We start from the raw sequence: 72,089 nt of genomic DNA on the forward strand, positions 1-72,089 counted from the left end.
TTTCCTTAGGAAGGTCTACTTTACTTCACAGCACTTATCAAAATTTATATTTGCTTAAAGACTGTTTCAAGAAGTCCTACACATGCATACACAAGTACATGTGTGTGTATAGGAGGTGTGCTGTAAATACTTATTATGTAAATTCATAAGAGGAAAAGTATATTGAAGTATTGAAAGAACTAAGCTTTTTTCTTCTTGCGCAATTGATCTGGATAAATCAGATTATAGAGTCACTCTGTCTAAAGTAGATGTGATTTCACTTTGTGGAGAGTAATACTACCAAAAGATCCCATTAATAAAAAACAGTATCTGATATTGGCTAATTTAAGAATACATGAATCTCAGAATAATTATACTGAGTGTAAGAATCCAGACAAAAGTACACCATATATAATTCCATTTCTATGAAAATTCTAAGAAAACTATGGCAATTTAGTGACAGAAATTAGACTGGTGGTTCCCTGGGGATGAGGGGGTGACCGTGTTGCAGGTGGGAAAAGGTGGGAAAAAGTGGGAAGGAGGAATTACCAAGGGACTTGAGGAAACTTTGCAGGGTGATGGATATTTTCATTATCTTGATCATGGTAATGGTCTCATGGGGGTATACATGTCAAAACAAAAATGTGCCTTTTAAGCGTACATGTTTTACTGTATTTCAGCCATACCCCAACAAAGCCATTAAAAACAAACAAAAGAATACATTGAATCAGAGTATTTCCCATGTTATAAAAAAAGATCAACAATGGAATGATATTTTAATAGATCAAAAATGAAAAGAATTTACGTAGCTAGCCTTAAGCTTTTATACCTTATTAACTTCCCATTGTGTCTTTTCTCATTTTACATTAAGCCAAGCAAACATGATACATCTTCACAATAATTAAGAATTGATATAGCAAGATGCCATTATGAACCAGTTGAGGCATACATTAATGAAAAATCTGAAACAAGCCTATACTAAGGACTTTTAAAAACGATTTCCAGTACAACTTTAAGGCTGAAGCATTGGAAAAGTTATTGCTTTCTTATTTAACCCTCAATGACAGTCTCTCTGAGATACTGAATGGATAGAAGATGGCTGTGGGTGATGCAGAATCTGCAAAGGACTTACATACAGAAGGTCTTGGGAGAGTCCTGGCTGTACCACTTCATTTGTTGTGTGGTTTAAGGCATAGTCTCTTCCTGAGCTCTCTTCCTCACCTGTAATTTGGCATGATAAAACATCTATGGGTTGCTGGTGATAATTAACAAGATAATGCGTGTGAAACAAATTTTGTAAGCTGTAAAGTGTATATAAATGCTAATTATTTTGCAAATGTTTTTGCAAACATTTTTGCAAATAATTATTTTGCAAATGTTTTCAGTCTCGCCTCAAAGGTCTTCATCTAGTCAGAAGAAACTGCTAACAGTGAAGTCATTTATAGACACTGAGACTTTGTAAGTGTAATCAGAGTCACCGTTAGCCTTAAGCACAGAACTGCTACTAGAAAGGGTAAAATACAAGCAAAGGGAGAGTATCACTGACTTGTGCATTCATGAAAACTCAAGTCAGTGGACGCTTCTTCAACTTGGACTCTACATGTACAGACTAATGCACATTAATCTGCTTGCCACCTTCTTTCTTCTGGTGCCATAATCTTGGCTATGGGAATAACATCAAATGGCTTGTAATAACATATGGTTGTTTAGATAGTTATAGTTATTGGTCAGCTAAGATTTCAAGAAAGTCAACACCTCTTGAAAAGACAATTTAGAATTGGGATTGTGTGTGTGTGTGTGTGTGTGTGTGCTCAGTCATGTCTGACTCTTTGTGACCCTATGGACTGTGGCCCACCAGGTTCCTCTGTCCATGGGATTTACCAGGCAAGAATACTGGAGTGGGTTGCATTTTCCTTCTCCAGAGGATCTTTCCAACCCAGGGATCAAACCTGTGTCTTTGCATCTCCTTCATTGGCAGGTGGGATTGGACATACACCAAATAGGGGATCTGTCATGCATCCAGGCAAGTCCAAAGTTCTTATTAGGTTAAGTTCTTTCTGACAGTCTCCTTGGTAGATCTCAAGAAGACTACCTTTGCTAGTCTTGAGTGGCTTGGGGTCGATGTAGATCAGGGAGATCTTCCAAGGGGATAAATTCATTCCAACTTGTCAGGAGATGAGTAGTGGTCCCTTTGTGATTTGGCAATACTGCCAGTTTTATACCCTGACAAAGGGTATAAACATTGATGACATTGATGTTACTTCATAGATGATGTAGTGGGACAATCTTGTGATATTAAGGAATGCAAGAATGTCTAGAGAGGAGAGGCACAGTGACCAGAATTGTCACAAAGGTAAAGAACTCTTTTCCCTTCCTGCTAAAGAGCCACATTAGCACTGGATATTGATAACTGAGACCACTGCATGAATTGGTTGCAATGTTTTTTTTTTTTTAATTTCATCATAATGAAGAATAATCTATTATATGACCCCCTTTCTGAAAAGTACTTAATGCCAACATTTTCCAAGAAGTGAGATAAAAATGTGACTCAATCTGTTGTATATCCTAGACATAAATTCAAAATTTACTAATGTCAGTGGAATTATGGGACTAGGATCTTAATATATGATACAATATATTTTTGCAGAATTTCTTTTATGATGTTTATCACTTGAGCACTAAAGAAATTAATCCTTGGAAGTTTTCTGACTCTTGAAGACTTACAATCAGATTTAGTTAAAATTATATAGCCAAAATTTTTAAAATTTTAGTATTACATTTTTTCCCCATTCTTATCCATTTATAATCACTCTGCATATTTCTGAGGTTTTCTTCAGTGCATATGTTCAGTGATAACTTATGCATATTTCACATAATAGGATTAATTATCAGCCTTCCACTAATTATAATTAAAGTCTCCTTAGGTAATTGTATAAGTTAACTTTGGTAATTCACACATACTGAAGAGCATTTTGTAGAATAATAGGGTATTGTACTGCAAAATACAGTAAAGAACATAAAGGGTAAGAACACAGAGTAAAAGAATTCAGAGCGCTAATATATTAGACTTTTCTTATGTGTGTTGCCATATATCTAATATATAGTAATGATCCCTTAATACAAACCTTATGACGGTAGGCATTTCTACTAAAAATTACTTCTAAAACATGGAACTATTTCTCTCCTCTCTTAATAGATATTAGCATTCTAAGTTCTCGTTAAATAGCTTATGCTTTAGAAGATAAATGCCTTCAAAATCAGTAATTTATATGCAAAACAAATGAAAAAGGCTTTCCTCAAAGCATCAATCCCTGAATGTACAAATTAAGGCTTGCCTCAGTTATGAAGCTTATTTTTAAACTTTTATTTACACCTAATGGTTAGTTTATATGTTACTCCATTAAGAAGTCAGCATTTTGAAGATGCCATATGACACTGAAATGGCCATCTTTTGAAATTATGGGATGCTTCTTTGCGGAGTCAGACCCTAATCTGCAACCAATTTGTGTCAGCTTTCTGCATAGAAAAGGTCTCAAATCCTCTCTTAAACCAGGAATCGGCTGAAGGTTTGTCTTGGTTTCATGAGCCCAATGCAATTAGGCGGCACGTGAATGTGGGCCACATGCGTTTATTGCTCTTCCTAGCATGTGTTACTTTGATGTGTTAGCTCGGAAGGCTCACTCTTTTCTGTGCAGCCTTCCTCCTGGGTCTTTATACCGCTTAGCAGTTGAGTCCAGACTTTGAAACACAGCCTAATTTAGAGGCGGATGCTGCAGCTGCTGCTGTCATTTCAGATGATTTTTTTTTTTTTGCTTTGATGTCAGCTTAAAATCTTGGGTGTTGTATCAGTAAAACAGTGTCTGCGATTCACAAAACAGAAAGCACACCAGTTAAGCTTTTGTTTTAGCCTTTAAATTGAATTTCAACACCTCCTAAAAGATCAAAAAATTGTAGTTGTGCAAAAATACATGGAATTCTTTATATTATCAGTTGGAAGAAAGGTATGAACAAAGACTATGCAGTTCTCTTGGTATTAATCAGATTTGCTCAATATCTGATAAACATTGATGGATAAAATATGTGAAATGTAAAGCAGTCTTTTGTTTCTTTATCTTCTTCCTTCTACATCTAATCAATGTGGCATGAAGGTTTTCCTTCCAAATGTTTGATGCATCATTAAAGCATTTTGTATTAATTGTTATTACTTTGTTGTTGTTGAACTATATACTTTACCTCAGGAGGAAACCTACCAAGTCCTTTGGGGACAATACAAACAATGGATCCATTTATCTTTATTTTCACTCATCAGAAACCCAAAGTCTGAGAAACTGTAAATCCACTGGCTTTCTAAATTGGAGATAACTTTGACATCTCCAAATCATCTGTGATTTGATATGAAGTATAGGTGTTAAGCTTAAAAGAGGTGGAGATTTGGGAGTTAGATGCTAGTGAACCTATAGGACCAATGGGTCTCAGCTAATGCAAGACCAAAAAGTCATGGAGGATCCCTCTCTATGCTTTCCCTGTTGACAAGAAACATTTATCATTGAGGATCTCAGAACAGCACCTGCCTCTGTGTATGCAGTTTTTTTTTTTTTTTTAATAGAATGAAAAGGAGGAAATTGCTACTGTCTGTGAGTGATAAGAGAAAATATAGGCATTTCTTTGTGTGATATAATTTCTCCTAAATTTACAGAAAAAATAGCTAATAGGGTCTTTATTATGGTATATCAGCAATAAGAAAAGTTTAAATTCTAGTTACTTGAACAATTTGTGAAGATCTCTCCTTTTTCCCTTTCTATCTAGAAATTGTTATTATAGCATATTCTAGGGAAATTTCTCTCAGCATGTGACCATGATAAATTTCTCTGAGCACAAAAATAATTTTATTGTTGATAATAATAAACCAATTTTTAAAATTTAGTGAATGTTTATCCTGCTGCTGCTAAGTCGCTTCAGTTGTGTCCGACTCTGTGCGACCCCATAGACGGCAGCCCACCAGGCTCATCCATCCCTGGGGTTCTCCAGACAAGAACACTGGAGTGGGTTGCCATTTCCTTCTCCAATGCATGAAAGTGAAAAGTGAAAGTGAAGTCACTCAGTCGTGTCTGACTCTTCACAACCCCAAGGACTGCAGCCTACCAGGCTCCTACGTCCATGGGATTTTCCAGGCAAGAGTACTGGAGTGGGGTGCCAGTGCCTTCTCCGAATGTTTATCCTAACCTTATTTAAATGAAAACACTGGAAATAATCTAAATGTACTAAAGGAAATTGGTTAAGCAAATGTTACATAGTTACTCAATGGAATACTACACAGCCATTTACATTGGTTATGAAGAGTCTTTAATAATATTTTCCAATTACATAGGAAAATATCATAGCAAACTTAGAGGAAAGGTTATTTGGAATATAGGGTTTTTCTACTTTCCTGTATATTCAAAGTATATTCATGTAGAACAATGACATAACTTTTATGATATAGAATTATTTAAAATAACCTATAAATGTCTCATTATACGTAATGTACTGAACTTATTTAAATGGAACTTGTTCACTAGCTTTGTTTTTACTCTAAAAAAATAAAATTCCATTTAATTTCTTAGATTTAGCATGGGCATAAAAGATTCTTCTTTTCTTTCTTTTTTTTTTTTTAACTAATTTTGGGTATCTTCCCAAACATAGAATTTTAAATTTATTTTTTATCATGCCAAATATTTTGGTACTGAATGAAAATGACTTCATTCATTTTCTTATATTTTAAAAATTAAGTGTTGGATTTTCTAAATATGACTGAATTTGACAGTAATAGCTTTGATGCCTTAACTTTCCTGAAGAAATGTTTATTATCGTAAATTCTTTATTATATTTTTTATTAATATAAAATTATTTTAAATAATAGATAATAGGAAATTATAACTAAATTATGATACTGAAGCCGTACAAGTTTACTTTGAATTCAGGCTTAATTTAAATAGGCCTGCATTGTTCAAGAGGGGAGCCAGAAAATGTAAGTTACTATGAAATTTAAATTAATTAGAATTATATAAAATTAAAAATTCAGCTCTTCAGTCGTACCAGGCCCATTTCAAGTGCTAAACAGTCACATGTGGCTAGTGGCCATGGTACTGGATGATGGATATAGGACATTTTCATGATTAAAAGTTCTATTGGAAAGACACTATTCTGGATAATTAGTGCTCTGCTTCTCATTTTATCCTTTGTAGCGTATTTAGAGAAGCAAATTTCTAGATAATTATCTCACGTTTCTTTTTCAATTTTGCCATTATATGAAGATACATTTGAGGGAGAGAGGGGGAAAAAGAGTCTCTCTCAGCGTGTTTTGTTTGCCATGTGTGTTTCTGTGACAAAAGAAAGTCATACGATTGAACAATAGTCTGAACTAAAATAAAACCCATCCTTCACTCCTTTGTTCTTACAATATTTGCTTTTGTCAAAGCACAGATGTTTCTTTTTCTAGTTTAACATGAGCAATAGGGCACAGAGTCTTGTGCAAATAGAAAGTGTGGGAAAAACCTGGAGGCTACCAGCCACTTAAAATGGGAGGTGAAGGAGGAGCTTCCTTCCTCAGAAGTGGATAAGAAAGAAAATAAATTCCACTATGAAAATACCACTCTAAGGGAAAAGAATAATAAAACAATGACATAAATATGGCAACCATCTTTTAGGGTATTATGTATAATCTTTTATAGCACACTGAGGGTTTTTTCTTAAAAAATAATTGTGCTGAGTATTGTACAGACAGTGAAATTTAACATCAAAGTAGATATCATAGTCATACCTTTTAAAAAAGATATTTTCTTTAAATTATAATGTAAGAATTCCTAATATAAAATTATAGGAAATACAGAAAAGCATAAAAGGTAAAAAAGCTTCATTATATTTTCACTTAGTTATTAAATTGCATAATTAATATACATTTAATTTTATAAGAATTTTTTACTCTAAAACTCTCACTTAATGTATCATAAGCACTTTATCAAAATAATTTAAACGTCTTCATTAAAATATAATTTTGATTATTTCACTTATGTATAGAATTTAATTGATCTATCATTTTGGAAATTATTTTGAATTTTGTTAATTAAATAATGCTTCTATAAATGTTTTATTGACTTGAATCCTGTTCACATCTGTTATTATTTCTTCTTTTTTAAATTTTATTTTATTTTTAAACTTTACAATATTGTATTGGTTTTGCCAAATATCGAAATGAATCCACCACAGGTATACCTGTGTTCCCCATCCTGAGCCCTCCTCCCTCCTCCTTCCCCATACCCTCCCTCTGGGTCGTCCCAGTGCACCAGCCACAAGCATCCAGTATCTGGATCGAACCTGGACTGGCGACCGTTTCATACATGATATTATACATGTTTCAATGCCATTCTCCCAAATCTCCCCACCCTCTCCCTCTCCCACAGAGTCCATAAGACTGATCTATACATCAGTGTCTCTTTTGCTGTCTCGTACACAGGGTTATTGTTACCATCTTGTTATTATTTCTTTAGGCTAGGTTTCTAAGAGTAGAATTACTAGATTCTGGAGTAAAATTTTGCTTTTTATTGATAAATTTATTTACAAAAATGTAGTGATAATGTGCATTCTCACTAGCAGTGAATATGAGTATGTTTTCTAATACATTATTAAGAAAATGGCAAATAAAGGAGTGATACTACTAAAGTTGGAATTATTCAATACATTTGTATTCATTTGTGTATCATGTATTAAATTTTAATTCATCAAAGGATATTATTAACTAGTATAGAGAGATGGAAACAATTTCCTTTTGTTAATCCACATTTCTTAAAAATATGAAATACCTAACAAGTAATACCATTGTGGTATTTTCTTTTTTTATCCCCCCCAACTTTATGGAAGTATGATTGACAGGTAAAGGTTGTTAACTATTTAGGTTGTATAATATGATGTTTTGATACACATATACTTTGTGAAATGATTACCACAATTAAGCTAGTTCACTTATCTTCTTACATAGCTATCATTTCTGTGTGTGTGTGTGATAAGAGCACTTGAGACCTACTCTTGTCAAATTTCAAGCATGCAGTACAGTATTATTATTAACCACAGTCACCACGCAACATGTTGTCTCTAGAACTTATTCAGATATAAGAAAGTTTATTCCCTCTGAACACAGCTCAATTTTTCACCCACCAACTCCTACTTTTTTTTAGATTTCACAAGTAAGTGAGATATCGTCTTTGTCTTTCTTTATCTGGCTAGTTTTACTGAGCATAATGTCCTTTAGGTTCAACTGTGTTGTCACAAATGGCAGACTTTACTTTTTTAAGGCTGAATAATATTCCTCTGTGTTTGTATATCAAAATGTCTTTATTCATTTATCTCATTTCCGTATCTGGCTTACTGTGAATAATGCTTTAATGAAGATGGGGTTGCAGTTATCTCTTTGAAATACTGATTTCCTATAGATACATACCCAGAAGTGAGATTTCTGGATCATATGATAGTTCAACTTTTAATTTTAGGAGAACTTCCCCATACTGTTCTTCATAATGGCTGTTTAAATTATATTCCCACCAACAGTGTTCAAGGGTTCTCTCTTCTCTACATCCATACCAATGCTTATCTTTGTCTTTTTGATAATGAGCTATCCTAAAAGATATGAGGTGATATGTTAGTTTTGGTTTGCTTTTCCCTGGTAATAGTGATATTGAACAACTTTTATATACACGTTGGCCATTTATGTATCGTCTTTGAGGACATGTGCATTCAACCAATTTGACCTTTTTAAATCAGTTTATTTGTTGCTTGTTTTTACTATTGAATTGTATGTGTTCCTCTGAATATTAGCCCTTGAACTGATATATAGTTTGCAAATATTTTCTCTTCTTGCATAAGTTACCATTTCCTTTTGTTGATTGTTCCCTTTGCTATGCAGAAACTTTTAGTTTTATGTAGATTCACTGGTTCATTTTTTCTTTTGTTGCCTGTGCTTTTGGTGTCAAATCCAAAGAAGTCACTGCAAGACTAATGTTGCTGCTGCTGCTGCTAAGCCACTTCAGTCGTGTCTGACTCTGTGCGACCCCATAGACGGCAGCCCACCAGGCTCCCCCATCCCTGGGATTCTCCAGGCAAGAACACTGGAGTGGGTTGCCATTTCCTTCTCCAGACTAATGTTAAAGATCTTTTTTTAACAAAACAGTTTCAGTTGTTACATTTAAGTCTTTAACCTATTTTGAGTTGATATTTTGTATGGTGTAAAATTAAGATTCAATTTCATTCTAGTGTATGTAAATATCCACTTTTCCCAACAGCATTTATGGATAAGGCTATCCTTTCCCCATTGGGTTTTCTTGGCACCTTTGTCAAAGATCAGTTTGCCATATATGCACAGATTTATCTCTGGGCTTTTCATTCCATTGGTTTAAGTATCCACAGTTTTGCCAGTACCATACTGTTTTGAAGACTGCAGCTTTGAAATCTAATATGAAATTGATCTTGTGTTTTTAAAACTGAAATATAATATTAAAATTATAAAAACTATTTTGAAGAGTAGTCAGTTAGCAAAAGATATTGAGAAACAGATCTGATGTATCTGTAATTGCTTATCCAAATTGTCTCTTCAAGTTGACTTTACCTAATTAAGACAAAGATATATAGAAAACATGAAAGGGTAAAATTGTTATACCATTATAATTCTTCCAAAATAGCTCCTAATGGGTCTCAATTAATGAAAAAACAACAAACAAATGCACATGGATAAAATCAAGTTGTGATGAATTATAAAACATTGCTTACCTTGTTTTGCAATTGTTTATAAATTTTATAGAGTACTCTTGAAGTAGCATTTATTAAGTAGTTAGCATATAGTAAGCACTATATATAAAAATTAGGGCCAAAGTAATTTGGCTAATAGGCACAAAAGCTAAGGTTTGAATTACTGCAAGTCCATTTTTTAGCTTAGTATCAAAATACTTCTTATACACCATGGTTTATGTATGTTGTTGTCATTACTAGGAATGTATGCTTGGTAGTGGAGCTTCTAGGGATAAGAATCTGACTTCAAGAAGTTTAAGATAGATTTGGGCAGAGTTATACAGAAACATAATTAATTGCAATATTTTTGTTATATTGGTCAAAGCTTAAAATGCAAATCAGAACTACAAATTGATCCTCCTATAATATACATAGTAATTGCTTCTTTTGGTGAAAGAACCAATGATGAATACATAGTTATGGGCTAAGCTACTCTATAAAACATTATAGCTCAAAAAATTCTTTGCTTATTTAATATTTGTACAACACTTTTGAGGTAGTTGGGTAATCTGAGAGAGGGGATGCTCTGGCACACGAAGGTATCCAAAGAACCAAGTTTCTTCCATATTGGGGCTTCACCACCTTATAGCACATTTCTGTGGCCTGTATGGTCAGTATTGGCTCTAAGCAGTACCTGTATTTTCTAGTCCAGGAGAAAAGTTGGCCTGACTGTTTTAAGGGTATACTTCCCTTGCTTCATAAATTGCATATATCTTCTATTCACACTCATTAATAAGAGCTTGAACTAAAGAGCCTCTTGATGAAAGTGAAACAGGAGAGTAAAAAAAGTTGGCTTAAAGCTCAATATTCAGAAAACTAAGATCATGGCATCTGGTCCTATCACTTCATGGCAAATAAATGGGGAAACAGTGGAAACAGTGGCAGGCTTTATTTTTGGGGCTCCAAAATCACTGCAGATGATGACTGCAGCCATGAAATTAAAAGACGCTTACTCCTTGTAAGGAAAGTAATGACCATCCTAGATAGCATATTAAAAATCAAAGACATTATTTTGCCAACAAAGGTCTGTCTAGTCAAAGCTATGGTTTTTCCAGTGGTCATGTATGGATGTGAGAGTTGGACTATAAAGAATACTGAGCTGTGAAGAATTGATGCTGTTGAACTGTGGTGTTGGAGAAGTCCCACACCTTGAGTCCCACACCTCAAGTCAACTCTTGAGAGTCCCTTGGACTGCAGGGAGATCCAACCAGTCTATTCTAAAGGAGATAAGTCCTGAGTGTTTATTGGATGATCTGATGTTGAAGCTGAAACTCTAATACTCAGCCACTTGATGGGAAGAGCTGACTCATTTGTAAAGACCCTAATGCTGGGAAAGTTTGAAGGCAGGAGGAGAAGGGGACGACAGAGGATGAGATGGTTGGATGGTATCACGGACTCAATGGACACGAGTTTGGGTAAATTCTGGGAGTTGGTGATGGACAGGGAAGCCTAGCATGCTACATTCCATGGGGTTGCAAAGAGTTGGACATGACTGGAGCAACTGAATTGGACTGAAATAAGAACTTAGCTGCTTAGTTGCAAAGGAGGCTGGGAACCATAGTCTCTGGACAGCCATTATCCCTGTGAAAACTCAGCTGAAGTAGATACTGTTCAGTAATAAAAAGAACCAAGAAAAAAAGTGGATAGTGGAGGGGAGTATTTAATACTTAAATATTTAAACCTACTGATTCCTCATTTCCCCAATGATTTTAATGCCTGTGTCATCATAGCTTTTTCCCTCCCTTTAAAGCTGGCAGTAACCATAGAGGTCAGTCAGTCAGTCAGTCAGTTCAGTTGCTCAGTTGTGTCCGACTCTTTTCGACACCATGAATCGCAGCACGCCAGGCTTCCCTGTCCATGACCAACTCCCGGAGTTTACCCAAACTCATGTGCATCGAGTTGGTGATGCCATCCAGCCATCTCATCCTCTGTCGTCCCCTTCTCCTCCTGCCCTCAATCCCTCCCAGCATCAAGGTCTTTTCCAATGAGTCAACTCTTCGCATGAGGTGGCCAAATTAGAGGTAATTTACTCCAATTATCATGTCTTATTGGTAAGAAGGATTTAGCTTAGAGAATAGTGCTAGCTCAAGTTTCTTCTGCTAGATAGTGTCAGAACTGAGATATTAATTTAAACCCTGCTTTAAATCTAAAATTTAGATGCTCTAATACCTTTAAAAAAAGTTTAACAATATGAAACCATTAAAAGATGTTTTATTCTAGACATTAAAAAAAATTAACATTGAAAAATACATGTGGAAAAAAATGTTTGCTTATAAAATGGATACGTTGATTGGAAGTCTTTAACATCTTTCTTGAATAAATCTTATTTGAATTACTTATAATTTCTATTTTATTGTCTTTGAATTAGAGCAAGGACTTTAAAACATGTTTGAAGTAATCTAAATTATTTGGATTAAAACTTTTTATTCCTCTACCCTTTTATGGTTATCTTGCATATATCTAAATCTACAACAGTTTTTTTCAGTCCTTGGCTTTTATCTAGTCTTTCTAAAGTATTCCAGTTTCACAGAAACAAGAATTGTCTTTCTCTTGGCATTCATATTCCACTGGGTTATGAAATATTTAATTCAACTATGTAAAGTCAGTTCCAAGCTCAACTCAAATAAACATTTTGTGTTTGAACATAACTAACTTTTATTAAACATACAACTCAGCCAATGAAGCAGACATGGGAGCATGTACTGAAGAGTTGTTTATGAGCTCAGTGCTGTATATGCTGGAAGCATCAGTAAGTACGTTATACAGAGGGAGAGGAGACCTTTGAAGAGAGCTTAAATATGCATCCAAAATTAATCTCTGTTGACTGCTCACACTCTAAAGTTTATAATTTCTTCCCCTTTGTTTTTATTATCATTATTATATTCATCACCATTAGTAAGATCCTAATGTAGAGAACACATTGCTAAAAACTGCGCAATCTTAAAATTTTAAGATATGATCTCTAATCTCAGTGGACTTGAATTTTATCTGGGAGGAAAGGACATCAAAGCCAGAGTTCTGAAAAACCTAGAGTAAAATCAGGGAGAATTTAGGGCTAGACAAAGTTTTACCCATTCTTATCCATATTCTTCCAGGTATTCTAAGAAAAGCCAAAATGCAAATTTTATTAAAAGTATACCATCTTCTACACAATGCTGTTGATTTACTGTATCAACAAAGTAGTCAAATCTATTAAGGTACTAAAGAAGTACTAAAATTATCTAAAATGCAGACAAAATTTTGTTTATAAATATGATTTTCACAGCATTGAAAGCAAATTAACTATTCAACCATATATCATTAAGAATCTCCCCTTTATGTCTCCAGTCTCGAAGCAAGTAGACTTAATAAAGAAATATTATAGTGAAGTAGAACCTGTGGATTCTGAAGCCACAAGTATATCTCTTAAAAACCTTGGAATCGCTTATGATTAACTTGTTATGTTAATAGTTAAAAAATACTCATAACCACTAAAATTATTTGGGGAAGGATTTAGAAAATATTGAAGACCTATGGGTATAATTTTTGGTGTAAAACCATGAAATAAAACTGATAATAGAGTTTAACCACATCTATGTAAAAAAGTCATATAAAATTCTGAAGGGACATATACTGTAGAGATTATTGGTAATTAAAATTTTTCTTTTATATTTATTTGTCAGCAGTTAAAAGAAATGTTACTTCAAACAAGTATTATATGCATTTCAATTTTCCCTAATGTATATTTAAGAGATGATATGTCTTTAAAATATCCCCAATAATTTACAAAGTCACAGAGTTTTTAATTGTCTTGGTGAGGATAAATTTCGGATGCAAGTTGCTTTTGGATGTGGGTGATTCACCCACAGTAAAGACGAGGACAAGATATTGGCACTGTCAGATCTGCATGTCCTATTAATGGCTTGTACTAAATTTACATACCTTAGAAAATAATTTAAGCTGGTAGGTTTTTTTTTTCTGAAAAGGAATAGAACAGAGCAGATCAAAATTAAATAAAAGATATATTTCATTGTTGATAATATAACTCAAAGTTTTACCTACAGGATATCTTTTTTCAAATATATGGTAATGCATAAAGACATGATTTCATGACAGCTATCAACTAAATTCATTCCAGATAATCAAAAGTCTCTTTTAGGTACTTACTGTGTAAAGGTTAAAGATATTTTTATATGCTCATTTTTTAAGGAATTCTGTGGTAAGGGTAATAGATTTCATAAAAATAGAAGAAATATAACAAGTAAAGCGTTGCCCAAGTTTTGAGTAGGTAAGCAAAACATAAAAAATTAGTATCACCAATTTGTTTATTTCATACAGCTTAGTTCCTGTGCCTCACCTACATTCTTCTTGGCTGACTTTTGTTAGAAAAGGTCAGATTTTGAGTAATTGGATGAAAGTATAATTAAAGCTAATTAACAAGTAATGTGAGCAAGACTGTACAATTATAGAAATGATTTTCACAGTGATAAACTATAGCAGAAAGTTAAGAGTGCTGTAACTCCTAAAATACATTTTTCCCAAAGCCTTGTTTAAATTGCTTCCATGAGACAGTCAAGAACATGTGTGAAATTATTCACATATTTGACAATTTGGCTTTTGAAAACTTTTTTTTCACCCTCCAATTAATCCACCCCATCTATCCCTACCAAATTTAAATGGAATATGAAACTCATTTTACAAAATGACACCACAGAAAATATTGCTTTTTAGAGGTAAACGAGCTACCTAGATTATGTTTTTAAATGTTATGTTTAAAATCTTTTTGGTATCAGATTTTTAAAACCTTTAATGCAACACTCACCAAATTATAATATAAAACACAAAATTATGAATATGTTGAGGAAATTGGTAGAATAATTTACAACATATCTTTCTTTTGATTCTTTAAAACCTTATATGTATATAAGGACCTAAAATAATATTCTCCCCAATAAAAATGCTTTCTTTGCCAGAAATTCATTTATAAATTCATTTTCTTGGGTTCCAATAGCTCCTGAACCTGGACTTTTTTCCTTCCAATTTTTTACTGACACCTGCTCCAAATGGCTAAATAGAAAGAATGAAATTCTCATGTTGTATACTTCAGTTACATTTTATTACAGTGGATTTAACAATAACAAATAGCCAGGATATAGAATTCAAGATGATTTTAACACTTCTGCATGCACAGAAATGAGTTAATGATAATATTAATTATGTTGTCTTTCCTATTAACAATCATGCCTTTCAAATAAATAATGTTGTTATCTCCTTTTGTTGGTCATCAAATGGATATTTATTTACTAGAACCTGGAAGTAACCTTCAGCATCTTCTCTTCCTGGGATGACGGCCAAATGTTGTCCAGTAGGGCACTGGGCATCAGTGGACAGTGGGGTTTGGGGGGCTGAAATCCATGCCCTGTATTATTTCTCTGGTTGTGCCTCTCTCTCCCCACAATTCTGTCTCTCTGATTTTCCTTTTGTGTTTGTTCTCTCAGTTAATGCTTTCCAAGACGCCATAGCTCAGTCATTTTCAAATTCCTCACAACCTTCTTCTTTTTACATCTAACCAGTCTCCATAATCCATTGATGTGCATAGGTCAAAGTATTTCAAGTTCATCCCCTTATTCCACTTCTACTGATACTTCTCTTTGTTCAGACCAATATAAATGGTCATTCTTTTGAATTAGTCTTTTCATTCTTCTTTCATTTTATAATATGATTCCATACAATTTACTATTCTTTCTATGAAAACTATCTTTCTCAATTTTAGGCATCTTAGAGACTTCCATCGGAGAAGGCAATGGCACCCTACTCCAGTACTCCTGCCTAGAAAATCCCGTGGATGGAGGAGCCTGGTAGGCTGCAGTCCATGGGGTCGCTGAGGGTCGAGCACGACTTGAACGACTTCACTTTCACTTTTCACTTTCATGCATTGGAGAAGGAAGTGGCAACCCACTCCGGTGTTCTTGCCTGGAGAATCCCAGGGACGGGGGAGCCTGGTGGGCTGCCGTCTATGGGGTCACACAGAGTCGGATACGACTGCAGTGACTTAGCAGCAGCAGCAGAGACTTCCATGAGTTCTATGTATAATTTTGAGTAGAATATCCTGATATCAATCTTTTTCTTTTTCTTTTTTTGCACTTGAAGGACAGATTCTGAACATGAGTTAGAATATAGCATCTGATATTAGTGATTATTTTTATTTCATTGTAAAGCTTATATCTTTGCATAAATGAATTTCCCTTTTCTGATTACTGTGTGCCTCCTGGAGTCCCTTGTGTCTATCAGTCATCTTGAACTGTGACCATCAAGCCTTCTTTGTCTAAAGAGTGTTAGCAAGTATACTGTGAAGTCTAGATATACACAAACTTTTTCATTCTAAAATATATGAAATTTATACAGTATTTGTCAAAATTTAAGGTGCCTATAAATCACCTGGGATTTTTTTTAAATGAAGATTTTGATTCAGTGGGTCTGGGATAAGTCCTGAGGGTCTATATTTCTAACAAGTTTTTTAGGTGGTGGTCATGCTGCTTTGCACTGTATCATGGTACTGGTTGCCTGAATATACCATCAATGATTGTCTATGTATATGAAACTCAGAGAACTATTACTTTGGCAAACTGACTTTCAATTCAATAAATATTTAAGAGCAAGTGGTAGAGAGTTGAATAGTATCTATCCTCTGTTCTCAAAAGATTATTTATATCCTCTTGGTTAAATTGTAAATAGGCAAATAAATAAAAGCAACAGTTAGAACTGGACATGGAACAACAGACTGGTTCCAAATAAGAAAAGGAGTACATCAAGGCTGTATATTGTCACCCTGCTTATTTAACTTCTATGCAGAGTACATCATGAGAAAAGCTGGGCTGGAAGAAGCACAAGCTGGAATCAAGATTGCTGGGAGAAATATCAATAACCTCAGATATGCAGATGACACCACCCTTATGGCAGAAAGTGAAGAAGAACTAAAGAGCCTCTTGATGAAAGTGAAAGTGGAGAGTGAAAAAGTTGGCTTGAAGCTCAACATTCAGAAAACTAAGATCATGGCATCTGGTCCCATCACTTCATGGGAAATAGATGGGGAAACAGTGGAAACAGTATCAGACATTGTTTTGGGGGCTCCAAAACGACTGCAGATGGTGACTGCAGCCATGAAATTACAAGGCCCTTGCTCCTTGGAAGAAAAGTTATGACCAACCTAGACAGCATACATCTAGTGAAAGCTATGGTTTTTCCATTGGTCATGTATGGATGTGAAAGTTGGACTATAAAGAAAGCTGAACGCTGAAGAATTGATGCTTTTAAACTGTAGAGTTGGAGAGAAGACTCTTGAGAGTCCCTTGGACTGCAAGGAGATCCAACCAGTCCATTCTAAAGGAGATCAGCCCTGGGATTTCTTTGGAAGGAATGATGCTAAAGCTGAAACTCCAGTACTTTGGCCACCTCATGTGAAGAGTTGACTCACTGGAAAAGACTTTGATGCTGGGAGGGATTGGGGGCAGGAGGAGAAGGGGATGGCAGAGGATGAGATGGCTGGATGACATCACTGACTCGATGGACGTGAGTTTGAGTGAACTCCAGGAGTTGGTGATGGACAGGGAGGCCTGGCATGCTGTGATTCATGGGGTCGCAAAAAGTCAGACACGACTGAGCGACTGAACTGAACTGAACTGAATGGTAAAAAGTAACTATAAACCAGAGTAGAAATATAGTGTTATATCAACAGAAAGGCACACATATGGGAAGTGATGTGCCAATTATGTCTCAGTGAGGAGAAAGCAAAAAAACTTCAGAGGAATGTGGTATTTGAGAGCTCTTTGAAAGTAGAATTTCAAGAGGAACAATATGAATAATATAGTAAGGACCATAGGAATAATACAATAAAAAGAGAATTCTGGATTTAGGAAATTCTGGAACATAGGTTTACAAAGGTAGAACGTGGTGAGGTACTTATAGGACTTATCAAGAAGTCCTGCTTGGCTGTGTTGTTAAGTAAGTAATATACTGTAGAGTATAGGAAGGAAACTTGGAAGAGGTCTAGAAACAGAGAAGAGCACTTTAAGGGTCACCAGATGTGAACTTGGCCTATATTCCACATGGGAAAAATCAACATGACGCTCTGTTCAAGGCATAGCTTGAATATTTTCAGAATGCCTTTTAGACTAGCCTAGACTAATCATCTCTCTTGAAGCAACAGAGCCTTTTTTTTTTTTCAGTTTTCCTGTTTAACTCAGAGAACACGTAATGTGTAAGAAAGGGGATGAGGTAAGCAGATAGCAGGTCCTAAATACCAAGTAATCAAGATGAACAAATTATTGATCAAGAAAATATTAATATACCAGGTTGAGCATAATGACCACAGTTAAGTATATGATGGTATATGAGTGATTTCTATGTAGTACCATTACATATGATTTATAGGTGACACTATAAGCATAATTATAGATGGAGAGAGCTAAACTTAGGAATATCTTTAAGATTCCAATTCTCAATCACATGCAAATTCTAGTACTATTTCTGTATAGATATTTATTCTGATTTAACAAGTAAGGGACATAAGTTTTGGCCTACCTTAATTGCCCAGGGGCTACTCTGGTCTTCTTGATTCTTTACCTACAATGAAAAGATCAGAGTCCTTCATTGTGTCTTTTTCCTCTATTAATCAGATAAAGATACAATCCAAATTAAAAGTAGTGCTTGCTAAGCATATTGGATTTATGCCATCCCGAATAAATACGCAACCTAATAAAAAGAGTGCTCCCCCCACCCCACTTCTAGACAGTCCTTCTATTCTATGTAAATTAGACAACTACCACTTAGACCCTTTACATAAAATTCTGGAGTTGCCACTGTCAAAATGAATCTTGTACTTTACCAGGAGTCCCTTCCAACCTGCTCTCAGTTTCTGATAGGTTAATTGCGAGTTGTTTGCATAATGTCTTAATATTGTACATATATGCCAAATATATATGTTCTGTTTTTTCACTGAGCAAAGGAAAGTTCAAAAGGGCAACAAGAATGGTTCAAACTCTTCAAAATAATGATGTAGAAATACCAGCTATACAAGAATTTGGGTAAGAGTAGTGACTCAGGATCAGCCTTCATGGAGGCTCAGAGTAACACAAAATAACAAAATACGATGCCTCAGACACCCTCTTCAGAGTAGTGTACTGTACTACTTGGAATATGTAACTCCAAAGACTGACTGACTTTGAAAAATGTAACTCTGAAGACTCTTCAAAATTTGAAAGCTGGTTTTCAGGGACTTTTCTTCCTCCACATTTTTATTTTACCTCTATTTCTTTGTTACACTAGTGAAGTGGGTGTCTAGATATCCTTTTTTTTTAATTAATGTTTTTTATTGAAGGATAATTGTTTTGCAGAATTTTGTTGTTTTCTGTCAAATCTCAACATGAATCAGCCATAGGTATACATATATCTCCTCCCTTTTGAACCTCCCACAATCTCCCACACATCCTATCCCTCTAGATTGATACAGAGCCCCTGTTTGAATTTCCTGAGCTATACAGCAAATTCCTGTTGGCTATCTATTTTACAGTTACCACTAGGCAGCAAAATGAGTCATTTCCTACCAGTAAAGGAGAATCTGAAAATTCTGAAGTCTAAGCCATATCCAGGAGCAGTTGGGATGGTCTTTATCTTCTTTTCTGAGATTAACTTGACATCTTTACATTATGAGTAAGCACATGTTTGAGACCAATTTTAATGTTTTTCTTGGAAAAATAGTACACTTAGGAATTAAACTTTGTCCAAACAACTGGTTTTTATTAGTAAGGAGGCTATTGAAACATAGGACTCAGGAATAACAGAACAGAGGAACAGAATCATTAAAAGATAGATTTCTGATTATTCAGCTTCCAGTCACTTACTCATTTTAATAAAACTTTTTCCCCCAAACATCATTTAAATTCACAAGACATGTATATACACAATATTTATCTCTATATGTATATGCTGTACTGTGCTTAGTCTCTCAGTCGTATTCAACTCTTTGTGACCCCCATGAATTGTAGCCCCCCAGATCCCTCCGTCTATGTGGATTCTCCAGGCAAAAATACTGGAGTGAGTTGCTATGCTCTCCTCCAGGGTATCTTCCCAACTCAGGGCTCGAACCGTTGTCTCCTGAATTGCAGGGGAATTCTTTACCATCTGAGCCACTAGGGGAGCCCAAAAGGGGGTAGCCCATCCCTTCTCGAGGGGATCTTTTTGAACTAGGAATCAAACTGGGGTCTCCTGCACTGCAGGTGCATTCTTTACCAGCTGAGCTACCAAGGAATCCCCTAGATGCATATATAGAAAGACAATTTCTGTCCAAGGCAGAGACCACTGACTGTGTTATGGTGGTAAATTATATGATATAAACTAAATTCTTCTACAATAAAAATGGTATATAGTTCTATAAGTAAAAATGTATGCCCTTTTGCATACTGACAGTGAAAATTAATCAGAATCTATCTTTCCCAAAATAATTTTGAGTAACATGATTAATCTCTCACAGATAACTTCTGAGCACAGTGTTATGAGTTCATTAGAAACATTTGTTACAATAATGGCACCAAATGTTGAAGGAGTGGAAACTAAAGTAACATACTTCCATTTTAGCCAGACTTTCTCCATTTGATCAATCACTTTTAGTAGAAAAGGACTTTCCAGGGAGGTTACCATAATAACCAAATGGCAGGAATTTAGGATACTGTTAAAATTTTATTGAAAGAAAATACATCAAAAAGCTTTAAATCTCTTTTTCTGAAAACTGAAAAACAGTGTTCTCAATATTATCAACACTATCAAAAATGTTAGCCAATTTTATATTTATACATTTTAATTCTAAGAAGTTGTACCCACTCAGTGTTTCTTAACCCCATATTCCTTAACATGCCTCAAAGTTTGTCTGAGATAATCATAAACCACAATACCGTTGGACAGTGTTATTAATGAAGACCATGAAAGAGTTTATGTCAAAAGCCTGATTAAAGCATATTTGAATGACCTTTATAAAATTTTAGAATACAAAGGATTATGTATGTTGACAGTGAGTGAAATGGAATAACTAGAGATAAAAAGGATTTTTGATCCTAAAGAAGAAGATATCAAACCAGAATTTAGCCATAAAACATACTTTTGCAGCTACTTAAAACTAAAGAATTTATAAATCTTCCCTTCTCTCCTCAAGCCATCTAAGAAGAGAAAGCATTCTCAGAAAGTAACTGTAGTCTGAAGAAGTAACAGGCAAGATTTCACTTTTTGTGTAATTATTCTCATTATCAAGTTAAAGTTTGCAGCATATATTTTTCCAAGAGTTAAATTAGTTAAAAAAAAAAGACAAAAAAATATTGACAAAGATTTATTTCAGTTTTCACAGAATCTTTTAAGTAATGCTATGAAGCTGAGTGCCTAAGAATTGATGTTTTTGAACTGTGGTGTTGGAGAAGACTCTTGAGAGTCCCTTGGCCTGCAAGGAGATCCAACCATCCTAAAGGAGATCAGTCCTGGGTGTTCATTGGAAGGACTGATGTCGAAGCTGAAACACCAATACTTCCTGGCCACCTAATACGAAGAGCTAACCCCTTTGAAAAGACCCTGATGCTGGGAAAGATTGAAGGCAGGAGGAGAAGGGATGACAGAGGATGAGATGGTTGGGTGGCATCACCGACTCAATGGACATGGGTTTGGGTAAACTCTGGGAGTTGGTGATGGACAGGGAAGTCTGGTGTGCTGCAGCCCATGGGGCTGCAAAGAGTTGGATACAACTGAGCGACTGAACTGAACTGATGAACATACGTGCAATCAAAAAGTGATGAGCCCTATAAAGAAAAATATATTGTGCCCAATGAAAGACAGTGATAAAGAGATTAGTTTGGACTGGGTGATCAAGGAAGTCCTTTATGGGAAAGAACATACTTAAGATGAGACCTGGAAAATTCAAGGTAGATAGAGTAGGCTTTAAAGCAAATTCAAAAAAAAAAAAAAAAAAGCTTTGTGGACTTGATAAAGAGAAAAAAAAGCATTGTGGCAAGAGAATGAAGAGTTTAGGAATGAAAAATTAGAGAATCAGGCAGGCCCAGATAATACAGACATTTGTAGACCATGGACAAGAATCTGGATTTTATTTTAAATATAATGAAAGGCTTATGTTGCTTTAAGGGCAAAATCATGATCTAACAAACACTGAAAAATATATGGCACTTGAAGTTATGTGAAAACTGAATTGAAAGAAAAGAGGGAAATGAGAGAGATTAGTATGCTAGTCTGTTTGATTTGTCTAATAAGAGATGGCAGTGGCTTTGACTAAGGTGGGGAGAGAGGAAATGGAGAGAAATCAATGTATTTACAATAAATGTTGAGATTCACTGATGATTTGATGTCAAAGGTAAGGAAGAGGATGTGTCAAAAATGCTTGGTTTTTGGTGTGAAAAAGTGCATGAATCTTTGTTGTTCAGTCATTAAGTCATGTCCAACTCTTTGTGACCCCATGAATTGCAGCATGCCAGGCGTCCCCATTCTTCACCATCTCCAGGAGTTTGCTCAAACTCATGTCCATTGAATCAGTGATGCCATGAAAATATCTCATCTGTGATCCCCTTCTCCTCCCACCTTTAATCTTTCCCAGCATCAGGGTCTTCTATAATGATTTGGCATTTTGCATCAGGGGAGCAAAATACTGGAGCTTCAGCTTCAATATCAGTCCTTCCGATGAATTTTTAGGATTGATTTTCTTTAGGATTGACCGGTTTGATCTCCTTGCAGTCCAAGGGACTCTCAAGAGTCTTTTCCAAAACCACAGTTCAAAACCATCAATTCTTCAGTGCTCAGCCTTCTTTATGGTCCAATTATCACATCCATACACAACCACTGGAAAAATCATATCTTTGACTAGATGGACCTTTGTCAGCAACACCACTGGAAAAACCATATCTTTGACTAGATGGACCTTTGTCAGCAACGTAATGTCTCTGCTTTTTAATATGCTATCTAGGTTTGTCATCACTTTTCTTCCAAGGAGCAGATCTTTTTAATTTCATAGCTGCAGTCACCATCTGCAGTGATGTTCAGTTCAGTTCAGTTGCTTAGTCATGTCAGACTCTTTGTGACCCCATGGAATGCAGCACAGCAAGGCTTTTCTGTCCATCAACAACTCCTGGATCCTACTCAAACTCATATCTATTGAGTCAGTGATCCCATCCAACGGTTTCATCCTCTGTTTTCCCCTTCTCCTCCTGCCTTCAATCTTTCCCAGCATGAGAGTCTTTTCCAGTGAGTCAGTTCTTCACATCAGATGGCCAAAGTATTGAAGCTTCAGTTTCAACATCAGTCCTTCCAATGAATATTCAGGACTGATTTCCTTTAGGATTGACCAGTTTGATCTCCTTGCAGTCCAAGGGACTCTCAAGAGTCTTCTCCAACACCATAGTTCAAAAGTATCAGTTCTTCAGTGCTCAGCTTTCTTTATAGTCCAACTCATACATCCACACTTGACTGCTGGAAAAACCATAGCTTTGACTATATGGAAATTTGTGAGCAAAGTAATGTCTCTGCTTTTCAATATGCTATCTAGGTTGGTCATACCTTTCCTTCCAAGGAGTAAATGTCTTTTAATTTCATGGCTGGAGTCACCCTCTGCAGTGATTTTGGAGCCTAAGAAAATAAAGTCTGTCACTGTTTCCATTGTTTCCCCATCTTTTTGCCATGAAGTGATGGGACTGGATGCCAAGATCTTAGTTTTTTGAACGTTGAGTTTTAAGCCAGCTTTTTTACTCCCTCTTTCATGTTCATTTAGAGGCTCTTTAGTTCCTCTTCACTTTCTGCCATAAGGGTGGTATCATCTGCATATCTGGGGTTATTGATATTTCTCCTGGCAATCTTGATTCCAGCTTGTGCTTCATCCAGCCTGGTATTTCGCATGATGTACTCTGCATATAAGTTAAATAATCAGAGTAATAATATACAGCCCTGAGGTACTCCTTTCCCAATTTGGGACCAGCCCTTTGCTTCCATGTCCAGTTTTAACTGTTGCTTCTTGACCAACATACAGATTTCTCAGGAGGCAGGTCAGGTGGTCTGATATTCCCATCTCTTTAAAATTTGTCACAGTCTGTTGTCATCCACACAGTGAAAGACTTTAGCCTAGTCAATGAAGCAGAAGTAAATGTTTTTCTGGAATTATCTTGTGTTTTCTATGATACAACTTACATTGTCAATTTGATCTCTTGTTCCTCTGCCTTTTCTAAGTCCAACGTGAACATCTGGAACTTCTTGATTCATGTACTACTAAAGCATCACTTAGAGAATTTTGAACATTTCTTTGGTAGCATGTGAAATCAATGTAGTTGTGAGATTGAACGTTCTTTGACATTACCCTTCTTTGGGATTGGAATAAAATATGAACTTTTCCAGTTCTGGGGCCACTACACAATTTTCCAAATTTGCTGGCCTATTGACTGCAGCACTTTCACAGCATCATCTTTTAGGATTTGAAATAGCTCAGCTGGAATTCCATCACCTCTGCTAACTTTGTTCATAGTGATGATTCCTAAGACCCACTTGACTTCTCACTTCAAGATGTCTGGCTGTCGGTGAGTGATCACAACCATCGTGGTTATCTGGGTCATGGTTATCTAGGTTATTTTGTATAGTTCTTCTATGTACTCTAGCCACCTCTTCTTAATATGTTCTGCTTTTGTTAGGTCCATACCATTTCTGTCCTTTATTGTGGCTACATTTGCATGAAATTTTCCCTTGGTATCTCTAATTTTCTTGAGGAGATCTCTAGTCTTTCCCATTGTATTGTTTTCCTCTATTTCTTCACATTGTTCACTTAGGAAGGCTTTCTCATCTCTCTTTGCTATTCTTTACCATTATGCCACCTGGGAAGCCCATTAGTTTCAAGTATACAGCATAGCACTTCATATATATCAATATATCTATATCTTAGATAGATTTTTCACATATTATAACTTTCACATTCTCTTCCCTTTAGGTTGTTACAAAATATTGACTACAGTTTCTTGTGCTATATAGTAAGTTCTCATCGTTTATCGGTTTTATATACAGTAGTATGTATATGTTAATCTCAACCACTGATTTGTCCTTCTCCCCACCCCTTTATCATTTGATAATTTTGTTTTCTATGTCTGTGAGTCTCTGTTTTGGAAATAAGTTTATTGGTATTTCCTTTTTTTTGGATTGCATGTATTAGTGATATATAATATTTATCTCTCTCTGGTTTCCTTAACTTCAGTTCAGTTCAGTTGCTCAGTCGTGTCCGACTCTTTGCAACCCCATGGACTGCAGCATGCCAGGCCTCTCTGTCCATTACCAACTCCTGGAGTCTACCCAAACCCGTGTCCATTGAGTTGATGATGCCATCCAACCATCTCATCCTCTGTCGTCCCCTTCTCCTCCTGCCCTCAATCTTTCCCAGCAATCAGGGTCTTTTCAAATGAGTCAGCTCTTTGCATCAGGTGGCCAAAGTATTGGAGTTTCAACTTCAACATCAGTCCTTCCAATGAACACCCAGGACTGATCTCCTTTAGGATGGACTGGTTGGATCTCCTTGCAGTCCGAGGGACTCTCAAGAGTCTTCTCCAACACCACAGTTGAAAAGCATCAGTTCTTCGGCTCTCAGCTTTCTTTAAAGTCCAACTGTCACATCCATACATGACCACTGGAAAAGCCATAGCCTTGACTAGACAGACCTTTGTTGGCAAAGTAATGTCTCTGCTTTTGAATATGCTGTCTGGGTTGGTCTGGGCTACTTAACTTACTATGACAATAATCTCTAGGTCCATCCATGTTGCTGCAAATAGCACCCTATTCTTTCTATTGTTTAGTGTCTTTATAATTTCCCACATTTCCTTTCAATCTTTTTGTACCTTGGAATTTAGCATATCTATTGTAAATAATAAATGAGGTAATTTTAAAAAATCTATCTTCTAGTCTCTACCTTTTAATTGGAGTAACTTATCCATTTAAATTTAAGTTTGAATAAAACAGGAATTTCATTTGCTGTTATGCTATTTGTTTTCTATGTCTTATGTCTTTTGGTTTATCGAAGTAGAGTCATTCAATATTATATGTTACAGGTGTGCAATATAGTGATTCACAATTTTTAAGGGTTCTTATACTCATTTTATAAAGTATTAAATATATTCCCCATTGGACATATATCCTTGTAGCTTATTTTATTTATACCTAATAGTTTGTGTCTCTTAATCTCCTATTTGCCCTGTATTGCCCCTCCCCTTCTTTGTCTGCCCTCTGGTAACCACTAGTTTATTCTATATATCTGTGAGTCTGCCTTTTTTGGGGTTTGTTTTATACACTAGTTATTTTTAGATTGTATGCATAAGTGGCATCATATGGTATTTGTCTTTCTCTGATTTGTTTCATTTTAACTTAATGACTGCAAGTCCATCCTTGTTCCTGCAAATTCTCATTTTTTTATGGCTGGGTAGTTTTCCCTTATGTGTGTATAATACATACATGACATCATTTTTATCCATTCATCTATTGATTGATGGCGACAGAAATGGCAACCCACTCCAGTACTCTTGCCTGGAGAATCCCATGGACAGAGGAGCCTGGTGGGCTGCTGCCATGGGGTTGCACAGAGTCGGACACAACTGAAGCGACTTAGCCTGCATGCGTAGATTGATACTTAGGTTGCTTCCATAGCTTGGTAACTGTAAATAATGCACCTCTGAACACTGAGGTGCATGTATCCTTTCAAATTAGTGGATTCTTTTGGGGTATATGTAACTAGGAGTGGAATTGCTTTGTCATTTGGTAATTCTTTTATTTTGTGAGAAACCTCTGTACTATTTTACACAATGGCTGCCACAATTTACAGTCCCATTCACAGTGTACAAAGATTCACTTTTCTCCACATCTTTGCGAACATTTGCTATTTTTTTTTTTTGGATAATAGTACTTCTGACAGGTGTGTGCTGATATCTCAGTGTGGTTTTGATTTCCATTTCTTTGAGTGATGTTAAGAATCTTTTGTTATTTTTCCTCTGTTCCCCCATTTCTGCTTTCTTTTGCATTAAACATTTTTCAGCATCCATTTTAATTTTCTTAATTATATTCTTGAGTACATTTTTGGTTTTTAAGTTTCCTGGGCAATATAATTGCTATCTTAATCCACTTTATATTGATACCAACTTAATTTCAATAGCATACATTTATATTTTCTTCTAATAGAGATCTGTTCTCAATCTTCTTTGTTTTGTAATTGTCAAATTACATTTTTTATGTCTATCAAAGATTATAATTATTACTTTATGCATTTTACTTTGAATAAAATAGAAATAAATCTTACAAAAAGACATTCTTTTATATTATGTAGTTATGTTTACTGATGCTCTTTAACTCTTCATGTGGATTCATGTCACTGTCTAGTGTCCTTTCATTTCGGATGGAAGAACTCTCTCAGTAATTATTGTAGGCTAGAATCACTACAGGCAGGTTCTCTTGGGGTTCCTCCCTAGCAATATCTCAATTTTACCCTTCATTTCTTGAAGGATAGTTTTGCCATATATAGATTTTGTATGTTTGTAGCTTAGGAGGCTATATCAATAACAGACAAAATAGACTTTAAGGCAAATTGATTCTAGAGAAAAAGAGACGTTTTATAATGATAAAATGATGAGCCCATCAGGAAGACAGAACATGTACAAACGTATATCTAGGAGCACCCTAAAATACACGAGCTTTTCTGAGAATTCTGCAGACTTTTTTTTCAACCATTTGCATATTTTGTTGCACTGCTTTTTGACTCCACATTTTCTGATAAAAGTCAGCTTTTACAATCTTATTCAGAAGTGTTTGTATAGTATATAAGTAGCTTTTGTTTTGTTGCTTTGAAGATTTTCTCTTCATCTTTGACTCTTCTCTATTGGCCTATGATATTTCTAGGTATGATGATATTTAAATTTATTTTATCTGAAGTTCACTGACATTCTTAGATGAGCAGACTAGTATTTTTCATGAAATTTGCGACATTCTTGACCAATATTTCTTCAAATATCTTTTCTTTCTTTCTTTCTCTCTTCTCTTCATGAAATTCCCATTCCGTGTATGTTGCTTTCTTGTTCCTGTTTACAAGTCTCTGTGGACCTGTTCATTTATTTCATTCTCTGCTCCCCAGACTGGATAATCTCTCTTGAACTGTGACATTTGATGAGTTTTTCTTCTGTTAGCTTGAATCTGTTTCTGATTCCCTCTAATAATTTTTTTTTCAGTTATTGTAACTTCCAGTTGCAAACCTATTTCTATTTGGTTCTTTTTTTAAAAATTTTGGTGAGATGCCATTGTCATATTACTCTTTATTTCTTTAGATGTGATTTCTTTTAGCTCTTTAAACGTTTTTAATAGATTATTTAGAACTTTTACGAACTAAATATAAAAGCTGAGGACCCTCAGAGATATTATTTTATAACTCCTTTTTGCCTTTTTATGTGACACATTTCTTTTCTTTTTCCATATCTCAATTTTTTTGTTGTTGTTGAAAATTGGACATTTTAGAAAATGCATTGTAACAACTTTGGTATCAAGTCTTACCCCACTGCTCAGATTTCAGGGTTGTTGGAATTTCATTGTTTTTCTTATTGCTGTATATTTGTTCAAAGACTTACTTGAACTAATTCTATAGATTCTTTATTTCTATAGTATGTAACTGTTGAATTCTCTGGAATTTTTCAACTCAAAAATTTAAAATAACGTTTTAAATTTAAAATAATTCTATTTTAAACCTGCTGTCTTATGAGTCACCTCTGACTCAGTATAATTAAGTGGTCAGCCAGTCCAAGTTTTGATGAGAAAATATCCTTTAATACATTGTTTATATATATTCTACCTTTGCCAAGGGGATCTGTGTAAGAAGACATGCTTTCAAATTTCAGGTCATTTATAAGATAGCCTTAGCTTTCATTTCCTGCTTGCTAAGGGTCTCAGGTTCAGTCAAAAATTAAACTAGCTTTCTTCTTAACCAAGTCTTTCATGAGCTGTGTGCATGCTTTTGCAGTATTTTAGATGTCCAGAGATATGTTGGAGCTTTTCAGATTTCCCTGTAGCCATTTCATTATCTAAGATTTCCTTTTAAATTCCTGGTCAGGCTTTTTCCAGATGCAGTATAGCTAGCAGATTGGAGTTGTTTCAGTAATGACCTGGGGGTAGTACCCCTCTTTTCCACCTTTGGCTTCCACCTTTTCCACCTTTGGTTGAAATCTTATTAAAGCTTTTTTTTTTAATTTAATTATGTCAGTAATAGAGATTTTTCATGAAACTGCATGTTCGGACATTTTATTGACTGTGTTTTGCAGATGGTGTTTCTTATGGAGCTTCAGAAGAATACAGTCCTGTCTACTGGCTGCAAGACTGTTAGCCTTTCATGGGTATGGGGAGCAGAGATGGGAACTGTGCCAACTTAAAATACAATTGACCCCACTATCTAGAGATATTCAACAGTTTCTCTTGTACAGATGACTTTGTTCTTGTTCTGATCATCCTATTCATACCATGGATGAAGGAGGATTCCATTAACCTAAGTAGCAGAAACCGGCTGCATGCAGGGTATTTGACGTTGAACAGGTGAGACTATCAGCAGTATATTAGTCAAATATACACACACCTTGTGGGAAGAGGACACCACATGCCGTGCACAGAGGTTGCACCTGGAAAGAGTGAGACAAAAGACTGTGGGAAATAGGTTTTGTAGTAACAGGAGAGTGGGGTGTTGTTGTCTCAGGAGGTTGTGACTTGTTTGAATAATTTTGCTGGCTGGCAAAGTGGTGAAGCCAATTACCTGGGCAGGGAGCCTTCTTGGTTGGGATAGTGAGAAGCATATCTGTTAAGGGCAGAGGAAGTCCTGGCTAGTCCTTGGAGGACTCATCAGGCTCAAAGATATTACAGCAGCAGCACATGGGATTTCAAGCCTTACAATACAGCTCTTAGCTTTGGTGAATAGAGTCTAGAAATGGTTACTTTTAGTTGTTGTGTCAGTAATTTTGTCATTTTTGTAAGAGACTGAGTGGTTCACAGAGGTTCTCACTCTGCCATTCTGGAAGCCATTCTTTGATTTTCCTTGAACATTAGAATTTGGTTTCTGGCTGATGGAAGGCTCTTCATTAAATGGAATCAGCCATTGGAACTTTAGAAAAGATCTAATGAAAATGCTTCTCAAAGGACTATCGTGCTGCATGGAATTTTTCAAATGTGTTAGTTTTTTGTCTAGACATGATAGAAGAGACACTCAAAGCTAAAACATATCAATCGAAAATGTTAATGGTTTTTCTCTCTGAGTGATTCAGCTATAAAGTGACAATTACTTCTTGTCTTCAACATCATGGCATGTGATGTTACTCTATATTTTAGAAATTTATATAACTTAACTACGTGTTGTTCAGATAATCAGAGAGATGAAAAAGTCTCTCCCTTTAAAATGGTTGACAATTAACAATGATAATGAAGAGTCATGGCATAATGCCATTATATAGAATATGAGAAATGACTTAGTTTTTGAGTAATATCTTTATCTTAATTCAGCATTTTATACCATTTCTAAATTTGAGTGTGTTTTCTCATGTCTTTAAAAATAGGAATACTAAAAAAGTATAGGGTTGTTGTAAGAATTAAATAAGATAATACACTAAAAAGTGAGCACTTAATGAATTCTTAATAAATGTTGGGTCATAGTTCCTTCAAGAGCAGAAATAAAGGAGCACTGGAGGAAGTACACAGTGATAATAATACTGTGGGAGAGAGAAGAGTAGGAAAAGATATGTGAATTACATGCAGAACAGCCTCATTGTGACTGGGTGGTAGGCATTTGTTTAGGGAGAGGAACACAAAGTATTCCAAGATTGTGCAAAAGCGAAACATCACTGATTTAACATTTGTTATTCTACCTGGACCTGACGTATTATCTCTAAACTGTAGACTAAAATTCTTTTTTCAGTTTCATTTTTGCAATCACACTTATTCTATATTTATCCAACATTTACTCTAAAGTTACTCTATGCTTTTATGTTTATCACACACTCTTTTGTGATTGTTGAATATGCTTAGGCCATCAAAATACTGCAAAATATGTTTCTATAATTTTAATAGTTTTCTTACCTTAATCATTTTTGTTTTCTACACATTTAATGCAAATTTTCTATATAGTTTCAAGAACCCCATAGTGGATATCAAATACCACAGGCTTAAGTTTTATTTTTTTCTATTTGCCTTTGCTACTTTTGGCATCATCATTCATCTGCAAGCTTACTGTTTAGAAATAAATTGGTGTTTGTAATTAAAGACTGTATCTGTATATAAACTCATGCCATGTTTATATCCATGTAAAATGAATATGGCTATATGTTTTATATAAACTTATACATAGATAGGTATACATGATTTAACAAACATGAAAAAAATTCTAGTTTAAGTTCTATGTAATCTAGATTGTTTTAATTTCTAATTTTTAACTTTTCATTATACCAAATAAAAGTTAGTATGGAGAGGATAGCAAAGATTTTAAAATTTATTTTTATATTTTAGCAAATTATGAAATATTATAACTCATTTTGGTAATTAAGTATATAGCTTTAAAATTTTGATACATTCTTAAGATGAATATTGCAGATTTTAAAATTCTTAATGTTCTTAAATATAATCTGTTTAATGTTTCACACAAATTCCTACAATCATTAATGTGAAGCAATGCTTTCTAAGGCTATTATGTGCTGAAAATCTGTGGTCAAAGAATGAGAAATCCAGCTGCTTCTATTGCTGCAGTAGATTTAGAATAAAAGCTCTAATGTTTCTCGAAGAAAAAAAATAAACTGTATTCTAAAGGTTTCCACTTCCTGCAAGCAGGGAAAAAAGTAGCCTTGGAAAAACTTGTGAATGCTTTGTCATTTCTGCAAAATTGTGAAAACACCGAAGCAGCTAGTTTACTCATCCTTGATTTCCCCGATGGCTGAGTTCCCATTAACTCACCGGAGAATGAGATGCAGACCCAGGGCCTTTACATGTCATTTTGACAAGACATAATGTCCGATCTTGTTTGTGTATGCCTTTCCCTTCTACCTCAAGCCTGCTTCACTACTGGTGGTCTGCCCGTGTGCAACACAGATGTTTCTCTCTCCGCTGCATGCTTTATTTTTCAAGTAGCTTCGGAGAGCATATGTTTCCATGTGAGCTTGTTCCTTCCTTCTTCCAACACCTTCTTGTGCTACATAAACAATCTTCATCTGCCCTCTCAGATCTGAGGCGCACCAGACTTTCACAGATGTCGATTTCTTTTTCAGACTGTTTGCCTCTGGTGAACACAGTCTTCAGATAATGTCTCCCTTCCTTCTCTGTTCCAAATGACTTGGAATGCAGATTTTTTCCCTCCTTTCAACTCAGTTTCCTTCTGTGACCCCAGCGTGTTTTCGTCCCCTTTCTTCTAAGTCTGTCTTTGTACTAGCTCTCCAGATGGGATCAAGGATGAGCTCTTCCGGCACCTCATTTTATTCTCCTTAGGACTGTTTGGCTTGCAGGAAAAAAAAAAAAAAGGCAAACTACATACGTTAAATATTTCACATGTGGGGCTACCTATATTTATCTCATTTGTTTCCTTTTGAGGGTTTTTCATGTTTTACTTATTTGGTAGCTGTTTTGTTTAATTATTTTCCCATTTGGGGGCTAGTTCATTACAAAAGGGGCCACCACAAATATATGTACATAAATATAATGTTGTGTATAAATACATTTAAGTGTAAGGTAACAGATACTTTAATACCTATTTTTCTTTTTTTTGTAAAAGAGTTACCTCTGCTTGTCTCTCATTTCTTCCACATGTATTTGTTTGGCATTCTAATGCTGGTACCCAGGGGACTTTCTGGCACATAGTACCTTCTCAACAAAGCTGAAAAGGTCTCTCTTCACAAGGAATTTATATTTTAGTGTGAGAGACAGCTAATGAACAAGCACACATAGAATTAAGATAATTATGAGAGGATGCCAACTGAGCTGAAAATTCAAATGATAAACAGGAGCCTGGATGCAAAAATCATGATAATGAGAAATATGGGGAGGGGAGAGGAACAAGTGCAGAGTCCCTACGGAAAGACTAATGTGGGCATCGCTGAGAACAGGAGATGTTGCTGTGACTGACATGTCATAATGAGCATGGTGGAGAGGGAAGGACTCAGTGTTGAAGCAGAAGTCTGGAGCCAGATATTTAGGGCATCTGAAGGTAAGGGTAAGAATTCTAAATTTTCTTCCAAATGCCCTGAGAAGCCACAGAGGTTTGTAAACAAGGAAGCAGTATGATCTGACTTATGTTTTTGAAACGTCACTTTGGCACCTGTGATAATTTCTCATATTGTTATTTTTTATTTTTAAAGACATTATTTTTAATACACTTTTATGTTCATAAAAACTGAAAGGGAGGTACAGAGATACCTCCTGTATCATATACCCCCTGTCCCCACACATGCATAGCGTCCCCCATTAGCAGTGCTACTCACCAGAGTGGTACGTTAGTTATAACTGGTGAACCTACAGTGAGACATCATAATTGCCCAGAGTTTGTCCTGAGGTTCAGTCTTGGTGTTGTACATCCTATGGGTTTGGACAAATATATAATGACATGTATCCATCATTTTGATATCATAGAATTTTCACTGCTCTAAAAATCCTCTATACTCCGCCTATTCATTCCTTCCCCTCATGCCACAAAAGACCACTGATGTTTTTATGGTCTCCATGGTTTTGCCTTTTTCAGAATGTCATAGTTGGAATCATACAGTATGTAGCCTTTCCAGATTGGCTTTTTTTCACTTAGTAATTATGCCTTTAAGATTCCTCCATGCCTTTACATGGCTTGGTAGCTCATTTATTTTTAGAACTGAATAATATTCCATTGTCTGAATGTCATGATTTTTAAAATGAACAATCTTAATATTATGATCAACCATAAAGTGATTTATGAAGTGATTTATTTTCAGAGAAGACTTTGCTAACTCTTGTGGTTTTTTTCTGCCTCTTCTTTTAACTAGCCTGCAGTATTTTTAGCAGATTATTGATAACCTCTTCATATTTCAAATTCGATTGGGCTGCAAATATTTTTGGGATTTTACCCATCAGCCTCACTCTCCTGAATCATGTCTTGTACTCACCAGGCCTTGCAACTCATGCATCTGTCCCTGCCCATATGCATGAGCATCTTCCCTTCCCTCCTTCTCTAGGAATGCTCATCTTTCCATCACCTGTTTGGGAAGCATCTAATCCTCCTCATCCCAGGGAACTTCTTCTATGAAGCTTCCTGACCACCTTCTGTGTTCTGTTCTCATATGCCTCATATGAGACTTCTATAAAAACTCCCCCAATATAAATATTTATAAATGAGTAGTGAATTGGGAATCACTGGAGAACTAGAAAGGACAAACACTGTGAAGGACCTTGAGGGCAAGTTAAAAACGTGTTTATTTTAATCTCAAAGCGGTAGAGAGACTCCCGAAGAATTTCAGTGTAAGGGAAACAAGGTCAGATTTGTCCTTTAGAAAGTTCACTCTGGCAGTATACCAGCAAGAAGAGTGAGTTGGATGAGAAAATGAGACTGGAAGCATGCTATTGCTTTAGGTTAGATGAGGCATGATGGGAACTTGAAACTTTCACCTGCACACACTCAGAAATAACAGTGGAAATGTAGAAGAAAGGATGGGTTCAGAAAGATTTAAACCATGCCTAACTGATGAGCAGTGTGTAAGTGAAAATAATTTATTAATAGAAAGTGAGGGAGAGAATAGAATCTAGGATTCCCCCATTCCTGTCTTGAACATCATGAGAGTGATGCAATTCACTAATATAGGCATATAGATTAAGCATTTGGGGGAATCTTTTCACGCCACCAGTTTAAACAATTCCTTATTGTTTTTTTATTTGCCAATACTGAGTTTTCATTTTGCAAGTTAGCCCTCTTTGTTTTTTCACTTAAGATTTTTTAATGTATATTAATTTTGAATTTCTGAACTGCCTGTAATACTGCTAAAGTAGAAGAAATAAGCATTTTCATACTCTTTTTATAGATGAAATAATAGTGTTCCTTATTGGACAAATGTGTTTGAAGCAAGTTTGATGAGTTTGGGATATACCAGGTGGGGACTCAGGAAAAATTAAGGCAGGGCTAGGAATGATTTGGGATCATTCACTGCTTCCCTCACCATCATCTCATAATGTCTCTTTCCTCCTACTACCAAATTGTTCAATTTCCGTTTAAGAGATGCCCAATAATTATTTCTTTGATACTTCATATATTCTGCACAAATGGGTAATAGTATGCTTTCTTCAAGTGATAAAGAAACTTTAGTGTCCTTCAAATATTGCAAGATTTGCCAGTTTTTAAAAAAAAATTATTTTTCAGCAAACTTCCTCTTTGTCATGTATGTTTCTAAACTGAAAAAAAAAAAGGCCAAGATTTGTTTAGAAAGACTATATACACTTTTTCTCTAATTGTGGTATAACCCTCTAACTCACTTTTGAGTTTGACTCCATCAATGGATTTGTCCATTTAAGACTTTAAACAAACAAATATTATCAGAGTATGAAAGACATTTACTCTAATTGGAGAAAAACAGAAGATTTGTTAACATAAACCAAAAGATCACTGCTAAATAATTTACACTGATTTATAAAAATGCATTCAAGTTTCTAGGGCAAGGTGGCAGAGAAGAAGGACCTGAGCTCACCTACTGTCATGAAAACACCAAAATCACAACTAACAGCTGAATAATCATCAACAAAAAAGACTGGGCACCTACTGATAAAAAGAAGATGCCATAATGAGATGGTAGGAGGGGGCACATTCATGTTACATCAGGTCTTATACATGCCAGGTGGGTGACTCACAAACAGGAAAATTGTATCTCAGAGGTTTGCTCACAGGAGTGAGACTTCTGAACCCTAGGTTAAGCTCCCCAGTCTTGGGGTCTGGCATCAGGAGGAAGAGTCCCCAGAGCATTGACTTTGAAAGCTAGTGGGGCTTGAGTGCAGGAGCTCCATTAGACTGGGGGAAACAGAGACTTCACTCTTGAAGGATGCACACAGGGTCTTCTGGGCACTAGAACCCAGGGGAAAAAGCACTGTCATATGAGCTGATGCCAGACCTTCTCACTTTTCTTGGAAGGTCCCCTGAAGAGGCAGGGTATACTTTGGCTCACTACAGGGACAAGCACACTGATGGTAGAGGTACTGGGGGAGTACTCATTGGAGTGAGCTAGAGATTGTCCTGGAGGTTGCCATTTTGAGGCCAGGCCTGGTCCCACCCAACAGACCTTAGGCTCCAGTGCTGGGATATGTTAGGCCAAAACACCAACAGGGCAAGAACACAGCCCCACAGATCAGCAGACATAGCTCCCTAAAGTCTTCCTGAGCTCACAGCTAACTCCAGACACACCCCTGCCCACCAGAAGGACGAGACTCAGTTCTATCCACCAGTGGGTAGGCACTAGTCCCTTCCACCAAGAAGCATTCACAATGACCTTAGAACAACCTTACCCACTAGGGGCAGACACCCAGAACCAGAGGAAATATAATTCTGCAGGCTTTGGGACTGCTAAAACAGAAAGACAAATGAGATGGCAGAGGAATACATTCCAGACAAAAGAACAAGATAACACTCCAGAAAAACTAAGTGAAGTGGAGATAGGGTATCTACTCCAAAAATAATTCAGAGTAATGTTAGTAAAGATGATTCAAGATGTTGGAAAAATGAGGCATAGACCAAGAAGATCCAATATTTAGCACATCATTGACCAAAGACATATTAATACACGTTTTATTACCTGAACATTATTGACTGGTGATGGATCAATGTGTTTTTAAGAGTAATACAATTAACATCATCAGGTAAAGTTAGAGATTAAAATTGATCAAAGGTTCAGTACACAAATTATGACTGTTATCATTCACATTTTGCTCTGTTAGGTTTTTATTCCAACTTTGTGTATATTATAAATGCAAGTTTATTACATAAAACTTTCAAAAATGACAGATCATGAAATCTCTCATTTCTAAAATAACCCCTGCAAAGACCCACCTTGTGAACTATCAGGTAAAATAACATATTCTAGAGAAAGTAATACCCACAGGACTTTAAAAAATGGCACCAGAAAGTGTAAGCCTACTTTTCCAAGGGAAAGTGCAGTGAAACACAGTATGTTCTGGTGCCTATACTGCCTATCATACCTTAGCAAAATATTAGAATGTTTTAGTAAGACATGTACAAAGTTTCAAATAAATACATTAAGTGCAAAAGAAGGTTGATATTTACTCAGGCATTTCAACATTCACTTACATAACAAATTGCTGGTCACAGGCATTAGTTTCTACAAAAACCCTCTGGTCAATAATGTGTTAAGAAAGAGCCAAAAAAATATAAAAGAATAAATAGATTTGAAAATACAATAACTAAGATGATAAATACACTACTAGGAATTAATAGTCAAATACAGATTAAAAATTTTGTGGAGAGAGAGAAAGAATAGAAAAGATATTTGAAGAAATATAGGTCAAGAATGTCCCAAATTTCATGAAAAAAGCTAGTTTATTCATTCAAAACCTCAGTGATCTCCAGGTAAAATAAACTTAAATAAATCACACATAGAAATATCATAATTCAAAGGGAAGAGTCAAAATGAGAAAATCTTGGAAATACGAAAACAACTTATACAAGCACTTCTGAATAAGATTTAAAGCTGACTTTTATCAGAAAAATGGTGTCAAAAAGCAGTGCAATGATGTATTCAAAGTGTTGGAAAAAGTCTGTAAACTTTTCAAAAAAGTTTGCATTTTGGAGATCTGTTGTAACATACATATATGTTAATACTTGTATCTTCCTGATGGGTTCATCATTTTATCATTATAAAGTGTACATTTTTTCTCTAGAATCAATCTGTCTTAAAGTCTATTTTGTCTGTTACTGATATAGCCTCCTAAGCTACAAAGATTTAAGTTTTATATATGACAAAACCATACTTCAAGAAATGAAGGGTAAACTAAGACATTGCTGGGGGATGGGAAGCCTGAGAGAAACTTCTTTTAGTTATTCTCGGTTCAGTTCAGTTCAGTTCAGTCGCTCAGTCATGTCCGATTCTTTGTGACCCCATGAATCGCAGCACGCCAGGCCTCCCTGTCCATCACCAACTCTCGGAGTTCACTCAGACTCATGTCCATCGGGTCATTGATGCCATCCAGCCATCTCATCCTCTGTCATCCCCTTTTCTTCCTGCCTCCAATCCCTCCCAGTCTTTTCCAATGAGTCAACTCTTCTCATTAGGTGGCCAAAGTACTGGAGTTTCAGCTTTAGCATCATTCCTTCCAAAGAAATCCCAGGGCTGATCTCCTTTAGGATGGACTGGTTGGATCTTCTTGCAGTCCAAGGGATTCTCAGGAGTCTTCTCCAACACCACAGTTCAAAAGCATCAATTCTTCGGTGTTCAGCTTTCTTCACAGTCCAACTCTCACATCCATACATGACCACAGGAAAAACCATAGCCTTGACTAGACGGACCTTTGTTGGCAAAGTAATGTCTCTGCTTTTCAATATGCTATCTAGGTTGATCATAACTCTTCTTCCAAGGAGTAGGCGTCTTTTAATTTCATGGCTGCAGTCAACATCTGCAGTGATTTTGGAGCCCCCAAAATAAATTTTTACCCTGTTTCCACTGTTTATCCATCTATTTCCCATGAAGTGATGGGACCAGATGCCATGATCTTAGTTTTCTGAATGTTGAGCTTCAAGCCAACTTTTTCACTCTCCACTTTCACTTTCATCAAGAGGCTTTTGAGTTCCTCTTCACTTTCTGCCATAAGGGTGGTGTCATCTGCATATCTGAGGTTATTGATATTTCTCCCAGCAATCTTGATTCCAGCTTGTGCTTCTTCCAGCCCAGCATTTCTCATGATGTACTCTGCATATAAGTTAAATAAGCAGGGTGACAATATACAGCCTTGACATACTTCTTTTCCTATTTGGAACCAGTCTGTTGTTCCATGTCCAGTTCTAACTGTTGCTTCCTGACCTGCATACAAATTTCTCAAGAGGCAGGTCAGGTGGTCTGGTATTCCCATCTCTTTCAGAATTTTCCACAGTTTATTGTGATCCACACAGTCAAAGGCTTTGGCATAGTCAATAAAGCAGAAATAGATGTTTTTCTGGAACTCTCTTAGTGATTCTGCTGCTGCTGCTGCTGCTGCTAAGTCGCTTCAGTCGTGTCTGACTCTGTGCGACCCCAGAGATGGCAGCCCACCAGGCTTCCCCGTCCCTGGGATTCTCCAGGCAAGAACACTGGAATGGGTTGCCATTTCCTTCTCCAATGCATGAAAGTGAAAAGTGAAAGTGATTCTAGCCTACAATAATTACTAAAGAGAATTCTTCAGGCTGAAATAAAAGGATAAAAGGACATTGGATATTGACTTGAATCCACTTGAAAAGGTAAGGAGCATCAGTAAACATAACTACGTAAGTAAATATGAAAGAATGTCTTTTTGTAACTTTTTCCTACTATTTTATTCAAAGGAAGTACATGAAGTAATAATTATAAACTTCGTTGATAGACATATAAAATGCAATTTGTATGTTAATTACAGAACAAAGGAAGAGAGAGAGAGAATGGGTCTCTACTGGAAGAAAATTAAAAGGCATGCTATTGAAATTAAGTTGGTATCAATCTAAACTGGATTAAGATAAAAATTATATTTCCCAGGACAACCACAAAACAACAACAAAAAAATTCTCAAAAACGATTAAAAACAATAAAATAAAATAGATATTTTTCATTATAACATTTTAACCAAAAGAAAGTAGAAATGGGGGAATGGGGTAACAAAAAAGAGTCTTAACATTGCTAATCAGAGAAATGAAAATCAAAAACACAATGAAATATCATCTCATACCTGTCAGAAGAACTGTCATTAAAAAAAAAAAGGAAAATCTTGATGAGGATGTGAGGAAAGGAAACTTTTGTACACTGTGAGTGGGAATGTAAATCGTGGAAGCTATTGTGAAAAATAGAATGGAAGATTCTCAGAAAATGAACTAACATATGACATGGCAATTCCATACCTGGGTGCATATATCTGAAAAAAACCTCACTGACTTGAAAAGATACATGCACCCAAGTGTTCACAGCAGCATTATTTACAATTACCAATGTATAGAAGCTAACTTCTACAGGCGGCAATCAGTAGGTGAATGGATAAAGAATATGTATGTGTACATACATACATACATACATACATATACACAAACTCTGGGATGCTACCCAGCCCCCAAAAGAATGAAAGTTTGTCATTTGCAATGACATCATGGACTTGGAAGTCATAATGCTAAAAGAAATGTCAGATAATAAGTGATAATGCTATCACTTATATGTGTAATCTAAAAATGACAAACTTGTGACTATAACAAAAAAACTGCAGACTCACAGATATAGAGAACAAACTAGTGGTTACCAGAAGGGAGACAAAAAGAAGGAGGGGCAGTATAGAGGTGGAGATTAAGAGGCACAAGCTATTGGGTGTCAAATAAAATAAGCTATAAGGATATATGTCCAATGTGGGGAAAATAGCCAATATTTCATAATTATAAAGGGAAGTAGTAAAATAACCTTTAAAAGTTGTAAATCACTATATTGTACACCTGCACCATATATTTTACATTAACTATACATCACTAAACAAAAGACAAGATATATAGAAAACAAATGTAATCTTGTTTTATTCATAATTACATTAGGTTTAAATGGAGAAATTACTTGAATCAAAAGGTAGAGACTAGAAAATGGATTTTAAAAGTTACCTTATTTATTATTTACAAAAGACAGATTCAAAAGCCAAGTAGATTGAAAGAAAATATGGGAAAACATAGCATAAGGACACTAAACAACAGGAAGTACAGGGCGCTATATCAATATCAGACAAAACAGACTTTCAGAACAAAATTGCATCTAAAGAGTAAGACATTTTATAATGAAAAATGATCAGTCCATTAGGAAGACAGAATATGTTTCAACATTTAGAGACAAGATGGAGGAGTAAAAGAACCTTGAACCCATCTCCTCTCATGAGCACACTAAGATCACAACTAATTGGTAAATAAGCATTGACTAAAAAGAAAAAAAGAAAAAAAAGACTGTAATTTACCAAAAAATATACTCTATATCCAAAGTAGAAAAAACCATGAGAGAGTAGGAGAGATGCACTAGTGATAAAATCAAATCCTCTTCCACCAGGTGGAAGGCATGTGGGGCTTGACTGTAGGAGCTCCAGAGGGAGCTGGAGGATCCAGAGACTCCACTCTTCCATGGCACACACAAGGTCTCATGTACACCAGAAACCAGAGCAAAAGCAGTCATCCAAGTTCATGTAGCACGAAACATACCATACAGGTTTAACCCAAGTAGGAACATGCTAAAATACACAGTAATCAAACTGACAAAAATTAAAGACAAAGAGAAAATATTAAGTGCACCAAGGCAAAAGCAACAGATAACATACAACAAAATTCCCAAAAGGTTATCAGCTGATAAATCAGCTGAAGTTTTGCCGGCCAGAAAGGAGTGGCACAATGTATCTAAAGTGATGAAACTGAAAAACCTACAAGCAAGAGTACTATATATACCCAGTGAAGCTCTCACTGAGAGTTGATGGAGGAATTGAAAGCTTTATAGATCAGCATGCTGCTGCTGCTGCTGCTAAGTCGCTTCAGTCGTGTCCAACTCTGTGCGACCCCATAGATGGCAGCCCACCAGGCTTCACCGACCCTGGGATTCTCCAGGCAAGAACACTGGAGTGGGTTGCCATTTCCTTCTCCAATGCATGAAAGTGAAAAGTGAAAGTGAAGTCGCTCAGTCATGTCTGACTTGTAGCGACCCCATGGATTTCAGCCTACCAGGCTTCTCCGGCCATGGGATTTTCCAGGCAAGAGTACTGGAGTAGGTTGCCGTCACATCTAGGGACACATACAAACTGAAAGTGAAAGGATAGAAAAAGGTATTCCTTGCAAATGGAAATCAGAAGAAAGCTGGAGTAGAAATACTCATATCAGACAAAATAGACTTTAAAATAGTGTACAAGAGACAAAGAAAGACACTACATGATGATCAACTTATCACTCCAAGTAGAAGATATAACAGTTTTAATTATATATATGCACCCAATACAAGAACACTCCAATATATAAGACAAATGCTAACACTTAATTGCCTGGAAAATCCCATGGACTGAGGAGCCTGGTAGGGTGCAGTCAATGCGGTCGTGAAGAGTCGGACACAACTGTGCAACTTCACTTTCACTTTTCACTTTCATGCATTGGAGAAGGAAATGGCAACCCACTCCAGTGTTCTTGCCTGGAGAATCCCAGGGACGGTGGAGCCTGGTGGGCTGCCGTCTATGGGGTCGCACAGAGTTGGACACGACTGAAGTGACTTAGCAGCAACACTTATAGGAGGAAAAATTGATAGTAACACAATAATAGTGGGGGTACTTTAATACCCCACTTACACCAATGGGTAGTTCATCTAGACAGAAAATCAATAAGTAAACACAGGCTTTAAATAATCATTAAACTGCTGCTGCTGCTGCCGCTGACTTGCTTCAGTCGTGTCCGACTCTGTGCGACCCCATGGACTGCAGCCTACCAGGCTCCACCGTCCCTGGGATTCTCCAGGCAAGAACACTGGAGGGGGTTGCCATTCCTTCTCCAAAATCATTAAACTAGATACACTTAATTGATATTTATAGAGCATTCTATTCAAAGGCAGCAGAATACATAATCTTTTCAAGTGCACATGGACTATTCTCTAGGATAGATCACATACTGGGCCATAAAGCAAGACTTGGTAAATTTAACAAAATTAAAATCATATCTAGTATCTTTTATGACCACAATACTATGAGATTAGAAATCAACTATCAGAAAAATACTTAAAACTTGGGCTAAACTCTATGGTACTAAACATCAATGGATCACTGAAGAAATCAAACAGGAAATCAAAAAAAATCTAAACACAAATGAAAACAAACAAAAATCATGATCCAAAACCTATGGGATGCAGCAAAAGCATTTATGAGACAGAAGGTTTTAGTTACTTCAGGAAACAGGAAAAATTTCAGATAAACTATCTGACCTTACACTTAAATCAACTAGAGAAAGGAAGAAAAAGAAGAAGAAGAAGGAGGAGGAGGAGGAGGAGGAAGGGGAGGGGGAGGGGGAGGGGAGGGGGAGGAGGAAAAAAACTATAGTAGAAGAAATAAAGATCAGACCACACATAAATGAAATAGAGATGAAGAGAACACTGGAAAAGATCGATGAAACTAACAGCTGGTTCTTTTAAAAAATAAAATTGATAAGCCTTTAGCCAGATTCATTAAGAAAAAAAGGGAGAGGAGTCATATCAATGAAATTAGAAATGAAAAAATAAGTTACAACTGACACCATGTAAATACAAAGGATCTTAAGAGACAACTATGATCAGCTACAAGTAACTCAATGCCAATAGAATGAACAACTTAGAAGAAATGGATAAATTATTAGAAAGGTCCAATCTCCCAAGACTGAACCAGGAAGAAATAAAAAATATTAACGGACAAGATTGGGCACATTCATGGTGGTAGGCTGTAAACTAGAAAATATTAACAGACCAATCACATATATTGAAATCGAATCTGTGATTACAAAATTCCCCACAAATAAAAGTCCAGGCCCAGATGCCTTCATAGATGAATTTTGTCAAACATTTAAAGAGTTAATATCTCTTCTTCTGAAGCTATTCCAAAAAGTTACAGAGAAAGGAACACTCTCAAACTCATTCTATGAGGCTACCATCATCACCCTGATAGCAAAACAAAACAAACATACCACAGGAAAAGAAAATTACAGGAGGCTTCTTAAAAAACTAAAAATAGAATTACCATATGATACAGCAATCCCACTCCTGAGCATATATCTAGAGAAATTCATAATTCAAAAAGATACATGCAACCCAGAGTTCATCACAGCACTATTTACTATAGCCAAGACATGACTCTACATATGGTACAACCTAAATGTCCATTGGGAGATGAATGGATAAAGAAGACGCGGTACAGACATATAATGGAATATTGCTCAGTCATAAAAAAGAATGAAATAATGCCATTAACAGCAACATAGGTGAAGTAAGTAAAAGAAAGAAAGATATATGATGTCACTTGTATGTGGAAGCTATTATAAATATGATACAAATGAACTTATTTGTAAAATTGGATTATAAGGTCTATTAAAGCAGGAATATTTATTGATGCCTAATATAACATCAGGCATTAAGCTCAATACTAGGCATACAGTTTTGAATGACACAACATAATTCCTCCTTCATATTAAGAAAAATTCATCTCAAATTCACTGCTCCTGCCATTTTTTTTTTTTTTATCAAAGATACTGCTCCTCCCATTGTTTTTGTGTAGGAAAGAGATGATAAGCTTCTTGTGAATAAAAAATAGTGTTGCATGAGAGGAGCACAGATGATTTACCTATAGTGACAGCTGGGAAGAAAGCAGGATATGACTTATTGTACCTTTCAAATGACAATTAGTAAAACTATTGTCCTCACTAAATTTAGAGCAGGGGTTCCTGTTAAATGTGGCTACATAAGAGACTTTTGAACTACTTAGTCCCACAGATGCTCTGAATCTACATATGGAGCAATTCCCTCTAGAAGAAATCCAAAAGCTAGCTAACTCTTAAAAATCAAGTGAATGAGAAAAAAATCCACATTAAAATGAATTGACATTATCTGGTGATGGAGAAGACTCTTGAGAGTCTCTTGGACTCCAAGGAGATCAAACCAGTCAATCCTGAAGAAAGTCAAACATGAATATTCACTGGAAGCACTGATGCTGAGGCTGGTGCTCCTGATATGAAAAGCCATCTTTGGCCACCTGATGTGCAAAGCCAACTCACTGGAAAAGACCCTGAAGCTGGGAGGGAGTGAAAGCAGAAGGAGAAGGGGTGGCAGAGGATGAGATGATTAGACAGCATCACCAACCCAATGGACATGAATTCGAGCAAACTCTGGAAGATAGTAAAGGACAGAAGAGCCTGGTGTGCTACAGTTCATGGGGGTCACATAGAGTTGGACATGACTTAGTGACTGAAAAACAACCACCATGAAGGGAGCTTAGGAACATATCTGGCACCTTACATGTTGCAGGCCGGAGGGCACGTCACCTGGCTCTGATGACCAGCAGGACTTGTGTTTGGGTTCAGTTGGATTGTGGCAGAAAAAGGGACAGTTTGTGGATGGCTGCCCCCAGGACTCAGCACAGAGGAGGCATACAGACACTAATTTCTTAGCAAAAGAGGTCTATTTAAATACTTCAAGAGCTTCTGCCTAAGGGTCCTACTTCTAATCAGTCTGCATCTAGATGCTAAAAGTAAGATCATCCACCCCTTTGGGACATTGAAAGGTCTTGGCACACTTGTAACTACTGGGAGCCCCAAGAACAAATAAGGTTGTTCACACAAATACAGAGGTTTAAGAAACAACCAATGGCTAGGACCCAGCTAAACAATGCACAGAAACCAAGAGACAGAAACAAACAGGAATATTAAAAAAAAAAAAAGATAAAACTCCAGAAACAATCCTAATAAGAGATCAATGTAATTATGATAAAGATGCTCACTGTAAAGATGCTCACTTTATAGTCTATAAAGAGAGGTCTATAGAGAAATGCATGAACAAAATGAAAATTTCAAGAGATGAAAATATAAGTACCAAACAAATCAGAGAGCTGAAAAATACAGTAATCTAACTAAAAAATTAAATAGAGGAATTTGAAAGCAGACTAGGGGAAGTGCAAGAAGTGGTCAGTGAACTTTAAGACAGGACCCCTCTGAAAAAAGAATGCAGATAGTTTTAGGGACATCATCAAGTGGATACATATTTCCATCAGAGGGGTCTCAGAAGAAGAAAACAGAAAAAGGCAGAAACATTATTTGAAGAATAATAGCTGAAAATTTTCCTAAGCTGGGGAAGGAAACAAACATCCAGATCCAAGAAGACCAAAAAGATCCAGACAAGATGCACTCAAAATGACCAAACTAAGACATATTATAATTAAACTGCTAAAATTTAAAGACAAAGAGAGTATCTTTAAAGCAGCAATACAACCTTTTATGTACAAGGGAATCCCCACAAGACTATCAGCAGATTTTTATTTAGAAACTTGCAGACCAGAAGGAGGTGATCAATATAGTCAAAGTGCTGAAAAAGAAAGCAAACTGCAAGCAAGGAATATTCTACCCATAAAAGTCTTTCACATTTGAAGAAGAAATACAGAGTTTTCTGGATAAGCAAAAGGTGAAAGAGTTCATCACAACTAGTCTGATCTTGGAAGAAATAGTAAAGGGAATTCTTCAAGTTGAAACAGAAGGGCACTAATTAGTAACAGAAAAGTGTATCAAAGTATAAATCTTAATGGTGAAATTTAATGTATAGTTAAACCGGAATACTCTAATGTTGTAACGGGTGGTGAGTAAATCACTTATAAATCTACTAAGGTTAAAAGACAAAAATAGTAAAACTGCCTATAAGTACTATAATTTGTTAATGAATACGAAGGACCAAAGGATGTAAACTGTGACAACAAAAGCAATATGAGAGGGAAGAGTAAAAGGCTACAGCTTTAATATGCTTTCAAACATAAGTTGTTATGAACTTAAGTAAGCTATTATAGAAACACAAGATGATTTATATAAGCTTTATGGTAACTCCAAAGCAAAAATTTATAATTGATACACAAACTATTAAGAGAAAGGAACTAAACACACCACTGTACAAAATCATCAAATCACAGAGGAAAGAGAAACAAATGACTTGCACAACAGCCAAAAACAATTTTAAATAGGAATAGTAAGCCCACCCTTACCAATAATCACTTTAAATATTAATGGGCTGAATTCTTCAATCAAAAGACAGGATACTGAATGGATAAAAATCTAACTATTGGCTGCTATAAGGGACTTACTTCTGTTATAAGAACACACACAGATTAAAAATTAAGAGATGGAAAAATATACTCCATGCAAAATGAAACTGAAGTAAAACAGGGGAAAATATACTTTTGTCAGACAAAAGAGGCTTTAATCCAAAGACCATAGTAAGAGACAAAGGAGATTATTATACAATTATAAAGGCATCAATCTAACAAGAGGATATAACATTTGTAAATATTCATTCACCCAACATAGTAGCACTACATATATAAAGCAAATGTTAACAGACATGACCGGAGAACAGACAGCAATACAAAAATAGTGAAGGACTTCAATTCATTTTCAACAATGCATAGATTGTCAAGACAAAGTATCAATAAGGAAATACTGCACTCAGACACTTACAGAAGATCCATTCCAAAATCATAGAATAAACATTCTTTTTAAGTGCACTTAGAACATTCTTCAAGATTTACCATATTTAAGGCCACAAAACAAGCCATGGTAAATTTTAAAACACTGAAATCACATCAGGCACCTTTTTGGTCTACAGTACAAAATCAGATCAATTACAAGAAGAAAAAAATCTGGAAAAGTCAAAAATATTTGAAAATTAAATTTTTACTACTGTAAAACCAATATGTCAAATAAGAAATTTAAAAAAATTTAAAAAAATCTTGAGACAAATGATGATGGAAATACAAGATGCCAAAACTTATATGGGATGCAGCATAAGCAGTTCTAAAAGGGAAATTTACAGTGATAAATAGCTATGTCAAAAATAAAGTCTCAAACAACCTAAATTTACACCTCAAGGAGCTAGAAAAAGAAAAGCTAATTAAGTTCAAAGTTAGTAGAATGAAGAAAACAACAAAGATTAGAGAGTAAATAAATGAAAAAAGAATAAAGAGACAATAGAAGAGATTAATAAACTAAGAGCTGGTCTTTTGAAACAATAAAATAGAAAAACCATAGCTAGAGTCATCAAGAAAAAAGGAGGACTTCAATAAAATTAGAAATGAGAGAGATGTTATAAGAGGAGACAATACCACAGAAAGAAATGTGTAAGAATCATAAGAGACTAATATATGCCAGCAAACTAGACAACCTAGAAAAATAAAGTCCTAAAAAGATACAATATACTAAAAGTAATTTATGGACAAATAGAAAATCTGAACAGACCAAGTATTTGAAAGGAGATGGAATCAGTAATCCAAAACCCCTCTATAGCTTTCTAATCCCTCTAAGGATCAGATGGTTTTGCTGATGAATTATATAAAAAAAAAATTAAAAATTACCAATCCATTCAAACTTTTCCAAAAACCAGAAGAGGAGGGAACATTTCTAAACAAACTTTATTAGCCCAGTTTTATTCTGATACTAAAACTAAACAAGGCTACTACCAAAAAAAACAAAAACATAAACAAAAACAGGCCAGTATTTCTGAAGAACACAAATAACAAAACTTTGCAAAATATTAGCAAACAAAATTCAACTACACAGTCAAAGATCATTTACCATGATTAAGCGGGATTTCAGAGATTCAAGGATGTTCAACATCTGCAAATCAATGTGATATATCACATTAATAAAATGAAGGGTAAAAATCATATGTCCTTTTAATAGATGCAAAAAAAAGCATTTGACAAAATTCAACAACCAATTATGATAAAAAAAAAAAAAAACTCAATAAAAGTGGGTGTAGAGGGAACATGCCTCAAAATAATAAAAGCTGTATATCACAAACCTACAGTCAACAGTTTATTTAATGTGAAAAACTGAAAGCCTGTGTTCTAAAATCAGTTAGAAGTACAGGATACTCACTCTGATCACTTTTATTTAACACAGCATTGGAAACCCTAATTAAAGAAATAAGGCAAGAAATAAAAGTTACCAAACTTGGAAAAGAAGTAAAATTGTTTCTATTTGTAGATAACATGATATTTTATGTAGACAACCCTAAAGAATCTGCCAACAACAACAAAAACCTGTTAATGGGCAAGTTCAGTAAATTGCACAATATAAAAACATATACAAAATTAGTTTAAGTTCTATAAACTAATAATGGAATTAAGAAAACACTTCCACTTACACAATAATACCTAGGAATAAATTTAACTACTGATGTCAAAGACCTGCCCAATAACATTGATGATAGAAATTGAAGATGACAAAAATGAACAGAAAGATTTTCTGTGCTCACAGATTGAAAAATGACTGTTATTAAAATATTCAAACTGCCCAAAGCAATCTACAGAGCAAACACAATCTTCATCAGAATTTCAATGGCATTTTTTTTGTTACAAAAAAAATAAACAATCCTAAAATTTGTATGGAACCATAAACATCTGAATAGCCAAAACAATCTTAAAAAAAGAAGAACAAAGTTAGAGGCATCACAGTTCCTGATTTCAAACTCTATTACAAAGCTATAGTAATCAAAATAGTATGATATCAACATTAAAATAAGACACACAGATCAATGAAATAGGATAACCCATAAATTAATCTACATATATGATCAATTAACTTATGACAAAGCAGCCAAGAACATACATGAGGAAATAATAGTCTAATAATATTTGTATTGGACACACTATCTTATGTGTGTGTGTTAGTTGTTCTGTCATGTCCGACTCTTTGAGACTTGACAGCCTGTAGCCCACCAGGCTGCTCTGTCCATGGAATTCTCCAGGCAAGAATAGTGAAGTGGGTTGCAATTCCCTTCTCTAGGGGATCCTAGGTTGTTCAATCCTGAACCAAGGATTGAACCTGGGTATCCCACATTGCAGGCAGATTCCTTACCATCTGAGCCACCTGGGAAGCCCTCTGCTATCTTATACCATACAAAAAATGAACTCAATATAGATTAAAGATGTCAATATAAGACCTGAAACCATAAAACTTCTAGAACATAGGAACTAAACTCCCTTACATCAATTTTTGATATGAAGTTTTTAAATGTGATACCTAAAATGCAATAAAAGTAAAAAACAAAAAAGCAAACTATGTCAAACTAAAAGCTTCTGTGTAACTAAAGATATCATCAATAAAGTGAAAAAGTAACCTACCAAATGTTGGTAAATGTATACCTGTGATGGATTCATTTTGATATTTGGCAAAACTAATACAATTATGTAAAGTTTAAAAATAAAATAAAATTAAAATTACAAAAAAAAAAGAAAAGAAATTCAAAGGATGAAAAAAAAAACAAAAAACAAATGTTGGTAAATGAAACTATGAGCCGTGTCATGTAGGGTCACCCAAGACGGAGGTGTTATGGTGAAGAGTTCTAACAAAATGTGGCCCATGGGAGAATGGAGTGGCAAACCACTTTAGCATTCTTGCCTTGAGAACCCCATGAACATTTCCTTCAAGAAAATTAGAGATACCAAGGGAACATTTCATGCAAAGATAGGCACAATAAGGGAAAGAAATAGTATGGACTTAAGAGAAGCAGATAATAAGAAGAGATGCAAGATTATACAGAAAAAGTGTACAGAAAAGGTCTTAATGATCCAGATAAGAATGATGGCATGATCAGTCACCTAGAGCCAGACACCCTGAAGTGTGATGTCAAGTGGGACTTAGGAAGCATTACTACGAACAAAACTAGTGGAGGTGTGAAATTCCACCTGACCTATTTCAAATCCTAAAAGATGATGCTATTAAAGTGCTGCACTCAATATGCCATCAAATTTGAGAACTCAGCAGTGACCACAAACTGGAAAAGGTCAGTTTTCATTCCAATCCCAAAGAAGGGCAATGCCAAAGAATGTTCAAACTACTGCACAATTGCACTTATTTCACATGCTAGCAAGGTAATCCTCAAAATCCTTCAAGTTAGGCTTCAACAGTACATGAACTGAGAAATTCCAGATGTACAAGCTGGATTTAGAAAAGCAGACAAACCAGAGATCAAATGCCAGCATCTGTTTGATCATAGAAAAAGCAAGGGAAATGCAGAAAAACATCTACTTCTCCACTGATTACACGAAAGTCTTTCACTGTGTGGATCACAACAGACTGTGGAAAATTCTTAAAGAGATGGGAATACCAGACCACCTGACCTGCCTCCTGAGAAATCTGTATGCAGGTGAAGAAGCAACAGAACCAGACATGGAACAATCAACTTGTTGGAAACTGGGAAAGGATTATGTCAAGGCTCTATATTATCACTCTGCTTATTTAACTTTTTTGCAGAGTACATCATGCAAAATACTGGGCTGGATGAAGCACAAGCTAGAATCAAGACTGTCTGGAGAAATATCAATAACCTCATATTCACATGACACCACCTTAATGGCAGAAAGTGAAGATGAGATAAAGAGCCTCTTGATGAAGTAGAAAGAGGAGAGTGAAAAAGATGGCTTGAAACTCAAATTTCAAAAAAACTAAGATCATGGCATCTAGCCCCATCACTTCATGACAAATAGATGGGGAAAGAATGGAAGAAGTTAGAGACATTATTTTCTTGGGCTCCAAAATCACTGCGGATGGTGACTGCAGACATGAGTTTAAAAGACGCTTACTCCTAGGAAGAAAAGCTATCACAAACCTAGATAGTATATTAAAAAACAGAGGTATCACTTTCCTGACAAAGGTCCGTCTAGTCAAAGGTAGGGTTTTCCCAGTAGTCATGCACAGATGTGAGAATTGCCCATAAAGAAGGCTGAGCGCCAAAGAACTGATGCTTCTGAACTATGGTGCTGGAGGACTCTTGAGAATCCCTTGGAGAGCAAGAAGATCAAACCAGTCAATTCTGAAGAAACTCAACCCTAAATATTCATTGGAAGGACTGATGCTGAAGCTGAAACTCCAATGTTTTTGCCATCTGATGCAAAGAGCTGACTCACTGGAAAAGACCCTGATTCTGGGAAAGATTGAGGGCAGGAGGAGATGGGGGTGACAGAGGATGAGACGGTTGGATAGCATCATCAACTCAATGGACGTGAGTTTGGCCAAACTCTGGGAGACAATGAAGGACATGGATGCCTTGTGTGCTGCTGTCCATGGGGTTGCAAAGAGTCGGACACAACTGAATGACTGAACAACAACAACAATAGTAACTGACAGAATAGGAGAAAGTATTTGCAAATTAGTTTTGACAAAAGTTAATATCCAAAATATATGAAGAACATATACAGCTCAGTTGCAACCCCCCCCAAACAATCTATTAAAAAATGGACAAAAGAACTGAATAGACATTTTTTCTAAACATATTCAAGCAATCTACATGCACATGAAAAGGTATTCAACCTTACTAATCATCAGGAAAATGCAAATCAAAACCTCAATTGAGATATCACCTCACATCTGTTAGAAAATTTGTTATCAGAGACAAGAGATAACAAATGTTGGCTAGGCTTGGAGAAAATGTTACCCTATATACTGTTCCTGGGAATGTGAATTGGTGAAGATAGTATGGGAAACAGTAGAGAGGTTCAGCAAAACATAAAAAAAGACAAAAAGAACTACCCAATGATCCAGCAATTTCACCTTTGGATACATCTAAAGGAAACAAAATTATTTTCTTGAAAAGATATCTGCATGTTCATTGCAGCATTGTTTACAATAGCCAAAGACAGATACAACCTAAGTGTCCACTGAATGATTAATGGATAAAGAAAATACACACACACACACACACACATATACATTCAAGGAAATATTATTCAGTCATAAAAAGAAAATCCTGTATTTTGTAACAACATGGTAAAATAAATCAGACTGAAAGAAATAATGTGTTTTTATTTCACACTTATACCATTTATGTATTGAGTTAAAAAAAAAAACAAACAAACTCTGAACACATTGGTGGTTGCAGGATGGAGGACGTGGACAAAATGGGTCCAAGTGTGGAAAAGGTACAAACTCCCAGTTAAAATATGACTTAAGTTCTGGGATGTAATGCATAGCAGGATGACTAAAGTTAGTATTGTGGACTTCCACAGGGCTCAGCAGTAAAGAATACACCTGAAAGGGAGAAGAATCAAATCAATAAAATTAGAAATGAATAAGGAGAGGTTACAACAGCTATTTCAGAAATACAAAGGATCATGAGACTATTATGAGGAACTATATGCCAGTAAAATGGACAACCTGAAAGAAATGGACAGATCCTTAGAGACAATGTTCCAAGACTGAACCAGGAAGAAATAGAAATTATGAACAACCCAACTATAAGCACTGAAATCAAAACTGATCAAAACTGTCTCCAAAATGAAAGCCCACAGCCAGATCACTTCCCAGGTGAATTCTATCAAACATTTAGGGAATAGCTAAGCCCTGTCCTTCTAAAACTCTTCCAAAAATTTGCAGAGGAAGGAACACTTCTAAACTCATTCTATGAGGCCACCATTACACTGATACCGAAAAAAGAAAATTACAGGCCAGTATCACTGATGAACATAGATGCAAAAATCCTCAACAAAATTCTAGCAAACAGAATTCAACAACCCATTAAAAAGATCATACACCACAATCAAGTTGAGTTTATCCTAGGGATGCAAGAATTCTTCAATATACATGAATCAATTACTGTGATACACCATATTAATAAATTGAAAGGTAAAAACCATATGATAATCTCAATAGATGCAGAAAAAAGCTTTTGACAAAATTCAACACCCATTTATGATTAAAAAAAAACTCTTCACAAAATGGCCATAGAAGGAACCTACCTCAACATAATAAAGGCCATACATGGTAAACCCACTGCAAACATTATTTCCAATGGTGAAAAACTGAAATCATTCCCTCTAATATTAGGAACAAGACAAGGGTGCCTACTCTCCTCACTCTTATTCAACATAGTTTTAGAAATCTGAGTTATGGCAATCAGAGAAGGAAAAAAAAAATCAAAGGAATCCAGAGTGGAAAATAAGAAGTAAAACTCTCACTGTTTGCAGATGACATGATACTATACATTGAAAACCCTAAAGGTATCATCAGAAAATTACTAGTGCAAATCAGTGAATTTAGCAAAGTTGCAGGATACAAAATCAATACACAGAAATCACCAGCATTCCTATACATTAACAATGAAATATCAGAAAGAAATCAAGGAATCAATCCTATTAACCATTGCAACAAAAAGAATAAAGTACCCAGGAATAAACCTACCTAAGGAGACAAAAGAGCTGTATACAGGAAACTATAAGACACTGAACAAGATAGAAAGCCCCAAGATAAACCCATACACCTATGGATACCTTATTTTTGACAAAGGAGGCAAGAATATACAAAGGGGCAAAGACAGTTTTTCAATAAATGCTTCTGGGATAACTGAACAGCTACATGTAAAAAAATGAATTTAGAATATTTTCTAACATCATATACAAATACAAACTCAAAATGGATTAAAGACCTAAATGTAAGTTAGACCAGACATTATAACATTATAAAACTCTGAGAGGAAAACATAGGTAGAACATTCTAGGACATAAATCACAGCAAGATCCTCTATGACGTATCTCCTTGAGCAATGGAAATAAAAACAATTGGGAGCTAATTAAACTTAAAAGCTTTTACATAGCAAACTGTAAACAAGGTGAAAAATCCTCAAAATGGGAGAAAATAATAGCAAATGAAACAAGTGACAAAGGATTCATTTCAAAAACATACAAGCAGCTCATACAAATCAATACCAGAAAAACAAACAACCCTATCAAAAAGTGGGGGAAAAAAAAGACCTAAACAGACATTTCTCCAAAGAAAACATACAGATGGCTAATAAACACATGAAAAGATGCTCAACATCGCGCGTTATTAAAGAAATGCAAATCAAAACTACAATGAGCTATCACTTCACACTGGTCAGAATGCTGCTGCTGCTGCTAAGTCGCTTCAGTCGTGTCCGACTCTGTGCGACCCCATAGACGGCAGCCCACCAGGCTCCTCTGTCCATGGGATTCTCTAGGCAAGAACACTGGAGTGGGTTGCCATTTCCTCCTCCAATGCATGAAAGTGAAAAGTCAAAGTGAAGTCGTTCAGTCGTGTCCGACTCCTAGCGACCCCATGGACTGCAGCCCACCAGGCTCCTCCGTCCATGGGATTTTCCAGGCAAGAGTACTGGAGTGGAATGGCTATCATCAAAAATCTACAAGCAATAAATGCTGGAGAGGGTATGGAGAAAAGGGAACTCTCTTGCACTCTTGGAATGTAAATTGATAAAGCCACTATAGAAAACAGTATGGAATTCCTTAAAACACTAGGAATAAAACCACCATATGGCCCAGCAATCCCACTACTAGGCATATACCCTGAGGAAACCAAAATTGAAAAAGACACATGTTCCCAAATGTTCATTGCAGCTCTATTTATAATAGCTAGGATATGGAAGCAATCTGGATGTCCATTGACAGATGAATGGATAGAGGCTGTAGTACATATACAAAATGGAATATTACTTAGACATAAAAAGGAATGCATCTGAGTCAGTCCTAGTGAGGCAGATGAACCTAAAGCCTATGATACAGAGTGAAATAAGTCAGAAAGGGGAAAACACATATCGCATACTAACACCTATATAAGGAGTCTAAAAAGATGGTACTGAAGAACCTATTTGCAGGGCAGCAGTGGAGACATAGACATAGAGAATGGACTTATGGACATGGGTGGCGGGGGGAGGAGAAGGTGGGATGTATGGACAGAGTAACATGGAAACATACATTATTACCATATGTAAAATAGATAACCAATGGGAATTTGCTGTATGACTCAGGGAATTCAAATTGGGGCTTGGTAACAACCTAGAGGGTTGGGATGGGAAGGGAGGTGGGTGGGATATTCACGTGGGAGGGGATATGGGTAAACCTATGGCTAGTTCATGTTGATGTTTGGTAGAAACCAACACAATACTATAAAGCAATTATCCTTCAGTTACAAATAAATAAATTTAATAAAATAATAAAGAATTCACCTGCCAACGTAGGAGATGTTTGTTTGATTCCTGGCTTGGGAAGATCCCCTGGAGCAGGAAATGGCACCCCACTCCAGTATTCTTGCCTGGAAAATCCCATGGACAGAGGAGCCTGGTGGGTTACAGTCCATAGGCTCTCAAAGAGTCAGACAGGACTGAGCACACAAAGTTAATAATACCATGTTATAATTTAGAAGTTGCTAAGAGAGTGGATCTTAACATTGAGCAGAGACATATTAATGTGTCTTTTGTTTTACCTGAATGTTACTGACCAGTGTTTCAATATTCACTTACATAACAATTTGCCTGCCACAGGTGTTAGTTTCTACAAAAATCACCTAGTCAATAACGTGTTAAATTTACGAAAAAAAATTTAACTATGTATGTGTGGTGATAGATCATCTAGAATTACTGTGGTATATATTTCTCAATATATACATGTATCAACCACATTGTTCACTTAAAACTCACAGAATGTCATGTGTCAATTTTATAATAAAACTGGAAAAAGATGAGTAAAAAAAGGAAAAGCATCATTCAGGAGGTAACAGCATAGAGCGACCACTTTACTTGATTCAGAACTTTATTATGTGTACATTTCTTTTATTGCTAAATGATATGGCAAATTTCTTCCTAGGCTCTTTGGCAAAAGGACAATATGAGTTTTAGATCCATGGGTTCTGAGGATTACAACATGGGAAGCATGTTTCAAACTGACTATTACAGAGTCAAGAGTGTAAGTAACAGGCATCAGGAGCTGATGCTTAGAGATAAGGGATCAGTGGAACACTGAAAGCCATGAATGAGTTAAAGAGAGAGGCTGCATTTTGGATAAAAAATGCAAATAATAATAGTTACTATCAAGGCTGAACTTAATTATGGTAAGATCAAGTATCTTATCTAAAGAGAACAAACACATTTATATAACCATGAAGAAACAGGCAACAGAACCAACCCAAAACCAAGAAAATACTTTTGGCAATCTTATCACACAAAGGTTTCAAATTTTTTCATTTGTAATGATATTTGTAGTTCTCTATGAAGTTTAATTTAAAAAATGATACAAAACAGTATTTTAGAAATTGGAGCTTATCTAAATATATATATGGAAGTGAACATGTATGGAGGTGTTTTGTATATATAAAAATACATACATACACACACATTCTTCAATATCACAACATATATTATTCATATATATATCACTGTGATATGTGTATATATGTATGATTCTATAATTTCCATTCATATTCCAGAGAAGATTTAAGGTACATGAATCAATAGCTGTGTGTCATTTCTGTCACTTTAACTAAAGTCTATTTGATTTTTAGGTCTTTGGAAAATACATCACACATTCACCTGCTCAGAATGAAAACAACCCATACATTCCACAGTGAAGAAAGAATGTCAAGAGAAGCATCGTCAGAGCTTTTGGATATTTCTTACCATATGAGGAGTTAAGTAGAGTCGAGTGAATGTGGAAGCCTTCATGAAATTCATGTATTTTGTTAATATAATTGAAATTGTTTTATGATTTGGGAACTTACTGATAAAGCTTTGTAAAACTACAGATAATAAACTATATTTAGTTACATATTGAATAAGTCATTTTCATCAAAGTCACCCTGCTCTTTTATTGTACTTACAAAGCTTTATTATAACAATAACATTTGTAATCTTTATTCATTGTTTAATATTGTTTGTTCCTTACTTGACTCTAAGCTCTAGGAAGGCAGGAACCATACTTTTTAGTTTATAATTTTAAACCTAGGAAAGTATTCAGTACTTAATATCTGATGAATAAATTTATGAATTTAAAAGATTGAAAATTGGTAACCACTTTGAAAATCCAGGATGTATAGTTATCACTCTTACATGTCAAAGTGAAATTCATTTAATACTTTTGGAAAGTTCTATGCAAGAACATTGTTTACATTCCCTGAAGTGTCAATTGCCATACCAAAGGTCTTTTTTCCTGAATACTATGACCTAAATTTTCATATTCAAAAGCAGTAAACGCCTCTGTCAATCTTTCTCAAAATCCAGTTAATGCTAAGTCTGGGGTGACACATTCAACCTCAAAATTTTAGGAACTTGGTGCTGGGTAAGCTGTTTAAAATACTTTCACTAAATAACAAAGCTGGAAAGGGTGTGAAGAAAAGGGAACCCCTCTACACTGTTAGTGGGAATGTAAGTTGGTGCAGCCACTACTGGAAACAGCATGGAGGCTCCTCAGAAAACCAAAAATAGAATTACCATGTGATCTAGCATCCCTACTCATGGGCTTATACCTAGACAAAACTATAATTCAAAAAGATACATACATGCACCCTATGTTCATAGTGGCACTGTTTATACTAGTGAAAATATGGAGACAACCTAAATATCCATTTCAGATCAGATCAGTCACTCAGTCGTGTCTGACTCTTTGCAACCCCATGAATCGCAGCACGCCAGGCCTCCCTGTCCATCACCAACTCACGGAGTTCGCTCAGACTCATGTCCATCGAGTCAGTGATGCCGTCCAGCAATCTCATCCTCTGTCGTCCCCTTCTCCTCCTGCCCCCAATCCCTCCCAGCACCAGAGTCTTTTCCAATGAGTCAACTCTTTGCATGAGGTGGCCAAAGTACTGGAGTTTCAGCTTCAGCATCATTCCTTCCAAAGAAATCCCAGGGCTGATCTCCTTTAGAATGGACTGGTTGGATCTCCTTGCAGTCCAAGGGACTCTCAAGAGTCTTCTCCATTTACAGGTGAATAAATAAGGAAGATATAGTACATATATACAATGGAATACTACTCAGCCATAAAAAAAAACACAAAATAATGCCATTTGCAGCAACAGGGATGCAACTAGAGATTATTATACTAGGTTAAATAAGTCAAAGACATATGGTATCACTTATACATAGAATCTAAAATTTGACACAAATGAACCTATCTACAAAACAGGAACAGACTCAGATGTAGAGATCAGACTTGTGGTTGTCAAGGGAGAGGTGGGGAAGGAGAGTGAAGATCTGGGCATTTGGGGTTGTTTGATGTAAACTACTGCATTTAGATAGCATATTAAAAAGCAGAGACATTACTTTGCCAACAAAGGTTCTTCTAGTCAAGGCTATGGTTTTTCCAGTGGTCAGGTATGGATGTGAGAGTTGGACTGTGAAGAAGGCTGAGCGCCGAAGAATTGATGATTTTGAACTGTGATGTTGGAGAAGACTCTTGAGAGTCCCTTGGACTGCAAGGAGATCCAACCAGTCCATCCTAAAGGAGATCAGTACTGGGTGTTCATTGGAAGGAATGATACTGAAGGTGAAACTCCAGTCCTTTGGCCACCTCATGCGAAGAGTTGACTCATTGGAAAAGACTCTGATGCTGGGAGGGATTGGACCCAGGAGGAGAAGGGGACGACAGAGGATTAGATGGCTGGATGGCATCACTGACTCGATGGACATGAGTTTGGGTGAATTCTGGGAGTTGGTGATGGACAGGGAGGCCTGGTGTGCTGCGATTCATGGGGTCGCAAAGAGTCGGACATAACTGAGCAACTGAACTGAACTGCATTTAGAGTGGATAAAGAGCAAGATCTTACCTATCTAGGGAATTATATCCAACCTCCCAGGGCAAACCACAATGGAAAAGAATGTTTAAAGAAGAATATATGTGTAAAACTGAGTTACTGTCCTGTACAGCAGAAATTGGCACAACACTGTAAATCAACCATACTTCAATGAAAAAAAGAAAATACTTTTTTTTTTTTTTGCCATAATTAGCATTCAGATATTAATACCATTTCTTTTGTTTTCTTCATACCTACTACCTGTGCCTGTTACGTGATTGGCTAGTGGTTAAAAATGATCGGCACATGTGAGCACCCCACCTCTCACTGGCCCAGTTCCCAACAGCCCTTAGTAAAGGTGATATATAGAGCACGATGTTTATCCTCAAGATCCCTTAAATACATTCATCTGAAATACTCCTAGTCCTATTACCCCAGGTACTTCTGGTAGCTGAGGATCTTGGGATGTGGGACCATTGCCTGACCCAGAGCAGGTTTTCCAGCTTAGAGTCATTCCCCTCTCCACCAACATTCCTATTGTTAAAGTGCAATTTGCGGCCTTTTTAGAAATATTTGGCAATTTCTTGTTGGTGTTATCTTGAGAAAATTTTTCTAAAGTGTGAAAATGGGGGGAGGGGAAGGATTGCGAGTCCTTTCAGTATCATGTTACAAAAGTGCTTCTCCAATTTTAATACACACCTGAATAACCTGGTGATACTTTTTTAAATGCAAATCCTGACTACATGCACCTGGAGTGGGGTCCCAGGTTTTGGAATGCTGCTTGACAATGCTACCCATTTTGAACAGCAATGTTTGGGGACAAATTGTTGAAAGCCCTTGTAAAAGGCCCTGCCAATTTCCAGGGCGGTGGTTCTCAAACTTGGTTGCACGTTAGAACTGCTCAAGGAGGTTTTTAAAAATCCTGCTGCTCAGGCCTTACTCAGTTTCCAAGTAGATGGGAAAATTGGGGGATAAGACCTTATCATCAGTATTTTTTTAAAACTCTAGCTGTTTCTAATATATTCTAAGGGAATATAACTTTGCTTACACAGCTGATGAGGGCCATTTTACAGTTCTGTAAAACTGCTAAGCTGTGATGGTTTCATTGCCCTGTAGGACTTTAACTAATTTTGCATCTAATTTGGTACTTTATTTCAGCTTTTTTTCCCCCCTACTGACTAAAAAATTCTAATTTCTCAAATTTTATTTTGTCATCTTGCTAGCTCTCTCATTAATGAGTTAAGTAAAACTTTGACACACAATGCTTCGATGGTTTTCTTATATTTGATCCAATCTATTATCCTAATTTCTCAGCCAGTAGCTACATTTTCTCTTTTGTTTGAGCAGGAGCCAATTTTTTTTTGGAAGTTGCTGATGAACACATTATAAATTCATATGGTATTTTGGGGTCTCCACCACCTCCTACCGTTCTTGGTACAACACTAATCAAACCAACAATTCATTGCTAGTTTAGTCATTATTGACAAACTTGATATTAAAATACATTTTTGGAAATCAGTTTACACTGTGACCTGTGCCAATTCACTATCATTTGGGAGATCATTCCCTCTCTTATTTACAAGAGAAATGCCACAGCATAGCTGTCAGCTTGGACCTGGAGCTCTTTTCCTGCAGTGGGGGTGAGTTGGCCCTAGTTCACCTGCATTTCCCCCGCAGCTTTGCCTCATGACTGATGGCTCCCATTTGCAGGATGTCAGGCCAGGGTTTGAGGGACTGCCTGTAGCAAAGTAAATTGGTCCACTTAGGGATCAAACCTGTGAACTTGGCTTCATCAGCACAGTAATCTTAGCAGAGGCACGAACCTGCCACTTTATCAGCTGATTGATTTCACTGAAAGTTATGATTCTGAAATTGTTCTGCATGTCAGCTAAAGAAACACTGTGTTAGAGATGGCTAAAGATGAATATAATTTTGACATAAAAAATGTAAAATGTAAGATTGATGAAAAATAATTAAAATGATATTTACATATTTTGAAAAATCTCACACAAGTAAGGGCATCTGTCCTGAGCTTATAACATATCTTCTCTTTAGTCTTCACCTTTAATATGATCTTCTAATTAAAAAAAAATAAAGTATGTTTTACCAACACGGGTATATTTATTGCCAATTTTCATAACATACAGTAAATATTAAGAGAAACTATAAAGACATGCCTCAGATGGAAGTCTTTCTCTTCAATTTTATCCTCTTGTAAATGATTCACTTATTCTGAAGATTACATTTTTTTGAATAATTGCGAATAAAAAAAATGTTTTCTGGTTTGAAACTCTCTGGCTTCATATGGTCCAGTCATTGAATGTCTTCCATTAGGACAAGTAACCTTTTTGGATATCTCTGATTATAGGAATTAACTGGGAATCATTTCTAGTCAAATCTGTTGAGTAAGGTATAGATTTAAGTTGTTTTAATTAACTGTGGATATAACATGTGACTTGATAAAAAATAAAACTGCCTTTCTCACGTGGATTATAAACTAGTCTTGAAGGCTCTTTCCAAAAGGGAGTTTCAAAATATTTTAGGATAATGCAAAAGTTAATGAAATAAGTAAAACCTATCATGGTGAATATGATGAAAGGCATTATTTATCTTGATATTAACTTTCTGAAAATATTTATATTTTGTTTTTGATTCATTACACATAGATACAATATTTCAGTACTTTAAAAAAGTATTGACATGATTGAATTAATTTTTTTTTCTTTAATTGATTATTTTTGGAAAAACAAGAAGTTCACATACTAAATCTCAAAGGGAAATAAAGGGGAGCACAGAAAGATGATGTTTTATAATACTTGAATAATTGTAATTCATTTTTTGTAGCAAATGCTTATGATCAGTGAGTTCAAACATTTAACTTTTTAATGAAATTTTAGCTATAAGTTATTAAATGGTTAGTGTCAGTGTCTTTTGGAATTAAAATTATTGTTCAAATATAATCAATTATTTGACAAAGAATTTGTCGATTTATATTTTCCCAAGCAGGGAAAATAATTATGTTTTTCAAAATATTAACTGCTACCAATGAAGTCTAATGTAATTAATTGGATAAGGTATTTCATAGAGAATAAAGGTCAAAACTGCCAGAAGTTTGAAAAGCTCTTCCTTACTTTCTTCTACTCATACCCTTCCTTTTCTTGGTAATAGTACTCCTTATTTCTTCTGAGAAAAGATGTGTCAATCACTTCGGTCAATGGGATTTGGGGGCAGATCTGGCCATAATTATCTGTCCAATCAGAATACTCTATGAATATCATCTATAATAATTGGTTCAGGGAGGGGTCTGTAATGGAAACTGAGCCAGTAAGAGAATTTCTGCTGGACATTTTAGTCATGAGGTCTTCTGCATCTGTGGCGGCCAAGAAATAAAATCATAGAGCTGCTGGTTGGCCTTCTTTGTTACTAACTGGGAGAGCCAGTATGAGAAAAATGACACCACCAGAAAAAGCAGGCTGAGAGAAGGAGAGAAAGATTACTGATGCCTTTCTTGTACACTTGGATGCAATCCTACCAATGGGTGCCTTAGCCCTGCTTTTTCACTGAAGAAGCAATGCCAAGGACTTCCCTGGTGGTCCTGTAGTCAAGACTCCATGCTCCAAAGGTAGGCACAGAGGGTCTCAGTTTAATCTTTGGACAGGGAAGTAGATCCTGCATTCCACAACTAAAAGCCCACATGCTGCAGCTAAAAAAGATTTCACATCCACCCCTAAGACCCCCAGGGCAGCTAAACAAACAAATGAGTAAGTAGTACCTTCCTTTTTTGACTTAAGTACTTTGACGTAGGCTGCTGTCACTGGCAAACAAAATCCTGGCTGTTAAGAAGTATTGATAGATGAAAAAATCATGACATATTTCCTGGTCATCTTATTATATATTTTTAAATTAAGTACTCAAAAATTAAAGTTCCTGAATACATTTTGATAATGGGGAAAAAAAAAAAACCTGAATGAATAGCAAAACAGTGAATGCTATAGAAGACTAATTCATTTGCTTTCCAGTCAAGAACATTCACTAATTGCATCTGATAAAGCTAGAAAGGAATTAATAGCAGTTTTTATAATGCTGCTGCTGCTGCTAAGTCACTTCAGTTGTGTCCGACTCTGTGCGACCCCACAGATGGCAGCCCACCAGGCTCCCCCGTCCCTGGGATTCTCCAGGCAAGAAGATACAAACAAAAAATATATACAAGGAGATTCACACAGTCCAGACTAAGATGTATTTTAGAATACTTCTGCAGGAACTTGTAAGCTATAGCAAATGATCACTGTGACCCTTCTTAAATATGAAGGTCTGTGATTTTTATTCTAAATGGTAGACAAAAGCAACTATGTTAAAATATATAAGTAAATTTAAATGAGATAAGTGATTAGAGCTTTGTGAAACAGAAGCAAGTATAAAATATGATAAGCATTCATTTAGACTTTGAAGGAAGGAGGGTGTTGACTTATTAGAAAAATTGTATTTTTCTTCCATACTATTTTTATTTTATATATAATTATTATAGCATCAACTTTCATGGATTAATATGACCTTAATATCTAGTATCATAAATATTATTGTTAAATAATTGTTATATACTTTCATTTAAGACTTTCTAAAGACATTACTCAGAGAAGGCAATGGCACCCCACTCCAGTACTCTTGCCTGGAAAATCCCATGGATGGAGGAGCCTGGTAGGCTGTAGTCCATGGGGTCGCTAAGAGTCGGACACGACTGAGAGACTTCACTTTCACTTTTCACTTTCATGCATTGGAGAAGGAAATGGCAACCCACTCCAGTGTTCTTGCCTGGAGAATCCCAGGGATGGGGGAGCCTGGTGGGCTGCCGTCTGTGGGGTCGCACAGAGTCGAACACGACTGAAGAGACTTAGCAGCAGCAGCAGCAGCAGAAAAGACATTTCTACCTCTTTTAACAGCAGATGTAAGCTATTATATATATATTGAATTCACCAAAAAGTTCATTTGGATTTTCCATGTTACACACACACACAAAAATGCACTTTTTGGCCCAAGGTCATACTGTATAGCACAGGGAACTATATATAATATCCTATGATAGACCACAATGGAAAAGAATATTTAAATAAGAATGTGGGTATATATATACGTGTGTGTGTGCTAAGTAACTTCAGTCCTGTCTGACTCTTTGTGACCCTATGAACTGTAGCTCACTAGTCTCTCATCTCTGGAATTCTCCAGGCAAGGATCTTCTTGATCCAGGGATTGAACCTGTGTCTCATGTCTCCTGCATTGGCAGGTGGGTTCTTTACCACTAGCACCACCTGGGAAGCCCATATAGGCATCATTAAATGACTTTGCTATACAATATAAATTAACTCATTATAATCAACTATGTGTGTGTGCTAGGTTGCTTCAGTAGTGTCTGACTCTACGACCCTAGCTCAACTGGCTCCTTGATCCAAGGCATTCTCCCAGCAAGAATACTGAGAGTGGGTTGCCATTTCCTTCTCCATGGCATCTTTCAAACACAGGAATTGAAGCCGCATCTCTTCTGTCTCCTGTATTGGCAGGCAGTTTCTTTACCACTAGCGCCACCTGGGAAGTCCTGTTTAATCAACTGTGCTGCTGCTGCTAAGTCGCTTCAGTCATGTCCGACTCTGTGAGACCCCACCATAGACGGCAGTCCACCAGGCTCCCCCATCCCTGGGATTCTCCAGGCAAAGACACTGGAGTGGGTTGCCATTTCCTTTTCCAATGCATGAAAGTGAAAAGTGAAAGTGAAGTCGCTCAGTCATGTCTGACTCTTAGCCTCCATCCATGGGATTTTCCAGGCAAGAGTACTGGAGTGGGGTGCCATTGCCTTCTCCGTTAATCAACTGTACTTCAAAAAAAAAAAAAAAAAAAGCCTTTCTAGAATATTGTTATGTTAATTTGGCTTTACAGGGAAGATTATTGAGCTACAAAATATAAGACAGCTTGGTTAAATATGAGATACAGACATATACATGGAAATAAAAATTGGAGAAAAAAGTAAAAAACATTTACAGCACTGTTTCTTAAATAGGGGTTCACTTTAGAACCATCAAAAAGCTTTTTATAAACATACAACTCAAGATGCTACCCCCAACTCCTCTTTAGTTGATCTGGAATGTGTTCCAGGCTTCTTTATGTAAAGCCTCATCAATGATTCTAATGACAAACATTGTTTGAGAATAGATGGACTAGAGATAACAGATTAACTTAGGTTAACCCTTTTTATCCAGCACAAGTATTAAATGTGTATGTATAATGCCCCAAAGAGTGTCCTATGGCCATATACATGCATTCTGCTGCTGCTGCTGCTAATGTCCGACTCTGTGCGACCCATAGATGGCAGCCCACCAGGCTCCCCCATCCCTGGGATTCTCCAGGCAAGAACACTGGAGTGGGTTGCCATTTCCTTCTCCAATGCAAGAAAGTGAAAAATGAAAGTGAAGTCGCTCAGTTGTGTCTGACTCTTAGCGACCCCAGGGACTGCAGCCTACCAGGCTCCTCTGTCCACGGGATTTTCCAGGCAAGGGTACTGGAGTGGGTTGCCATTGCCTTCTCCGACATGCATACTAATGCAGTATAACCAGAGCAAACATAAAAAGCAGCTTAATAGCTTAACCCTATGCATTTCAAACCTGATTATGAAACCCTTTAGCTATGTGATATACCCATTATTATCCTACTGATTAATAACTAGTTTCCACAGATACATGGATGAACAGAAACTCAAGTTAGGGGCTCTCAAATATAACTGTTGATTTCTAAATTAAGGTATTTTCCATTAACCACTTTTCACCTAGCAACTTGATCATTAACTCTAGGGTCAAGGTAATTTGCAAGATATTTTGAGTGCTTTTGTTTTCCATAAGAATATACTTTTGCAGTAGGCACTAAAATGTGATCTTCAGTGTCAAAATGGCTAGAGAGACGTTGAAGAAAAGAAAGATTATAGTTGCTTTTCCCAACTTTTAGTTCACTGAATTCAGGGGATGAAAAAACATTTTCCCTAAAGAACACACAGGTAGAACTCATGGGTTTCAGAAATGAATGAGAAGGGTAAGTTTTTTGTTGTTGTTATATTTTTAATTTACAACTACCATTTCTGTTGTACTACAGCTTGTGATTTACTTACTAGATTAGAAATACATGACTTTTGAAGAGACATGTATTGTGAAGGATCATAACTCGTGGTTCTAAAGTGTCAAGAAGATGATATAAAAATGGGTTAGATTCTAACACTCCCCAGACGGCAAAGATCTCACTACTTTCTACCAGCAGTACCTCCTTTCTCTCTCATCCTTGACGCAGTCTTACGTAGAGTTTCAAAGCAAGAGCTTTTGAAGTTTCTGCCATGGTCAAAAGGTTTCATGTGGGTTGCTTCTATATGTGTATCTCTGGGTCTTCTTGGGCTGTGCTTGTTTTTTTGTATGTGACTTCTACTTTCACACAGATGTTTGAAGGTTACAGTTTTCTGGGTGCCTGTGAATCAAGGTAACGCTCTATTTCCTGCTGTCCTACAACTTCCATAAAAGAAGTATAACTTCAAAGCACTCTTCCCAGAGTATATAGTTCTTCCTTTTTGAGGAAATGAAACTTTCTGGTTTCTGATCAGTTGCTATTATGGTTTTTTGAATTTTGTGTCTTTGCAACCCAGATACTATTAAATAGGGCTTATTTACAAAACCTCCAAGAAATAGACCTTCAAATGCTTAGTACTGTTAGCAGTATTATAAAATGATGAAAGCATGGCTACATCTGGTAAAAATACTGTTTACTAATTCAGTATGTATGGTATTGTGGTAGTATATTTCCCAACTGTTCACTTTGAAGCTATTACTTTTTATTAATGTCTGGCTATTCATTAATGGGACAGACTAAGTAAGTAAGACAACATTCTTACTTCTGCTTTTTCCAAGTCCAACCTAGACTGTTTATATCAAAGCAATATTCACCTTTGACTTATTATGCCTTGAAATAGCTTCATATTCCCTCTCTCCCTATTTATATACATGCACACATAAATTTACACCACACATACATTCTATTTAAAATCCTGCCTATAGCAAAAATAACTGGCTAAAATAATACAAAAAGCCCCCTCCAGGCTATTTCCAGGTTTCTTAGAGCATTCTGAAAGTTTCTTTCAGCATCTTATTCCTTTCAAAGTCTGATTTTCCTGAAATATTTTCTATCACTGAATGCCCCCCATGCATAAGAACTGTGAACCATGATCTCTAATTTAGCACCATTTTCTTATCAATACATTATTGTTTACATTAAGCGTGGTATCTCTGGCAATTTTAATGGGCAGGTATTAACTTTCACCAGTGGCCTGCATTTGATGGCAGTGAGAAAGAACATGGCAACAGAATGCCCCTAAATTAATCTGCCAGTTTGACCCGGTAACCGACATGCATGCTAAAACACTGATGTGAATTGAAAATAAAATAACTGCACTTGACAGATATAATAGTTTAAGTGATTTCAAATTAACCACATCCCACTGACCGCAAGCGAAGAATGTGTGCTTTCCCTTGCAATGAAACATGCTCTAGGGGCTCATTATACAGAGTGGAGTAAGTAAATCCCGGAGAAGAGTAATTGATGCTGGGAAAGAGTGACAGCTACTTAACGATTCTTAAACTTATGCATAAAGATATCACAAGCACTTCATATATTATTTTTCTCTCTTTACTTTTGTAACCTTAAAAGTTTAAAACTGGATTGTGTAGTCATTTTAAAACATGATCTAGCTCTTCAGAAAAATTAATCACAACAAAGATGCATCAACAGTTTCAACAAAACAGCAAATCAATGACTTTTACATGAAAGAAAATCTAAATGTTATCACAACCTTAGTTCTCTATTCCTTTAAGAACTCATGTAATAATTATCAGAATTGTTAATCTTTTGTTTTTATATTAAAAGCACAAAAATCTTATTTCCTGCATCTACTGTTGTATACATTTTGCTTCTCTTTTTAGGGTATTAAAATATTGTTGTTAAGATATTTTTTTGAAAAAACAGAAATGTTAAAATACTTAAAAATTAAAACCAAAATAAGATACTTTTTTTCCTCCCAAGAAATTTGGCTAACATCAAGTTCATGCTGAGGAACAGGTGAGTAACGGGATAAACAAAGCCTTTGGTCCTCCATTTTATCTAATGTGAATATAGTTGGCAGTAGAATTTCTATTTAGAGAATGAAATTAGCAAAGCCATTTGGTTTATTCAAATCAGGTAAAATTTCTCAGAGTTTATGATTTACCACTCATTTCTAAAATATAAATATTTTTTAAATTGACTATGAAGAAATGGCTCAGCAAAATTTGCCCTTAACGAACATGGAATGTAAGAGACACTAATATATACTTTTTATTTGATTGCATGGTCCCTGACAATTGACTTTCAGGCACTTTAGGTTAATGGTCAAATTTATCTGCTCTCATCAGGCTATTAGAATAGCATATAAGGGACTCTGACTTTTCTTTCCCTCTTTCATTTAATAAGCAGTACTTGGCTCTTTTACTAGTAATTTGCTAGCTTCTCTGCTAGATGTTTGATAAAAAGATATACAAAAATATTTCCTTTAGCCCTGAGGAGAAAAATCCTATTGGTGAACCAGTGAAAAGTGCTATATTACATAAATGCTCCCACAAGTGTTGGGAACCTGGAGCATGATGTGCCAGTGAACTCTGGAATAATTGGCTTGTGGAAGAGTGTAGGCTCAGATGAGCGATCTAGGAGTAGAGAGTATGTGGGAACATTCTGGAGGAATTAGGATCTGCAAAGGCATAGAGATAGCAAAGAATATAATCCACGTGGAAAACTGTAAATTCTTAGGTAGTATACTCAGTGGGCTTTATGCAGGTAAGGTCAGAAAGAGGCAAGATGAAGAATATGAAGCTACTTAAAAATGTTTTGCTAAGGAATTTTAATGCATATATTCATTCATTCATATTTCAACAAATATGCCATGCATTGTGTCTGGCACTGGAGACACAATGGCAAACAAAGATATGGGTGCCATATTCAAGGTGTTTATTATCATTAGGAAGGGTTTGATCCTTCCCAGTGTTGGGAAGTTCCCCTAAAGTAGGAAATGGCAACACACTTCATTATTCTTGCCTGAAAAGTCTCATGGACAGAGGAGTCTGGTGGGCTATAGTCCAAAGGATCACAAAGAGTCAGATATGACAGAGTGACTGAAGACACATCTTTAGGAAAGGCAGATAATATACATACCTTTGCAGGGAAATTTCAAGGTGTACTATGAATACATGGGCTGGACATCCCAGATCACTCAGGGGATTATGCAAAATTTCCACAGAAAATTAACATACAAGGAGAGATCTGAAATCTACATGAGGATTAGTCAAATGAATGGGAATAAACAGTGGGAAGAATTTTCTAGAAAGAAGGAATAGCACACGAGAAGCCTTGGAGACAAGCCCGCATAGTACAAGCTCAGGGAACTGAAATAAATTCTGTATGACTGATACTTAGGAGATGAGTGGAGGAGACCAATGTGAGAAGTAAACCTGGAACAATAAGCAGGGATTAGGCCATATCCATAACATGTTAGTGTGATATGGAATTTGAGCTTTTCCTTATCACAGGGAGGAGTGTAGAAAGTTATTAGGCTAGGGAATGGCTGATTTAAGTTTGCACTTATGAAATCCCTTTGAGGCAGCATTACTTATTGCAAGGGCCAAATGAGGCAGAAAGAACAATTGGTACTTACACTAGTATTATCTAGTTAAGAGGTGAAAGAAACCTTGATTAAAGCATAATGATGGAAATGGAGAAAAATGAACAGAATATTAAAATGGATGAATTGGCTGATTTTTGTCATTGATTATGTATTGCAAAGGATAAAAATGAGTCATGAATTATACTCAGGATTCTGATTTAGGGAACTGGGAAAATGATTGTGACATTGACTTAGGTGGCAAAAGAGAAGTTGTAGGCACTCAGATGAACAAAGAGTTTAGATTTTGATTTGGTAAGAATGAGGTGGCTAGAAAATTATAAGTGTAAAGATCAAGGAGCATTGGGATATGTGAATCTGAAACTTTGGAGAGTCTTCTAAAATAGGGAAGAGAGTTAAAAGCATGATGGTGATGACAATGGAAGGTGAAAGAGAATAACATTGTTCATGGAACTGGATTAGGATCAAAGATGAAAGAACACCAAAGTTTAATTAGAGGAAATAGAGGGGCCTGTGAAGGAAACAGTTTCAGCCAGAGAGAGATGAGGATCAAGAGGACAGTCTCACAGGCCTAGAGGAAGAGAGAATTTTAACAGCATCAAATGCTACAGAAAAGACTGAAAAGGAACACAGGAATGACCTATGATAATCTTGGGAAAAACAGTTTCTATTATGAGGAAGTGACAGAGTTCTAGAAAGGGAATAGTGAATAAAAAGGCTTGGAACAAGCAGACACAATGCATGCTTGGGAAACTGCAGTGCTTAAGGATGACTCAAGGTGACCAATGTGAACAGTTAAATCTCAGACAATACCCAGAGAGGAGTAAGGTGATGAGTGTGTGTGGAGTGACAGAAGACTACAAAGAAAACTTTGAAAAAGCTGTGCTACAGAAAAGGAAAGAGCAGGTGTTCAATATCCATCAGCAACATTTTAGAATTACTGTTTTTTTTTTTTTTTAAGATGAAAGGATTAAACATGTTAAATATTCATGGGAAGGAGCCAGTAGAGAAGTATAGGTTGAAGATCAAGGGTTGACCTGTAGGGTGTGGTTGCTGTTGGAGACAAGGAATGTGAGGGCCACTGAAGTAAAGCACATGTGCGTGCTCTGTTCAGTTCAGTTCAGTTGCTCAGTCATGTCCAACTCTTTGCAACCCCATGAATCGCAGCACGCCAGGCCTCCCTGTCCATCACCAACTCCCGGAATTCACTCAGACTCACATCCATGGAGTCAGTGATGCTATCCAGCCATCTCATCCTCTGTTGTCCCCTTCTCCTCCTGCCCGCAATCCCTCCTAGCATCAGTCTTTTCTAATAAGTCAACTCTTCACATGAGGTGGCCAAAGTACTGGAGCTTCAGCTTTAGCATCATTCCTTCCAAAGAAATCCCAGGGCTGATCTCCTTCCGAATGGACTGGTTGGATCTCCTTGCAGTCCAAGGGACTCTCAAGAGTCTTCTCCAACACCACAGTTGAAAAGCATCAATTCTTCGGCGCTCAGCCTTCTTCACAGTCCAACTCTCACATCCACACATGACTACTGGAAAAACCATAGCCTTGACTAGATGGACCTTTGTTGGCAAAGTAATGTCTCTGCTTTTGATGCTATCTATGCTATCTAGGTTGGTCATAACTTTTCTTCCAAGGAGTAAGAGTCTTTTAATTTCATGGCTGCAGTCACCATCTGCAGTGATTTTGGAGCTCAGAAAAATAAAGTCTGACACTGTTTCCACTGTTTCACCATCTGTTTCCCATGAAGTGATGGGACCAGATGCCATGATCTTCATTTTCTGAATATTGATCTTTAAGCCAACTCTTTCACTCTCCTCTTTCACTTTCATCAAGAGGTACTTTAGTTCCTCTTCACTTTCTGCCATAAGGGTGGTGTCATCTGTATATCTGAGGTTATTGATATTTCTCCCGGTAATCTTGATTCCAGCTAGTGCTTCTTCCAGCCCAGCATTTCTCATGATGTACTCTGCATATAAGTTAAATAAGCAGGGTGACAATATACAGCCTTGACGTACTTCTTTTCCTATTTGGAACCAGTGTGTTGTTCCATGCCCAATTCTAACTGTT

General features: G+C 36.1%; 1 long non-coding RNA gene across 1 annotated transcript; it reads right to left on the reverse strand.

The window, feature by feature from the left end:
- Positions 1-13,711: 13,711 nt before the first annotated feature.
- On the reverse strand, positions 13,712-33,400 carry LOC132346271 (uncharacterized). Its single transcript, XR_009496061.1, has 4 exons — positions 33,303-33,400; positions 31,786-32,323; positions 18,352-18,393; positions 13,712-13,749 (listed from the first exon to the last, which is right to left on the reverse strand). It is a non-coding gene; the product is annotated as an uncharacterized lncRNA (long non-coding RNA).
- Positions 33,401-72,089: the final 38,689 nt, after the last annotated feature.

Source organism: Bos taurus, chromosome 1, assembly GCF_002263795.3.
Source record: "Bos taurus isolate L1 Dominette 01449 registration number 42190680 breed Hereford chromosome 1, ARS-UCD2.0, whole genome shotgun sequence".
NCBI lineage: Eukaryota > Metazoa > Chordata > Mammalia > Artiodactyla > Bovidae > Bos > Bos taurus.